The following is a 68,972-nucleotide window of genomic DNA, read 5'->3' as shown; positions in this document are numbered from 1 at the left end:
AGTAAACACTAGTATCTCCACTGGTTTCGGAAATGAGGGATACTGCATAAAAAATTTTTACATTTTTTTTCAATAATTTCGCAAAGTGCTGTTTATTTAAAAAATAAAATAAAATAGCTTAAAATAAATAAATTTAATTAAAAATAGAATTATTATTAATTATAAAACGATTACACTTGGATAATGAATATAATAAAAATTTTTTAATAAAAAATATTGAATTGGAAAAACTTTATAAACTTTTATGTGTAGTACTACAAAATACTAATAAAAAACTTTTCGCTGATGCTACAATTACTCCTGTCAGGATTGAAATAGTAATAGTTTATAATAATAGTAGTACTACACGTGTTAAAAAAAACATTTTCCAAAAGCTGTGCTTTGTCGGTTTCCACGGATTTAGCGTCGGAACATTTTTAAGAAAGCGTTTTTTCCTGTTTCCACTGAGTCGGAATGTTTTCAAAAAGTTGCGTTCACCCCCGATTCTACGAAGATGGAGTCAGAATCCAACTGGTTCTCCTGTTTGCTCCGCGAAAAAGACACCTAAATTGACCATGTCCCCCTGAAGACGTTGTCGTCCAAATAGATCTTTATTCATTCAGATACAGTCTCTCCGGACTGATCGTCATTCAGGGGGACGCCTCCAAAGTTCTGCTCGTCAATCTGAGCAGTAAACATCGGGACGTGACATGAGGACATGAGGACATGAGGACACGAGGACACAACCAGATGGTCTCTGCGAAGGCCTGTCTGGCTGACGCTCATGTTTTGCCGCCCTGCAGCGACGCGTGCGAGTTCGATATCGGAGGCGTCTGGTGAAGACATCTGCATGAGACGAACCGTCTGAGAGACACACACACACACACACACACACACACACACACACACACACACACACACACACACACACACACACACACACACACACACACACACACACCCCCCCCGAGTGGGGGGGGGGGATGATTACCTGACATATTACACATGACATCACCGGCTTGTAATTAAATCCACATGTGTCCTCCTACAGTCTCTCTCATTGACTCGTCCAATCTTTTGTCCTTCTTGTCTGTTGTCTCTCCGGCTGTTAAAAAGAAACGTGATTGCCAGGCTAAAAAAAAAACATTTCCTCTGGTGGACTTTCGCTGGCCTTTTATGGACAAAATGGGGTTTTTATGGCCGGTCTCTGGCACGAGGACCTTTTTGTCCCTTCGTTGTAATGGGACGCCGCAGAGACCGAATAATTGTAGACTACAGTTTGTCTGTGGTTACATTCGTCCCCCCTTTTTCAGCCAGCGTGTGTCCTCTTCTATAATGGACTCCTCGTTTCCCTCGGCAACAGTAAATACTTTGCTTTGAATACGATCCGCTCGCCTTTATCTCCCGTCTGTCCAAGTCTTTGGATTGGACAAAGCGGCCAAAAGGAGCGGTTGGACATTGACGTGTGAGGCGAATCTCTTGGTTTGTCTATTCCAGAGACTCACGTCCCTGTACGTCAAGAGCGGGGGACGAGATCCGGGGACGGGAATCCGACGCGCGGCCTCTGATTGAAGGGCCGGTCCCTTGCGGGGAGGCCGTAATTTACCGTCATAGACAAACAGCCCGTTGCCGCGGCGACCTGCGGCGGAGGCATTAGGAGTGTGTGTGTGTGTGTGTGTGTGTGTGTGTGTGTGTGTGTGTGTTTGGACGGGGCGGGCGCGTGTCTGCCACCTTAACTCGCTACAGCTGATGATCGTTAGCCCGCCGGGCCGCGTCCACTTTGATGTGAACGGCAAACACTTAAGGACGGATGTCGCGAATTGTTGTTTGCACAGACGCGGTGGATTTTAACCCCCCCACCCCCCCACCCCCCCACCGCCCCCACCCCCACCACCCCCACCGCCCCCACCCCCCACCACCCCCACCCCCACCGCCCCCCACCACCCCACCCCCCCGCCCCACCCCCACCACCACCACCGCCACCACCTTCCATTACGTAACAGGTCGGAGACGGTTGTTAGGAGGTGGTGGGGTTGGTTTTACTGCGACGGTTGTATCAACATGCTGGGTTTTTTTTAGCGATGTACCGATACAGATACTGCATATCGTACTCTTGTTCATAAAGATTCCCGACACAACCCGACGAGTATTACGTGTCATCAGCCGTCAGCCATATTGCCCATAGGTTTACAAAAGAGTATGAGTATTCAGTAATTAGGTAAAGGTTAGTACTGGTATCGGTACTCTGTATCGACAAGTAGCTAAAGGTTAGTACTCGTATCGGTACTTGGTATCGACAAGTAGCTAAAGGTTAGTACTCGTATCGGTACTTGGTATCGACAAGTAGCGAAAGGTTAGTACTCGTATCGGTACTTGGTATCGACAAGTAGCGAAAGGTTAGTACTCGTATCGGTACTTTATCGACAAGTAGCTAAAGGTTAGTACTCGTATCGGTACTCGGTATCGACAAGTAGCTAAAGGTTAGTACTCGTATCGGTACTCGGTATCGGCAAGTAGCTAAAGGTTAGTAGTTGTATCGGTACTTGGTATCGACAAGTAGCTAAAGGTTAGTGCTCCTATCGGTACTTGGTATCGACAAGTAGCTAAAGGTTAGTACTCGTATCGGAACTCGGTATCGGCAAGTAGCTAAAGGTTAGTAGTTGTATTGGTACTTGGTATCGACAAGTAGCTAAAGGTTAGTGCTCCTATCGGTACTCTGTATCGACAAGTAGCTAAAGGTTAGTACTCGTATCGGTACTTGGTATCGACAAGTAGCTAAAGGTTAGTACTCGCATCGGTACTCGGTATCGGCAAGTAGCTAACGGTTAGTACTCGTATCGGTACTTGGTATCGACAAGTAGCTAAAGGTTAGTACTCACATCGGTACTCGGTATCGGCAAGTAGCTAAAGGTTAGTACTGATATCGGTACTCGGTATCGGCAAGTAGCTAAAGGTTAGTACTCGCATCGGTACTCGGTACCGACAAGTAGCTAAAGGTTAGTACTTGTATCGGTACTTGGTATCGGCAAGTAGCTAAAGGTTAGTACTCGTATCGGTACTTTGACCCCAAAACTTGCACCGGCCAATGATTTCATTCGACTTTTCACCTAACTTTCACAAAGCGACGCGGCCAAACACAAGCATGCGGCTGAAGCGCAGCTGCTCATGCGTCCAGCTGTTCGGGGTGAGGAAGGTGCCTCTGGCTCCAGACGCTCTTTGATGGCTCCCCGTGGGCTCAGCATTAATACGAAGGCAAACAAGAGCTGCTCTGTACGACATCAAGGAGGTACATGTGCATCAATCGCACCAACCGCCCCCCCCCCCCCCCCCGCCGTCGTGCCGCGCCGGAGATCAGCGCACTTCATCCCGCCGAAGCCCTGTTTGCACACCTTGCCCCGGCTTCCCGCGGAACTGAGGGGTAGGGAGGAGGCGCTCTACCCGACGCGCGGTGCCGGGTAATCTCCTAATGTTTGCCTTCCCAGGGGCAGCGTTCGCGTCCCGGCCTTCACCTCGCGCCTAATCAGCACCAAAACAAAGTTGGTGTTTACACAGCGGCGAGATAACCGCGCCTCCCGGGCTGTGATTAACGGGGAGCGTGCGTATCTAAACGCCGGTTCAGCCTCGAAAAAATTACAGTGGGACCGGCAGAGACTGAAGTTTCTTATCGTGACGGTCTTCTACAGCGTGTCTGTCCTCGCGGGACACTTTTTAACAAAACCAACTACTCTTATGCCGACGGCAAGCAAACGCGTGTCAGATATACAGGAGAGGCCGCGTGACCCGCTCTGCCTTGCAAACACAGGAAATGTGTTTCCTGATACGCAACTTTTTGAAAACTGCCCCGAGTCAGTCTCCGTGGAAATATGGGGAAAACGCAACTTTTTAAAAATGCTCCGGGTCAGTCTCCGTGTAAATATGGGAAGAACGCAACTTTTTGAAAATGCTCCAAGTCAGTCTCCGTGAAAATATGAAAAAATTTAACTTTTCAAAAATGATCCAAGTCAGTCTCTGTGGAAATATGAAAAAACGCAACTTTTTAAAAATGCCCCGAGTCAGCCTCCGTGGAAATATGGAAAAATGCAACTTTTTAAAAATGCTCCAAGTCAGTCTCCGTGTAAATATGGGGAAAACGCAACTTTTTAAAAATGCTCCAAGTCAGTCTCCGTGAAAATATGGGAAAATTTAACTTTTCAAAAATGATCCAAGTCAGTCTCCGTGAAAATATGGGAAAATTTAACTTTTCAAAAATGATCCAAGTCAGTCTCTGTGGAAATATGAAAAACGCAACTTTTTAAAAATGCCCCGAGTCAGCCTCCGTGGAAATATGGGAAAATGCAACTTTTGGAAAATGCCCCGAGTCAGTCTCCGTGGAAATATGGGGAAAAACGCAACTTTTTGAAAATGCTCGGCGTCAGTCTCCGTGGAAATATGAAAAAAATGCAACTTTTTAAAAATGCTCCAAGTCAGTCTCCGTGGAAATAAGGAAAAACACAACTTTTTGAAAATGCTCCGAGTCAGTCTCTGTGGAAATACGGGGAAAAATACAACTTTTTGAAAATGTCTTCACTCCCGTCTCCATGGAAACGGGGCAAAACACGACTTTTCTAAAACCCTGCTACTGCACCTGAGGCTACATGAGATGAGGACAACCAAACTATAAATATTGTATATCGATATATGTATATAAAATAATAAATAAGTACTGTAAGGCTGAAGAATGTGGTTGTACTTGAGAGACGAGCCGAGGAAAACATGTTTCCGTTGCAGTTCATGTAACTGAACACTAAAACCAAGCATCTTTTGTCTTTCTCCACCTCCGTCTTCCTCTCCCCATCCCTCCTTTCTTCCACTCCGTCTCCGCAGCATCTCCGCAGACGCCGCGCCCCGGGGCTAAGCTAAACTCGCCAGATGTCCTCATCCGTCATCTCTCCGAACTCCCCCCCCCCCCCCCCCCCCCATAAGCGTTTTGGCCCGGGACTGCGATGGGAGACCTGGGATGACACACTCCATCTATCTGGGATAATGACTCGCATGTGAGACGATTCCAAATAAACGGCGGCTCACTTGGTCATCGGATTACCGCGAGTAAAGTTTGTGAATGGAAACGAAAGCGTGTGTTTCTCGCGATCGGGGGCCACTGCCGTGAACACGATCCCCGGTGCAGTAGTACTTTTTGTAGTTCTGTATACATTTCTACATAAACACCGACAGCGACATCGAGATGTACGCTATTTATCTCTGCCGCCCTCGACGTGTACGACGTTGCGTTCGGGATGTGGAACGGCGACCGGCGGCGGCGGCGCCGCCCGGTCGACTTGTTCATCGGGGGGGTCCGCGCTCCTCTGTTGGCGCTCCGGCTTCCTGTTTCCACCGCTGCCAGGCAGCTGCCTGCTCCCACTCGCTCTGCTCGTCTCCGTGTTCGGCAGGAATGTAAATGATAGTCACTGGAGACGCCGGGTGTGACGAAGCGTGAGTGTGCGTCTGTGACGTCGCCGCCGCCGCCCCCCCTGCCCCCCCCCGCCGGGATCAGAGGGGAAGGGATTTTGTATTGGCGGGTCTTCTCCTCCTCGGGCTGCATTATTCTATTTCCTGGCAACTTGCCTTGATTTGTCTCGGGCTCCAGTTTCAGTCTTCGTCAGACATCAGATCAGACGTGACGGCGCGCTGAGTTCAGGCGTATTGCCAAGGAAAAGAAGAGGGCGAGAACGTGACTACGTTTAGGGCTAGCTCAGGGCTAGCGTTGGCTCTGCGCTGGGGGTTAGCGTCAACTTCGTGCTGAGGTTAACGGCGGCCCGTGTTGGGATTAGCTTCGCCGTCGCCTCAAAGCTCGCGTCGTCTCAGCATTAGGGCTAGTGACGTCTCTGCCACGGGGCTAGCGTTGTCTCTTCCGTTAGGGCTTGCGACGTCTCTTACGTTAGGGCTAGCGACGTCTCTTACGTTAGGGCTAGCGACGTCTCTTACGTTAGGGCTAGCGACGTCTCTTACGTTAGGGCTAGCGACGTCGCTTACGTTAGGGCTCGCGTCGTCTCTTCCCTTAGGGCTAGCGTCGTCTCTTCCCTTAGGGCTAGCGTTGTCTCTTCCCTTAGGGCTAGCGTCGTCTCTTCCCTTAGGGCTAGCGTCGTCTCTTCCGTTAGGGCTAGTGACGTCTCTTACGTTAGGGCTTGCGTCGTCTCCGCCTCAGGGCTAGCGATGTGTGTGCGTTAGCCCTAGCGTTGTCTCTGCGTTAGCCCAAGCGTTGTCTCTGCGTTAGCCCGAGCGTTGTCTCCCTGTTAGCCAAAGGGATTTTTGCTTTCATGAAAGTGAAGAAACGTTCTGAACTGAAGTCTGTAAAGCGAGAGTGCTAATGATTTATCTGGCGGGAACAGGTCTGACGTCCACTCTGGCGGCACGTTGAAGCCTGTTTCACCGTGGCGGCCTGGACAACCTTCCCCGGGAGGGACGCCTCGCTGCACGTTGAGGGGGAGCGGCCCGAACGCATCGCGGCGGCGGCGGCTTTATTAACGACCGTTGGGTTGTTTCGCCGCCTTTACTCGGGGCGACGTCGCGCGGCAGATGGCTAACGTCTGGAACGAGTCCAGGGAGACGGTTGAGCGCCGAGGTTTACCTCCGTCCGCCGACTCAGCGACTTTCTGTTCAACTCTTTGTTTCGTGCGCAAAACTTGCAAATCCTCCTTCAGATTTAAAAAAATGTATTTCTTCAAACTGCATGTACATATATAATTTATGTATATTTTTTATATATTCAAACAACATGGATTTATTTAGGCTGTTGTGTTTGATGGAACACATTTTGAAAAAGATCCCTACATAATCATGATTAAACTTTATTATATTTAGTCTATATTATATAAAATTAATTATTCCAAAAATGTGATTTACATACATTTTAATCAGATAATTACTTTATATAACAGATCTAACAGGTTTTAATGAAACAAAATTCTGGAGTTAAGTTATACTTCACTATATTGCTTTGCTGTACTTTTGGGTGATGGTTGTGCCCCTTTTATTTTGAAATTAGATTTGTGAAGGTGGTGGAGCAGCATTGCTGAGCCTGACGAAGCAGTAGAATTCGATATATATATATATATATAAATAAAGGGCAATAAAAAGAGCAATACATTTCCTCGGTCTTGGTGGCCTTTTCAAAAAGATAAACCGCCGACCTTGCCGCTTTCCAGCGCCATTCCTCACCGACGCATATTAACTTTTATTAATTTCCCCCTCAAACATGTCTGGACAACAATCCTTTCTATTGAGGGAAGAGGCGCGTCCGAAAAGATAATGTTGACCCGTGTGCGTGAGACCCGAGCGGTGCCGGCGGTGGGTTTTTTTTTTTTTTCTTCCTCCAGGCTCATAACCTTACAGGAACAACTTCTCATCAATCATCTCCGGCGGCCTACGTCAGCTCTGGGAGGAGGAGGAGGTGGAGGGGGGGGGGGGGGGGATAAAAAAAAATAAAAAAAGAATTCCTGGTTTTCTTTGGGAGTTTTTTTTCACGTCAGGCGCGAAACGCGTGGCAGATGTTTCCCCTCCGGACCGACGGGCGAAGAAACGGTACGCCGGGAGTCGGAGCGTCGATCCCGAGGGGTGGGATTTGTTGCGGCCGCCTGAAACGGGATACGAGGTCACGGCACCCCGTTTCCTCGGGAGTTTTGACGTTCGAAGACGCCGTCGACGAGGAAGTCGGGATTAAAGGGTAAAAACGTAGTAACTAACGGGGTAATCCGTCTTTCTTTCGGTAGACGCATTCGCCAAAGAGACGCTTTTCAAAAAAAACTGCGAAATACATTAAAAAATAATTTTAAGAAAATTGCTGTACATACAAAAAGTGAGGTTGGATTCAAAAGATATAAAGATAAATATATAAAATATATATTTTTTTTTCATTAGTGTCGATCACATGTGCCTCAAAAGGGTCACATTATCCAGCTTTTCGAAAACTTTCACATTCGTCTCGCGGGTTAAAAAAAAAAAAAAAAAACGTTATATTAAGAGTCGTTTTCCCCAAATCCAGAGAAGGAAGTACTTCCTCTGGTGGTGCCATGTGCCAGAGCCAGAGTGGCCCGATTGTGGGAGGAGTCAAATTGATACCTTGATTGGGATTGGCCAAACCCCCCCGATGACACTATATAGGGTTTGATTTCTGATTGGCTGGTTGGAGCGACACACTTTTTAAAAATTGAGAGAGAGGACAGACTTTCTGTACTTCTGGGGTCATTCCAGGTTTGAGGAGGATTATTACTTTTCGAAAACCACGAAAAAGTAGATTTTATATATAACAACTCCTCTAAGGTTCGAAAAACTTGGCTCACTGCCAATTCCAGTGACCCGGACGGGCGCGATTCACGACGTAGCCTCGTCCCAAATCGCCACGGCGACGCATCGGATCGAACGAATCAGGCTGCGGTTCGTCCACCACATTTCACTCGCTGCCTCGGATTAGTCGTTCCGGACGCCGCTGCCAGAAAGTGAGACTTTTCTCGCCGCCACTTCCTTCCGGTCGGACGAGGCGGGGGAGGGGGAGGCGGCGGCTTCCCTTCGCCGTAACTCAGGAGGCTGTCGGCTCCAGCGACCGTGGGAGGAGGCGTAAATCAGCGGCCGTCGGGGTGGTGGGGGTGGTGGGGGGTAGGGGGTGGTGTTGTCGTCAGTCTGGCCCGTCATCCCGCTGTCTCCAGCGCTGGCGGAGGTTCGCGCAACGGTTCACGGCGAGCACAGAAATGTCGCGGCGAGTCGACACCACCTTCATTCCTCCTCTCTCCCTCCTTGACCTCTTGTCCCCCCCCCCGCCCCCCCGCCCCTCGCCGCCGCCGCTTCCTTTCGCAAACAGAAGATCATCAATCCCGCAGCTTCGCTCACCGGTTTGACGGGAACTCTCGACAAATCGCCGCGTCGCCTCCTTGTCGTCAAATCGACCTTTCAAGGCCCTTTTGGCGTCGTCTCGCGTAAACCTCCAGGTATGTAACGAGGGGGGTGGGGTGGGGGGGGGACACGTCCAAACGTTACCACATCTTACAGAAATCCGGCTTGTTAATCCAGTAAATGAGTCTTCGTACGAGGGGGAACTTCCACACGGCACGAAGAAACAGAAACGATTGAAAACAGAACCGTCGTTTCAAAATCCGTCGCCTGAAGAGCAACCAGCGATTCGCAGAAAAGTCTTAAAAAATAGTAAAATGTAGAAGTGTAAACGCGAAGGAGCAACTTCATCTATTGACTCAGTCGCGGAGAAAAAAAAGGAAACATAGGAGAGGCTGAAAATGCAACTTTTGGAAAATGGCTCCCAAGGTGCAACTTTTTGAAAAAGTCCTTCTCGGTGGAGACGATAGCAAGTGCATCTTTTGAAAATGTCCCAGCTCTCTTTCCATGGAAATGCTAGGGTTAAAGCGCACAACTTTTTGAAAAATGTTCAAATTCGTCTCTGTGGAAACAAGGGAAAATAGAAGTTTTTGAAAATGTGAAAAAGTGTTTCCATGGAAACAAGGGACAACTCAATACTTGAAAATGTCCCGACTCTGTCTCTGTAGACGATAGCAAGTGCATCTTTTGAAAATGTCCCAGCTCTGTTTCCATGGAAATGTTAGGGTTTAAACGCACAACTTTTTGAAAATGTTCAAAAACAAGGGAAACAAGGGAAAATATAAGTTTTTGAAAATAAGCTTTTGAAAAAAAGCGTTTCCATGGAAACAAGGGACAAATCAATACTTGAAAATGTCCCGACTCTATCTCTGTGGACAAAAGCAAACGCACGGGGTGGAAAATGCAACTTTTCAACAATGCTTTGAATCCGTCTCCAGGTAGACGATTGACAACACAACTTTTGAAAAAACTCAGACTTGAGTTTCCATCGAAACAGGGAAAACACAACTTTTTGAAAATGCTTCAACTCTGCCTCTGTGGAAACGGTGCAACTTTTTTTTTAAAAACGCTCAGGCTCATTCTCCATGTTAGAGGAGGAAAACGCAACTTTTTGAAAACGCTGCTCTTTCTGTCCTTACAATGTCCATGTACTCCCGTTACTACTGTTTATACAGTACTGTCCTCTGTGCATGTGTGGGATGGTAACTACATAGTTTTCAACGGTTTCTGCCGTTGCCATGGAAACAGACCTCGTTTTCAAAACGAAGTTTTCCCTTGAAACGTCGTCATGGAAACGGGCTCTCAGAAGGTAAAAATCCTAAAATGATAAATCACACGTGGGCTATTAGCTTCATCGAAACCGATTTCATAAAAAATACGTGAACATGAACTTTTTACAAATCCGGAGGAATTCCTGCCAAAACAAGGCCCGAAGTGTTTTGGTCGTCAAGCCCCCCCCCCCCCCCCCCCCCCACGAGACCCACGTTGGACTCGTCTACACGCCATGTGTGTTGAGAGGCCGTCGCTGAATTTCCCGTATGCGTGCGATTCCCGACCTTGGACGTGGGTCTCACGGGGGAAGACCTCAAGAGTCCCGTCGGCCTCGGCTCCTCGGAACGCCGTCCTTCCCAGAAACTCCCCAAAACAAGCCCCTGTCACATATCTCATCCCGTCATGTCTGAAGCTTGGACGCCGCTTTTTGGAGGTGCGAGAGAACTGTGCTTGTCCCCGGCGAGTTCACAACCCGCCCCCCGGGGGCGAAACGTGCAGGGGCAGGAACCCGCCGTCATTAATAACCCAGAAATCCCAGGTCATAAAAGAAAATCAAAGAGCAGGGCAGGTCTGGATAATAAGCATCTCGGCGGCGATGACAACATGGCTGAGGAATGTTCCCGATCACGTCCACATGATGTCACCGCCGCCGCAGCTCGCTGGGCCAGATGGCGTACATGGTGCGACCCGCAGATGGTCATAGGGGCTGGGGGGGGGGTAAGGTCGCGGCGCGCTCGCAGCTACCGTGCCGGCGAGTTTTTTCAGATAATCACATGCTGTGCCAATAAACTGCGTCAGCGTGTTGGAGACGGAGTCCAAGGGTTTTCGAAAAGTTGCATTTTCTGCTTTCCATGAAGATTGAGTCAGAGTGTTTTCGAAAAGTTGCATTTTCTATGTTTGTTTTTTTTAATTGACGTTTTCCTATGTCTTCGCAGAGACAAATTTGAAACATTTCGTAAAAGTTGCAACTTTTCGATAACGTTCAAACTCAAGTCTTCATAGAGACGGGGGGGGGGGGACGTGCAACTTTTTGAAATGTGTGTTTCCAAAAAGTTACGCTCTCCCCTGTCTCCATGGAGACGAAGTCAAAGCATCTAATAAAAGTTGAATTCTCTGAGACGGAGTCGAAGTGTTTTCGAAAAGTTGCATTTTGTGTTTTTTGTTTTTTTTTAAATTGACGTTTTCCTCTCCTCTGCATTTCCTGAAAGTTGCAACTTTTCGAAAACGTTCCGACTCAAGTCTCCATAGAAACGGGAGGGGGGGAAATGCAACTTTTTGAAAATTTGGAGTGTTTCTAAAAATTTACGCTCTCCCCTGTCTCCATGGAGACGAAGTCAAAAGCATTGAACAAAAGTTGAATTCTCTCAGAGACGGAGTCGAAGTGTTTTCAGAAAGTTGCATTTTCACTTTCCATTCATCGATGGAAAAAAAACGCTCAGAAAGAACACGCAGAGCCATTGGCTAACAAGTGACTTTTCACAAAGTTTCACAGTCCATACGTCATCTTTTCATTCAGTCCCTGTATTTGATCTGGTGAAAAGACAGTGAGTCACAACTGTTGTGTTTCCCCACTAAGATTTACGTTTGTTTTACTGTTCTCTGCTTGGAAGGAAAAACGGAACGAACAAAGGAACCAGAATGAGCCAACTTGTTCTTTGTTCTCATTTCCTGGGTCGTTTTCCGTTCGTCCAACTCTGGCGGGTTCACAAGCAAAAACATTTCAAAATAAACTCCTTTTAAGGGATTTGGACACAATTCACTTTTAAACGTTCTATTGGAAGCTGCCCCCTCGACGGACTTTGGTTTCAGTCGAAAAAGAATGGTTTTCAAAAAGTTGTTTCCACAGAGACATAGTTGGAGTGTTTTTTAAAAGTTGTTTCCCTTTGTTTCAACGGAGACGGAATCAGAGCGTTTTCAAAAAGTCGAGTGTTCCCCCGTTTCCAGACAGACAGTCGGAGCGTTTTTGAAAAGTCGTGTTTTCTCCCTTTCCATGGAGACTTAGTCAGGGCGTTTTTGAAAAGTTGCGCTCTCTCTGTTTTCATGGAGACGGACTGTTTCCAAAAGGTTGGGATTTCCCCATTTCCATGGAGATCGATCGCATTTTCAAAAAGTTGCAGCCTCTGGAGCCTATGGAGACCAAGTGGGAGCATTTCCGAAAAGTTCAGTTTTCATTTAGACAGTGTTGATGTTTTCAAAAAGTTGCATTTTTTCCCATTTCCATGGAGGAGCATTTTTGAAAAGTTCTGTTTGCCCCGTTTTCATTGAGAGAATCTGAGCATTTCCGAAAAGTTGCATTCTCGAAACATCCTATTTTCCCCATTTCCAGTTTCAAAAACTCCCATCTTGGGATCCATTTCCAAAAAGTTGCACTTTCAATAGCCCCAAACACCGTAAACGGACCACTTAAACACCGAAAGTTTTCCGTCTTCACTTGTCTAGTAAACGGACTGGACTCAAGTCGGGTCTGTTTTGATAAACGCCGTCTTTTGAGACTCATAAGTGGGATCGGATTCGGCGCGCTTTCAAAAAGTTGCATTTCAGCGGCATGAACCCGGCTCCCTTCTGATTAATCGACCGCGGAGCAGCCGTCGGCGAGCGGTGACCTCATCTCGCAGAAGCAGCGGGAGTGTGAGAGCGAGAGCGGCGTCCTAACCATCAACAGATGTGACTTTTGAAACAGGAGTTCGCCGTTCGGCGAGAACACGCGGCCGTCGGCGTTCCTCGGATGGCGACCACGGCGGGTCCTGGGGTTTCACGCGACTCAAAATCCCGGATCGTTTGTTCCGGAAACGACTTCACGCCTCTCGTAGCGTTTTGTTCGTTTTTCCACTGGAGAGGCAACTTTTTGAAAATGCTACCGCTACCGGTCATGTGCACCATGGCGCTGCACTAAACAGTTGTCCTGCACATGCTCAGTAGATGACAATAACAACTGAGGCAAAAACGCAACTTTTGAAAACGCTTCGACTCAGTCTCTGTGGAAACAGGGAAAATGCAACTTTTGAAAAACGCCCTGATTGAGTCTCCATGGAAACTGGGGGTAACAAACTTCTCCGACTCTGTCTCCTTGGAAACGGGGGGGGTGCAACTTTTTGAAAATTTGGAGTCGTTCCGAAAAGTTGCGTTTCCCCTGCTTCCACGGAGACAGGCTCAAACAGAGTTTTCAAAAAGTCGTGTTTTCCATGGAGACGGAATCAAAGCACTTTTAGAAAGTTGCAGTTTTCCCCCTCAATTCCACGGCGACGGAGCGCTTTCAAAAAGCTGCGCGTTTCCCGTTTCTATGGACTTCGCGAGCCGGAGCGTGCACGCCGAAGTTTCGGCGGAGCGACACACTTCGGCCTTTTCTCCCGCTGCGATTAGCGGGGGGGGGAGACTATTTTTTCATGGCGGCCCGTCCTCCCCACCGACACGCTCGTTCTCGATGTCCAATTAAAACACCGTGACGTCATCGTCCCAAACCGGCACAGCACTTCCAAATACTTTTATAAACTGTTACGGAGACATGACAACATTGAGACACGGTAGAAAAGACAACGGCGGATTAACGGCTCACTAATAACGTGAAATAAAGACGCTATTATGGTAAAACCAAGAAACCCGGAGTTACGCGATGCACCTGAACGCACCACCCAAGTAACCAAAGTCCAGCTGAAGTTTTGTTCCGATCCCGCCAAAGTAAAAGTTAGCGGACCACCGAAAGCGACGACGACTCATCCCGAGGGGGAATCGCGGCAGTCCGTCGAGCCGTTTCACTCTAAAACCCACAAGGTGGCGCTGTGACAAAAAAAAGATCCCCGTTACGCCATGGGGCAGGGGAGAATTCCCAGAAACGGCGTTCCGTGCGCTCCAGCTTGGTGTAAACGTCTTCAATAAAAGCCCATCGTAAAAGTCGAGGACGTACTTGAGGTCATGGGAACAATAATGATGGAGTACTCCGGGTGGATTTTCCCCCTGTAATCCCGGAGACTTTTGATTTAACGCCGACATTACGTTGGATTACGAGGCCATTTGTACTCTGGCAGCGCCGCGCGGCTGGAGCTGGCGCCGGGATTTGGACCAGGGGGACGGTGCTCGGCGGGTAATTACAGGCGGTGTAGATCTAAAAGGAACGTCCCGTCCCGTCCCGCCTGGACGGACACTGACCTCTCGCGCTCCTGCTCCAGCAGGTTGGTGAACTCGTCGCTCTTCTTCATGAAGTCGCCGTGGTTCCGCTTCTCGTCCTCCAGCTTGTACAGGGCCTGTTTGTGCGACTGCTCCACCATCAGCAGCTGCTCCAGCATCCGCCGGTGGGTCTCCCGCTGCTTCTCCACCAACTTGTCCAGCTGTGGGCGGGGGGGTGGGGGGTGGGGGGGCAGAACACATCTGTCACATCTGGGCGGAACGCCGCCGACGCAGGTGTGCGAGGCCCCGTTTCCACGGCGACATTGGGAAAACAGTGGCGTTAGCATGCCAGGCCAACATTACGCTATAAACATTAGCTACGGGAGTGGAATCAGTCGGAGCATTTTCAAAAAAGTCGTATTCCCCCCCCCCTAAATTTCCACATAAATGGAGTCGTGGCGTTTTCGAAAAGTTGTATTGCCCCCCGTTTCCATGGAGACCGAATCAGAGCGTTTCCCTCCGTTTCCATGGAGACAGTCGGAGAACTTTTGAAAAGCCAAATGTCGCACGATTATCAAAAAGTTACATTTTCCCCCGTTTCCATGGACATAGTCGGAGAATTTTTGAAAAGTTGCATTTTCCCTCATTGCCATGGAGACGGAGTGTGACGTTTTCGTAAAGTTGCATTTTTCTCCATTTCTAACGAGACAGAGTGGGAGCATTTTCGAAACTTGACATCTTACCTATTCAGAGCATTTTCAAAAAGTTGCATTTCCACGCAGTTCCTAATGGAGATGGAGTCTGACTGTTATCGGAAGTTGCGTTTCCCCTCGTTTCCATGGAAACCGAGTGTTTTTGAAACGTTACATTTCCCCCCGTTTACACGAAGACTCAGTTGGAGTGCTTTTGAAAATCGGCATTTTCAATAGTTTCGAAGTAAACCAAGTTGGAATGTTTTTAAAAAGTTTAATTTTCCTCCAGTTCTATGGCGACAGAGTGTTTTCGAAAAGTTGCCTTTTCCCCCAAAGAACTATTTACCACAGAGGTGTTGCGCATGCTCGGTATCAGCGTTTCCGCCACCGTTTTCTACTTGGGACGGAGCCCGAGCATTTTCAAAATGTTCCACCTTGAGCACCGTTGTCGTGTAAACTGACCCCCCAAAACCCCAACAAATTTTTTTGCGTTTTCCACACGTAATGTTTGCGGTGTGACGACGTCAGAGTGGGCGTTACCTCCACCATGGGCGTCTCGTAGATGTCCTCCTGGAAGGCGTCGGCTTTGCCCTGGACGTCGTCTCGCTGCAGCGCCTGCAAGACCTTGGGAGGGGTGACGAAGCCGTATTTGGCCTCCAGGAGGGCCAGGTCGATCTTCTCCGCCTTCAGGACGGTGATCACTTCGTCTCTGGCCTGCGATGGGGAAAAAGACGGGATTAGGAAGATATCTGCTTTTTTTTTTTTTCAAAATGTGAGCTTGTCTGGGTTTCAACAAGCGGCACGCCGGTGGATTTACCTGCAGCTCTCCCTCCAGCAGGCTGAGGAGAAAGACCAGGTCGTCTCGGGAGAGGTCCCTGCCCTTCTCCCGGCGGACGCTCTTCGCCGCCGCCGTCGCGTCGCCGGCGTTCCCGCCGTTGCTGCTGCTGCTGCTGCTCCCGCCTCCGTTCTTGGGCGTCTTGTGGTTCCGCTGGACGGTGCCGGTGTCATCCAGCGCCTCCCGGTGTCGACTCCGACGCTCGGCCCGTCCCGAGGGGTCCTCTCGCGGGGGCTGCTGCGCCAGCGTGGCCTTGGTCACGTCCTCCAGGCTGCTGCTGCGAGAACGCATCTTCCTTCACCTGGCGAAGGAACAGGGCTGGTTAGTAGGTCCTGTGGAAACGGAACTTTTCGAAAACGCTCCGTCTCCATGGCAACTGGGTAAAACAATGTTGAAAATGCTCCGACTTTGCCTCTGTAAAAAAATGCAACTTGGGCGAACTCTCCATCGACATCTCTACGTAAACGAGGAGAGTGCAACATTTTGAAAACGTTCCTCGGAAACTTGGCGAAAAATCGCGACTTTTCCAAAACACTGCAACTGCTCATGGCAACTCGTGAGCCAACATTCTAACTACATCCTTTTTGGCGTTCTTGCCGTCTCCGTGTAAACGGACGCGATTTTCAAAAAGTTGTGCGTGTGAACACTGAACTTATCCGATTTGCGGTAAAACGATGACGTCGCCCGACGCTCTCAGCGACACTTAACGACGACAATGGCGGACTCCACGCTGCAGAAGCTACTGATGCTAATCGGTTCGCGTTTTGGCGTATCTGGTGAAGTCACGGCGCCCCCCCTACAGGCCTGGCATAGGTACTACACCACAGTGACGCGTGGACGGGATTCTTTTCAAGAAACGACCGGGGAAAGATGGTTTTGGCTCGTTTGGACGGGGTCCGGGACACTTTTGACGATGACTACCATTGGACCGATCTGCCAAGAGACCGATGTCCAACCTCCGGGTCCACGTTCCGTCGTCCCGCCATGTTTTTTATTAGACACTCGGCGGAACAGAGTCATCATCGCCACAGCTTCTCCGGCGGTGCCAAGGACTATTTCTGTCCTTCGTCCTTGTCCCGACAAATTTCCCCCCCAAACTGCCCGCCATCTTCCACAGCCGGTGAGCAAGGTGGTCTGGACGAAGGGGTTAACGCCGGGTTGGACGACCTCACGGGCTTACGAACAGGAAGCGTGGCCGCCTCCCCAAACGTCTGCTTGTACTTAAGACCCGTGTTCCTGCGAAGTCTGGTTATGAATGGAGCATTGAGACGTCCGCATGACGAACCCAACCACGACAAACAGACGCTCGGAAAAAAAAAAAACTCCCCGCGCCGAGTCGTTTATTAGCCTCCGGCTAAAGTAAACAACGTCCAAAAACCTGAGAGGGGTTTCTCTCTGCAAGACCGCAAGACGCGTCCGTCCACATGGTGGACACTGTAGCCGCCTTGGCCAACCGAAGACGCATCGTCACTACTGGTTGGTTGGAAGAAGCAGGGAACAATCTCCTGATGGAATCCGGTGCTTCAGCCACAAAACCGAATTCGCACGCTCCTAATTCATGTCTCCATTAATACCCCTGGGTATTTTAACCTGGACGGCGGCGGCGGCGGCGGCGGCGGCGGCGGCGGCGGCGGCGGCGGCGGCTTGAGAGACGGTGCGAATGCAAAAGTGCGGATTTAATTCGCCTCCGTCGGTTTGGGGAAACTCCAGATCACTTCTCAGCTCCTTCCAGAGTTATGGATATAAAACATTTTGATTTTTTAAAATTTTATTTGCAACGGATTTTCAGAATAAGGTCTAATTAGAAAAAAGATAAAATTAAGGGGAGAAAATGATATTAGTCAGTTTGAATCTTTTCAAAAATGAGGGGGGAGGAGGGGGGAGAAGAAATTATTGGGAAAAATGAAAAAATTTAGAAAAAAAACTTAAAATAGAAAATGGAAAAAATTGTGAAAAAAATTTGAACTGAAGAAAGACAAAAAAGAAAACGGGAAATTAGAAAAAAGGAAAAATAAACAAAAGAAAAGGTCACGAAGAAAGGAAAATTAAAAAAAGAAGAAAAAAGGAAAAAACAATAAAAAAAAAAAGGAAAAGAATTAAGAAAATGGGGAATGGTGTGGTGGGGGGTGGGGGTGGGGGTGGGGGTGGGGGGGTCGGGGGCTAAAACAGCTAAAACTGCTCTAATAATCAGGAAACACAGCGGCTCTAGTTGCTAAAACTGCTCCCAAAAAAAATCCATGAAAAATAGAAGAAACTCTAAAAAAGCGTCTCTAAATTCTATTTTCACAGTAATTTTCTTTTCTTCATGTTTTTTGGCGCCGGACACATTTCATTTGTTGTCAGATCCTGAAAACTCCCATGGTGGTGACGGGTTCAAACGCCGGTTCTGGAAAATTCCGCCAAACGTTGCGACTCTGATTGGCCGACACCGCCAGGCGTCGTGTTGGAACCTGCGGACTCTAAACAACACGCCGTCTTTTCCGCCGGCTGGAGTTCTTATGAACGGTGACGGCATGAGCGAGCGGCGTGTACGAAGCTGCCCGCAGACGGCTTCGTCCCTGCTCGTCCCGGATCCGTCGGTGTCGGGCGTCGTTTCGTCCAAAAAAAAAAACGACTCGTTTTTCGCTCGGTGCGAACGGGGATCGGTGCCAGGGGGCGACGTCGGGACCGGCAGGTGCTCGGAGATTACGTAACACTTCAGGAAGAACTGCAAATATGTGAGGGAGGGAGGGTGTGCTTGTTTATTGAGGGGAAACCAAGGTGGAACTTTTCGAAAACGGTCTGACTCCATGGAAACGGGGCAAATCGCAACTTTCACAAAACGTTCCGACGCCGTCCCCACGGAAATGGGGAAAACAACTGTTCAGAAACGCTCCGAACCCGTCTCCAGGAAAACTTTTAGAACTTTTCGAAAATGCTCCGACTCAATTCCGGTCTCCGTGGAAATGAGGGAAAACTCTACTTTTTGAAAGCGATCTGATTCCGCCTCCATTGAAACGGGGAAAACGCAACTTTTTGAAAATGCTCAAAATCCACTTCCATGGAAACAGGGTGAAAATGCGACTTTTTGAAAATGCACCAACTCAGTCTCTGTCTCCGTGGAAACGCAACTTCTTTGAAACGCTGCTCCTGTGCACCACAGCTGCAATAAATAGTACAACCGAATATCCATATACTCCCATTGCTAATGTTTATAGCGCGTTTTTGTCCGCGCGCGTTAAACTAAATAACCGCACCGATCGGTTCTTTCTTCTGGAGAAGACGACACAATTATTGACCTGATATCAAATTGTCTCACTTCCGTGAGTAAACTGAATAAAGCAACCAGGTCGATGTTCCACTCAATGGACCAATCCCATAATGCTTTGCACTGTGGACAACAGTTCTATGCTAACTCGACCAGGGTTGTGTGTGTGTGTGTGGGTTTTTGATATCTGCCTTTTCAAAAAGCTTCAGGCAGACCCACAGGTTGAACACCCACTTTTCCCACACCAAAACCGTTTCATAACGCCAACAGCTCACTGCGCGGAATTAGCATTATCGACAGCCCGGTTATTCATTCATTCCGTTAGCGCTCGTTGGGCTGCGCGGACGAGCCTAAAGCAAAGCCGTTACTGGAAGCGGTTGGCGGTTTTGGGACCGCCGATGTTTCGCCAACTTGGTCATTCATTCATTCATTCATTGAGAGGCCTCGCCAGGCAGACACCCGCCAGCCCATAAACCCCGCCGCAGCGTCCATCTCGTAATCGTTTCGCACCCCCCCCCCTACGTAGCTCTGAAAACGTTTCCCCAGATGTGATCCCGGAGTGCGCCCGTGCACTTCTGAATCAACAGGATGAAACGGACGCAAAAGCGGCGCGTTTCGCAACGCCAGTTGCTCGGCGGTGACTTCACCCTTCATGCGAGCGGAAAGTAGAGCCGTTAAAAAAGGCGGCGGGGTGAAAGGTGAGGAAGCAGGTGTGCTACAGGGAGACCTACCTCCACACACACACACACACACACACACACACACACACACACACACACACACACACACACACACACACACACACACACACACACACACACACACACACACACACACACACACACACACACACACACACACACACACACACACACACACACACACACACACACACACACACACACACACACACACACACACACACACACACACACACACAAATTACAGAGTAAATTCCTGCGGCCTGACATCACGCTGCTGTCAGGATGATTGAGGGGGGCGGCGGGGAGGGGGGGGGGGGGGGTGTTACAGATCAAAAGGGAAAGGGAAGAGGAGGGAGCTTATCCTCCCGAGGATCTTCTGCAGATTACTTACTGCACCCAGAGTGGAGCCAATCGCGGCTCGGGAGTCGTTCCTGGTGAAGTGAGGTGGAGCAGCGCTTCGCCGCTTTCAAAAAACCCCGCGGGATCGACGCAGCGGCGCCAAGAGGACTCTCCGTTGAGGGAAAACGCAGCAATGACGCAGCAGAACTCCGAGAATCACAATGAAATCTTTTTTTTTTTTTTCTCAGGGTTAGCCTCGAGGTCTATCCTGGGTTATCCTATGATTATCCTCGAGGTCTATACTGTGTTATCATATATAATCTGAGGTTATCCCAGGGTTCTATCCTCCATCATTCTAGGTTATCTGGATCCTCGAGGTTGACTTATATCATAGGTCATCCTCCAGGTTTTCTAGGTTTTTCAAGAGTTCTATCCTAAGTTCTTTTAGATTTCTATCCTAGACTTCTATCCTAGATTATCCTAGACTTCTATCCTAAATTTCTATCCTAGACTTCTATCCTAGATTATCCTAGACTTCTATCCTAAATTTCTATCCTAGACTTCTATCCTAGATTATCCTGGAGTTCCATCCTAGGTTATTCAAGAGTTTTATCATAGGTGACCGTCAGGTTCTATAGTAGGTGACCGTTGCGTCCCATCCTAGGTTATCCTCAGGTTCTATCCTAAGTTATCCTCAGGTTCTATCCTAAGTTATCCTCAGGTTCTATCCTAACTTATCCTCAGGTTCTATCCTAAGTTATCCTCGGGTTCTATCCTAGGTTTAATATCAGGTTATATCCAGGGCTATACTAGGGTTCGATCATGGTCAACGTCGGGTTCTACCCTACGTTATACTTGGGTTCTAGCCAAGGATATGCTACGGTTCTATGCTAGGATATGCTACGGTTCTACCATAGGTTATCGTGGGGTTTCTTTACTAGGTTATCCTCGGGTTCTATTGTAGGTATATTGTGTTATCTTAACCCACAGTTGTAGGATAACCGTAGTTCTTTGCTGCGTCGGTGTAGTTTCCATGTTCTTCGATTTTCTCCAACAGTTCCAAACACAAGCATGTCAGACTCTTTTAGTGGATGGATTATTGGATGGATTATTGGATGGATTATTGGATGGATTATTGGATGGATGGATTATTGGATGGATTATTGGATGGATTATTGGATGGATTATTGGATGGATTATTGGATGGATTATTGGATGGATTATTGGATGGATGGATTATTGGATGGATTATTGGATAGATGGATTATTGGATGGATTATTGGATGGATTATTGGATGGATTATTGGATGGATTATTGGATAGATGGATTATTGGTTCAAATTGCTAAACAGCCACACAGCACGCTCACTTTTCCCCATATGAACTAAAAAAAAAAAAAACGGAGTCGACATCCCACCAGAAAATCGATTGAACAAGCGGGCAGCCGTTTCCAGGGCGGAGGAGACGGTGTTCTCTCAGTCCGACCACACAGCCCTACGTCAGCCGGAGGTCAGCGCCACAGAAAACCCGATCGCATGCCGCTGCGGTCGGCGGTGACGAACGAGAGGCGGCGTGTTTCCAGCCGATCTCTCACTCCGTCCCACGTTCAGCTTTTCTTTTCCTTTTTGCATTTTCAAAATCCTCCGCACGTTCCTGGCAAAATTCCGTCTATTAGTTTTTGTCCGTGCACATCGTTATTCATCGCCGCGATTAAGCGCTCGCGTGTATGCGAGGCCACGGAACCGAGAGAGAGCGCGAGCGTGTTTCTGGCGCCACTTGACGATTAAAGTACAAACTCCCAAGGAGCCGGGGGGGGGGGTGGGGGGGGGGGGGGGGGGGGTGGGGGGGGGGTGCGGAGTTGGGATGAACTCATCCCGGTTTTTCTCCGGTTCAGTGGAAAAGTTTCTGGCAGAAACGGGAAGAAAACATCCTGAAATATGAACGACGGACTGATGTGATGTGTTCTTTAGAGTGCCGTTTGGCCTCCGGCTGTTTACGCATACCAAGTGTGTTTGCTCAGAGTGAAGACATCGGGTGGGGGGGGGGGGGGGGGGGGGACTAAAGGACTGTTTTAGTGAGCGAAGTTAATCCACTGTAAAATGTAAATATAGTTCAGCGTCGGATGCAGGAGAAGTGTTCACGGAACCCCCCCAAAAAAATTGCTGAAATGTTTACAAACAGTGAGGCTGTTTCCATGGTAACGGGTAGTGATCAGCCTCCGCCATCCCCCGCCCCCCCCCCCCACCCCTCCCTTTCCTCCCGGAGGTCGGCTGAGCCTCCACAAGAGGTTCCCCCGAGTGGATTTCAACTGTAACACGTTGAGGCCCGCTGGTGTTTAAAGCGTGGGGACGTGGGGACGTGGGACGTGGGGTCGTGGGGACGTGGGGACGTGGGGTCGTGGGGACGTGGGGACGTGGGGACGTGGGGTCGTGGGGACGTGGGGACGTGGGGTCGTGGGGACATGGGGACGTGTGCCGCTGCACTTTTGTTTCCGCGTTAAGGTCTCCGCTCGGAAACATGATGCAATCCTGAGAAATCCTCCGCGGCCGGCCCGCAGTGTGTTGTACCGTCAGCTCCCGGAGACGGACATCATGTACCTGGTATTTCTCATGACTGACGGATGAGAGGAGCACATGATCCCAACGGGAGACAAGAAAACCAGGAATGATAACTTAAAGTTAAACCCCTTCCTCCCTCCCTCCCTCCCTCCCTCCCTCCCTCCCTCCCTCCCTCCCTCCCTCCCTCCCTCCCTCCCTCCCTCCCTCCCTCCCTCCCTCCCTCCCTCCCTCCCTCCCTCCCTCCCTCCCTCCCTCCCTCCCTTCCTTCCTTCCTTCCTTCCTTCCTTCCTTCCTTCCTTCCTTCCTTCCTTCCTTCCTTCCTTCCTTCCTTCCTTCCTTCCTTCCTTCCTTCCTTCCTTCCTTCCTTCCTTCCTTCCTTCCTTCCTTCCTTCCTTCCTTCCTTCCTTCCCCTACATTACCTGCCTACCTTACTTAACTGCCTACTCATTTTACCTTACTAACCTACCTACCTAACCCTACCAACCTACCTTACCCTATCTACCTGCCTACCTTACTAACCTACCTAAATTGCTTAACTACCTTCCTACCTTACTTAATTGCCTACTCATTTTACCTTACTAACCTACCTACCTACCTTACCCTACCAACCTACTTTAACCGAACTTACTCTATCTACCTGCCTACCTTACTCGTCTGCCTAGCCACCTTGCCTACCTATTTTAACCAAACTTATCCTATCTACCTACCTAAATTACCTAACTACCTTCCTACCATACTTAACCAACTACCCACTTTACCTTACTTATCCTATCTACCTACCTAAATTACCTAACTACCCTATCTACCTTGCCTATCCACCTTACTTTACTCACCTACCTACCCCAACTAAACAACCAACCTACCCACCTTACTGACAAACCTACCTACCTACCTTACCCAACTGACCTACCTACAATATGTTATTCTAAAAAAGTACAAAACACATGACTTTATACGTGTATTTCTAAAATGGTGTAACTTGCAGCAGTTTTCTTCATGGATCTTCTAGAAAAATACTAATAGATTATCTTTACTGAAGCCTCAAATATTCTAACAATATTCTCAAACGTTGCAGTGTAAACAAAACTTTTTCTGAAACGAAAACAAACAAACGTTGTCATGTAAACGGGACCTTAGATGATCCTTAGCTGATGATGCTATCAGACTACGTGGAGTTTGAGTTACTAGAATGGTACGTCTGTGCCTACTGAGCCAACTGATGAATTCCTTCTCACGCAGAAAGCTGAATAAAGCCGATAGAGGAGTCGAGATGTACCGCGTGAGGAAAACACCCGCCATTAATTCCAACCCTTCGCCCAGGCCGCTTCTTTACACTCACGATAAAGTGACGCTATGTTTAGCCGCGCGGCCTCATGTCAGCATCAATACATGTCCCGAACACGCCCAGTATATTTAACACCCGGGGATCGTCTGTCGGTGGTTTGGCAGGCGCTGCCCGCCCCCCGGTGTCATCAGACCGTAACCTCGCCTGGTGGGCAGCAGGTGATTATGAGGAGGAGGGTCCGGGGGGGATTGGAGCTGGCGGAGCGCCGCCGGGCGGCTAACTGGGTGGTGGAGGAGAGAGGGGGGTCGCTGGGTTCACTGGGCGCTGGAGCTTCGAACTGGGAACCTCGACTGCAGTTCCACAGACTATTAGAACCCCGAGTCCCTCCAGTGTGAACCGTAAGCATCATTGAATAGGGTTCTAGCCCCGGTTCTACCCTTGGTTCCGTTCGCTCGGACTCCAGATCGGGATATTGTCAATCGACACAATTATGGAACCATTAAATTCTCCCCCCTCGGTTTTTTTTTTTTTGTCCTTGAACATACCGCGACGTCTTCCTCGCCAGATAACGTGGGTTACAGGAAGAGCGGTTCGATTACCAGGACCGATAACGAGGAGAACAAACCAAACGCATCGGCACGTGTGTCACATCCCCGAAGCCGCGGTATCAATCGCTGCGTTTGAATCGGTTGGGCAACGTTTGAAGAAAACGTTGGGGATATACCCCCCCCCCCCCTGCCCCCCCCACTCCGGCCTCCCAAAGCGACAGAGCAGCTCCAGACAGATCCAGTGTTTGGAAGGTGCGAATGGCTTTAATGGCCTGTCAGCACACAGGCCACCGAGGGGGGGGGGGGGGGCGAAGACGGATCGTCGGCGGGCCGTAAAGAAACCAGGACCCTCTCGGCTTCGCCTGCAAAAGCTGCCAAATCAACATAAAGCACCCGAAGAAACTCCATGTAGGTTTTTATTAATGCAAACATAAACAAGCTTTTTTTTTTTCAGCTCATCAAACTTGTATTGCCTCAACAATGTCTTTAGTTTCAGCAGTGACAGAAGCCGCCAACAACTGGACCAGCCAGCAGAGGGCAGCACTTCTTCATTTTTTAGGCAAGGCCTTGAGCATTTGTGCTTCAAATGACGGTGCAGTAACCTGCAGTAGTGTACACACAGGGGCATGCCTTCAACATTTTGGTATTTTAGTTAGAGAATGTCAAAATGTGGTGCGTTGAATCGTCATATACTTTCAAAAAACAAACGATTTCCTCAACAAAATGAGAGAAAATCGTGACTGAAATACCTCAAAAAAAAAAAAAAAAGGAATATAGGTATTTGTACGGAGCGTGCATGCATTAACTGTGGCTTACAACCGTCCGAGACGGAGGATTGACCCGGGGAGGATTACGGGGGGGGGGGGGGGGGGGGGGGTCACAGCGTCCATCACCTGGTCCGCATGCTGTCACTTTGCCCTCGGCCCACGTGGAAAACGTTTGGATTTCCAAAAGTCGGTCAGACTGTCGCCAATTAACGCGGCGGCTCGGAGCACCTCGATAGGAGAACGGCGAGATCAGAGCTCAGAACTATCTAAAGGACATTATGAAAGCCACCGAAGCAGGGATGTTAAAACCGACAGAAATAATAGAATTACAGACATTATGTTTAAAGCCAAAAACACTCATTAAACAAAACGTGTATTTTAGTTGCTTGTGTAAAAATATGGAATTTCTCAACTACAGGATTTAAACGGTTGTATGGATATTTGTTGATTTTAAATAATGTATGGATGCAGAAAACATTGAAAACTTGAAATCTAAACTGCATCAATTGTTTTCGAGCTTGTACATTTTGTTTATTTATATATGTATATATATATATATATATATATATATATATATATATATATATATATATATATATATATATATATTTATTTTTTTTTTTTTTTATAAATTCTGGTTCCACTTTGATGAAAGGAACCAATAAATTAATTACATAAGGAAATTAAATAAAAGCCGCTTCGTCCTCAACTTGAAGAGAACCGCAATCTTGTACGCCGGTTCACATTTGCGCAGCAGCAGCAGAACCGACGGCGTTCCCGTCAGCCTCAGCTGTTCTGCCCGTCCAACGCCCACCGGCGTTTGAGTTAGCATGCTAACATGCTAAACTGAGACGGCGACGGACAGACTAGCGTGTTGGCGTCGCACACCGCGAGTATGTAGGAACGCCGCTGTTAGCATTCAGCGAGGAGCACTTTACGGTGTAGCTGGAGATTTCAGAATTGTTTTAAAAAAAAAAAAATTAAAAAAAAACATTGGTTCTTTTTGCTTGTAATCCAAACTGTCCAGCGGCGGACAAACCCGCGGCTAAAAGTAGGAGGTCATCCAATCTGGAGCGCAGTGAAGGAAAGACCGGAGTCAAGAGGCGGACACGTTCAGGCATCGAGACTTAAATTTACACTCGGAGAATTCGCGACGTGAAGGAGCTCTAACGGCAAAACGAGCGAGTCCGGTCGCCGTCGCCGCGGCTTTGTCAAAACAAGAGAACAACTGAAAAAGACAAACTGTGGCGGGTTTGACAACCGCCGGCGGGCGCGTGGCGGTCGGTCCGCGCTGCTGCTGGGGGCTCCAGATGTCGGCGATTCACGGGAAGATTAGCAGTTTGTTGACACGCTCGAGCTCCGCGTTAAAGTCTTAAACCCACACGACCTGCGGCGGGATCCGCGGCCGAATCCGCGGCTGCCACAGCGCAAAGTCGCCGGGACAGAAAATATGCTAGGAAATGTCTTTTTCTACAGTTTTTGATTGTAACAAAACTTCTCGAGAATATTACAATATTAATGATTTTCCCTTCCCGTCTTGAATTGACCTTTTGGCTAAGCCCCGCCCCCAAACAACCGAATAGCATTCCGCTACCAACTGAGGCAGTCGCCAGTTCATTAGAGCCGCTTCATGGCGATACGGGTTCGTATCTGGTTGTACCAGAAAATGTAAACTGGCCTGTTTGGCATTGGGGGAGAAGATTTAGAAAATTGGATGTTTCTCAGTACACAAGTATGTACTTGTATGTACTTGTCGACTACGTACATGCAAGTATTTACTCAGAAGTATGGACTTTCTGAATTTCTAACCAAACTCATCCAACAAATGCATATTCCTTAAAAATGCGGGCCAATTTGACAGGAAAGTACTTTCCAGTGGTATAGCACTCCCAATACGACAGCGAGTTTATATTTGCTGGATTCAAACTGTTTTTCTTGTTTTTCGCTGTAGTGTGGAACATTATTCCCATAAGCGAATCCCGCGATGTACTTTTGAAGTTTCCAGCGATTCCGAGGGACGGGGAGTTCGTCCCACTTGAAGACGCATCCCGGAGTATTCCCAGAGTACTTATTGTCGATTCGGGACAGCTGTCGTTCCTTTAAACCGTCGTCATCCGGGGAACGAGCCTGCGTGGATCCAACTCCTGCGTCTAAAATTATAATTACATGTGGGGGGGGCCTTTCTCTGCCTCCTTCCCTCTATTTGACCCCCCCGCCCCCCTCTCTGGAGGACGTCTGCTGGCACGGTTGCCCGGCAACCTCAAATGTGTCGCACCTTTGGATATTTACAAGTCAAATGTCTCGGCTCTAATTATACCGTAGACCTTGTGACAGCCGGCGATTGACCGACCTTCTCCAGGATCAGGCGCTTCGGCGAGGTCCCTTCCTCAAAACAGGACGCTACGGTAACGATGAGAAACTACGGAACTCCGTGCGTCCCGAAGCTCGGGATCCTGTGATCCTGGCGGTGGATGAGGATATAGCAGTACTTCTTAGAGGGGAGTATTTGCGACAGGTCGGTGGGTTTAAACCCCACGTCTGCGTCCGTCTGTCCGTCCGGCCCCCCCCTTTGCAGTATGAGAATAGCATTGTGGATTACATGAGATTGCCGGGCGAGGTTACGTAAGAGTCGCCGTGCTTTTCTAACCTGGCGAATCTTAACGTTGATCCGTTTACACGAAACTCTATTCGGGGCTGTATGATTTATACCGAGCCATTTCTTCCTAATCCCTGTGTGGCAGTCGTTTCTGGCCATATTGAGAGGTACCCCTTCCACTGCTCCATCAGCTGACTCATTGTTTCCTCTGAGAAAAGATCTTTGTAGTTTACTGGTTACGAGCTGGATGCTGGTGCACCGCCGGGTTTAAACGGTGAGTCATCACTGCAGACGAGAGGATGAAGAAGAAAAAAGAAAAGAAAAAAAAAACGCGTTTCCATTCGGGTTCGATGCAACCGATTCACAAAGAAAGACGATCGCGGCGATCAGAGGGATGCAAAGCGGTGCGCCGCAGTTCATCCGTCATTATTTGGACGGAGACCTCTGAAGCACCATTGTGGCTTTGGCCCTCCCGGCGCCGGTCGTGACTCATCCTGTCAGACGGGTGTAACGAACCCCTCTTCCTCCCTCACCGCCGCTATTTGCTCTCTCGAGCTCTGGGCCTCGTCTAAAGTCGACCAAACAACGGAATTCAGCTCCTTTTACACGAAAGCGTGAAAAACACGTCGTTTTTATGCATTTTCCCTTCAGAAAAGTTTCACAATTACACGGCACTGTTCTGAAAAGTTCCGGGGTTTTTTCTCCTCGTTTACACTGAGACAGTTCGAGCATTTTCGAAAAGTTCGGTTTCCCCCCCAAAAATGGCATTTTCCTGTGTTTCTATCTAGACAGAGTTGAATTGTTTTAAAAAAAATTATGTTTTCCTCCATTTCCATGGAGACAGAGTCAGAGCATTTTCAAAAATTGCCTTTTCTTCTCACCCGTTTCCATGGAGATGGACCGTTTTCAAAAAGTCACGTTTCCACCCCGTTTCTATGGAGACGGAAACAGCGTTTTCCCAAAAAAGTCTATTGTCCCCAAAGAAAATGTTTCTCAGGAAGGAGGAGTCGGCACTTTTTTTATTTTTTTAATCAGCGCTTTTTCAAAAAGTTGCACATTTCTCCATTTCTGTGGGGAGCGAGTATGACTGAAAATGGCATTTTCCTCAGTTTCCAGAGAGCATTTTCAAAAAGTTGCATTTTACCTCCCCAATCCATGGAGACAGAGTTGGACCCTTTTCAAAAAAGTTGCCTTTTCCCTCAGATTCCAATCCAGACAGAGCCAAAGCATTTTCAAAAAGTTTTACCATGGGAGCCATTTTCAAAAAGTTGCACCCCCCCCCCCTTGATTGAGCCTGAGCATTTCCAAAAAGTGTCATTTTCACCTGTTTACACGGCAACGGTAAGGATTTTCAGCGACTCCACGCACCATTTTGTAAAAAGACGCTCGAAACGTAACGAAAGTTTAGCGTTTTCACTTTAACTCTTGCGTTCTTCCCGTCTCTTCCTCTTCAGCTCTTCGCGTCTCTACAAACAAGAGGTAGCGCGGAACATGTTAGTGGGTCATCAGAAAATAGCCCGATAATTGACCCCCGTCATTTAGCGAACGCGCGGGCCGCGCGAGACTCGCCGAGCCCACTCGCATCCCGTTTCTATAGCGACGGCAAAAACACGGCGAGGTACAACAATGGCGGGGCTTAAGCTCCCAGAGCCGCGCTGCATATTTAGCATCCCGCCGCCACCTGTGTCACTTCATCCAATCATGTTACTTATGCCGAGAATTTCACAACCAGAGCCGAGCGGCCCGGCGGGAACACGACGCAGGAATAGCAGCGAGGAGCGCCGGGCATGATGGGAGTGCCGCGTATAGACGTCGCTTATATAATGCACCGCCGCGTCGATCGTTATATAATCCAGTGTGGAAGAAATCCGACGGTAACGGAGGGAAAAGGAGCAGTGCAGTTTGAGTTGTTTTTGCAAGTAAAATCACGTCTATTTTTTTAAACATTCAAAAATATTTTTATTTTTAAATTTTTTTAGGACTTCTTTTAAACTTTTTAAAACATTGAAAATTTTCTATAAAGTTTAAGTCAGACTCGAATGGTGGAAATTTTGGAGCATGGCCATGTTAGGAAAAGAAAAAAGGAGGTAAAAGAAATGGGAAAGTAAGAAAAAGGGGAAAAAGAAAAAAAGGAAAAAAAAGACAAAAAGGTGGGGAAAATTTTTGAAAAAAAGGATAGGAAAAAAAAAGACCCTCAAAAAAAAGAAAAAAGGGAAGAAATAGAAAATGGACAAATGAAAAAACGTGATCAAAAAAAGAAAGGATGAAACAAAAAAGGAGAAACACAAAAGGCTGAAAAAAGAGAAGAACATTTTTTTTTGAAAAGAATGGAAGAAAAAAAAATAAATAGAAAACAAAAAGGCGGGAAAAGGAAAAAGGGGGAAGAAAAGGTGAAGGAAAAAATGGGGAAAGAAAAGGATAAAAGAAATATGAAAGGAAAAATAGAAACAAGGAAAAAACAGAAAAAGAAAAAGGGGGAACAAAGATAGAAATGTAAAAAAGAAAAAAAAGGTGGTAGGAAAAAAAGAAGAAACAAAAGGAAGAAAGAAGAAAAGCAGGAAAGGGGAAAATAAAGGTAAAAAGGGAGAGAATTAAGAAAAGATAGAAAAAAAGAATTATAAAATACAGTCAGATGACAACAACAAAAAACAATCTGGATTTCTGCACCTTCTCACAAGTTCAAGAAGCCGGAATCTCTATATAAAAATCCCGGAAAAGCAAATCGACGTTGCAACGTTCCGAAGCAGCCGAGCGTCTTTCTGCTGCATCATGGAAAGAAACGACCTGGTGGAGCGGCGGGCGGAGGAATCCGGCTGTATATTTAACATAGAACATAAAGAAGTGACGGCGCTGACGCACGGACAAATCTCTGCAGTGCGGATGACGAGTAGGAATAGAAACAGGAAGTGAGAAGGGTTGAGCGTTGGTGGAGGAGACAAATGTCTCACTCAGGTCGTCAGCACAACAGGCCACCGGTTGGCGCTGTTGCTTGTTTTTGTAATGAAATCACACATTTCCATCGAGACGGAATAGGAGTGTTTTCAAAAAGTCCCCCCCCCCCCCCCGTTACAATCTAGACAATAGTATTTCTGTATATAATATATTTTCATAAAGTTGCATCTTTCGACGGAGTGGTAGTGTTTTCAAAAAGTAGCATTTTGCCTGTTACTACTGTGACAAGAGTAGGGGCGCTTTTAAAAAGGTTGCGTTTTCCTTGCTTCTGCAGTGACATGCAGGAAATTTGCAAAAAGTTGCACTTTTTTCCCCACAGAGTCAGAACATTTTCAAAATGTTGCATTTTCCTCCATTTCCATGGAGACTGAGTATTTTCAGAAAGTTGTTTCTCCTTAGGGGCATTTTCAAAAAGTTGCATTTCCTCCCCGTTTCCATAGAGTAAGACCATTTTTGAAGAATTCTACTTTGTGAGCCATTTTTTAAAAGTTGCATGCCCCCCTCCCCAACAGAGTCTCTGCATTTTCCAAAAAGTGGCATGTTTAGAGTGAAAATCCGTTGTTTTTGCGATTCCGGGTTAGAAACGTTTACGCGGCGATGTTTCGAGTTTGAACGCAGTGTTATTTCATTTTCAAGAATTTGCACGTTCAGGGACTCATGGGAACAGCTTCTGCGAAAGCACTCGGCTGGAGAAAGAGAGAGAGAAGGAGAGAGAGAGAGAGAGAGAGAGAGGAAGAGAGCGAGGCTAATGTTGGACAACACTGGCGTTTGGCTCCCGGTATATATAGCGCTCTTTTCCCAGAGCTCGGAGCCGCTGCCATTCCGTGGCGGAAACCGGATCCCCACTTCGCGAAAAACGAGCATGTGTCCCTCGATCCACACACTTCCTGGACCGTCCGACCCCAATCCCGCCCCTCGTTCTTGTAAGACACGGAACGCCGACGAGCAAGCATCGCCAACCGTCCAAATACTTGGAATTGATTGGCCCGTCCGTCCACCCCACCACCTCTCCCGGAGCACTGCTCCTCCACCTCCTGGTGTTTTCTCCGCTACGTTAATAAAAACATGACACCGCTCCGGGACCCTCATTCCAAAAACCCCCTTTCAAAATGTAACGCGACTCTTTTATTGATTCCCGTCGGACGAACGACTTTTTTCTTTTGGCGCCGGTTCAAGCCGGCGATTGGGCGTCCCGTCTCAAGGACGCTCCGCCCGAGGTCCGACCGGGAGTCACGGGGAGCCGCCGACACATGCGAACGAGACAGAACGAGAGCGGCGACCCACGAACTTCTCACCCGGCGTCTCCCCGCGCCATCGCGGGGATTCAATCCAACTTTATTTTAGAGAGCGCCAAATACGACGCGGTCGTTTTAAAGCGCTTTCACAGGAGGGGAAAACCAACGATTGTACGTGAAACCGGAAGAAGCCTGCGGAACCAGGTTCAAATCCTGGTTTGGGTAAGGAGGTAGGGATTCAGAAACGCCGGGAAACGCAACTTTTTTGTACTGACTAAAACTATCAAAGGAGCGTCTTTGATCTGCTTTTTAAAGCCTCATCAAGAGGATCTCCGCTTTGATTGGCTCTTGCACACACACGCACGCACGCACACACACACACGCACACGCACACACACACGCAAACACACACGGACACACACACACACACACTCGACACCAATCTCTCACTGATGAATCAAACACCTTCAATAAAGCCTTTGATCTAAGCCGTCTAATCCAGCCTTACAGCTGGTGAGGCTCAAGGTGCCAGGAGGTTTCGCCGTAAAGCACGTTCGGTTAATGGTCTTTGCCCCAGTATCCTCAAACTGTCAATCACCCTGAAAGAGGAGGTAGTTTTGCCGCCGATAAATATTGCAGATAAATATCCAAGGTAATCAAGGGTCTGCGTACCGGTTTGAACCTCTCCTGTCCCGATCTCGCGAACTCTCCGCACGAGTTAATCCGAGCACGTATACAATACAGCCGTCCAAACGGTCGACCCCACCCTAATTCCGCGCGGGTTACCGGCTCTTGTGTTGCCTCACAGTAGATTACCAGCACCAGAAGGCCGCGGCCCTACTGCCCCACTATCGTCCGCGCCTAAACCGATTAACTTGTCACTCCAAGTCATGTGCTAAAGCGTAAGCCCTTTAAAGCTGCATCTGGAGAGAGCGTGCCGGGGGTGCCCGTCTGTCAGCCCGGATACTCACCCACGGGTACATGGTGAGTACTGTAAAAGGTCCTCGATACAACCCGGCAAGTACTACGTGACGTCATGCATCACCATCCCTGTGCTACATGCTACATGCTAAAGCGTTTTAGGGCTCACACCGCAGCGATGCTACATGCTCCACATGATTAAAGTATGACGAGTACTCGTATCGGTACTCAGTATAGGTATTAGTTCTCATAATGGTCCTCGGTATGAGCAAGTTGCTAAATGTTAATAGTCGTGTATCGGTACTCAGTATCGGCTTTAGCTAAAGGTTTAGCATTCATATCAGTACTCGGTATCGGCATTAGCTAAAGGTTTAGGGTTTAGTACTCGTATCAGTACTCTGTATTAGTATTAGCTAAAAGTTAGTGCTCATATCGTTATGCCGTATCGGCACGAGCAAAAGGTTGACAGTGGTATTGGTACTCGGTATTGGAAAGTAGCTAAAGGCTTGTACCCATATCAGTAGCCGTTATTGGTATTAGCTCAAGGTTAGTACTCGTATCGGTACTCGGTATTAGCTCAAGGTTAGTACTCATGCCGGTACAAGCAAGTAACTAAAGGCTAGTACTCATATCGGCAATCTGTTATCGGCAGGCAGCTGGTACCCGTTCTTTAGTACAACGGTATCAGTGCCTCCCCAGCGATGATCTTTGTTAATCCACCGCGAAATCCCAACACATCGTCAAGGTGGGGATGAATTCATGTGTCGAGAAAATACTTCAGTGGACTGACATTTGACTGTTGTCTCTCTCCTGTGGTCCTCCGTGGGTTTCAAAACTGAGCCCCGTGTGCAGGCCTGGTAATTTGACCCCCCCCCCCCCCCACACCTACCCACCCCCACCCCTGGAACGTAGATACTGTATGACACTGCTCCAAGTTCACATGGACACGCTGCCCTTTGGAAATTCCCCGGCTGCAACCCATATGGCCGCGCCGCGCGGCGTCCACCCCGAGTATCACTGCACAGACGTGGATGAATTATCACCGCCGGCTTTGATGTGGCGGGCAAATTGACCAATGGGGCGTGCGCCCCCCCGCCAAGTGGCGGGGTCATATTCAACTATCGTCAGCATATCGAAAAGGATGGGCGATTCACTCGGAATAAGACTGAGACAGTTTTCGACCTCCTGGCCAAATCATTTCAACGCCAATTTAATCCGGTTAGATTGAATTAAGATCTGCGAGAATTTGCAACCCCGTTAGAGTCTACGGCCTCTAATCTCAATCTGTCCAATTAGCAAGCGGAGCGCTTTACCTCACAGGGTGTTTTGGGACAAATCCCCAAGTTTTAGAGCATCTTCACTTTGGGGAAAATAGTAAACATGCATGAAATATTCCCGAACTCGATGTGGCAAAAGAATTGTGGGAAAAGACCTGAGCTGGACGGTCACTGCATCGCACGGCGTCTCCGGTCTCACCTCTCACTGCCGACGCTTTAGTCCACAGTGCTGCTCCGCTGCCGTCGCCTCCGCAGTGACGAGCCCGCGACCTATCCTCGACGCGAGCGTCTCCCACCCCCTCTGGGTCCCTGCTCTCTCCTCCTCTGGCGTCCTCAGCTGGCCTCCAGAGCCATTCGGGGGGTCCGAGGCGAGTCGAGGAACGAGGGAGGGGGGTGGGGTGGGGGTGGATGGGTGGGTGGAGGGGGGGTAAAGGAGAGCGTCTCCTGACAGACCGGCGGAGCTGCTTCTCGCTGCTCGCTCGCTGGCTGCTGTGACGATATGTGAGAGATGGAGGGAGGGAGAGAGAGAGAGAGAGAGAGAGGGAGAGAGAGAGGAGAGTGCAGGGGGGAACCTGCCATGCAGATATCAGCAGTTAAATTTAAACCACCCTCCCCTGAGCCCCCCCCTTCCCGACCGGCACCATATGCCCCCCCCGACAGGAGGCTTGAGCCTTTTTGGAGTGCGTCCCATTCTTAATCGCTTTTGACCGCACCGTTGCACCCCGGGGAGTGTGTGTGTGGGAGGTGGGAGGTGAGGTGGGGGGGTGGGGGGGGGGGGGGGGGGTTCGGACAATTGTTGCTTAATCCTGACGTCACGACAAGCGGCAGGAGAGCACACCGGCGGAGTTTCCTCTCTCACCGTCTTCCTGCGAATTTCTCCCGGAGTGGGTGGGGCTGCAGCTAACACACATGGGCTCCCAACGCTTTGCGCGCCGCTTCAAACGGAAGCGGGTTACCTTGCGACGCAGTCTAGCGGGGGGGGGGGGGTCACAGACGGTTGGGTCACAGACAAGCGGTCTTCCTCCCTCGGCGGACGTCAAGCGCCGTAATAGAATTATGGGCATTGTTTAGCTTTAGCCGGCGCGCGGAGCCAAAATAAACCCCGTTAGTTTTCTATTTTAGAGTCGGCCCTTTTTAACGGACGGGGGGAAAATATCGGCCCGATTGACCTGTAGATGTGGAGGGGTGTGTGTGTGTGTGTGTGTGTGTGTGTGTGTGTGTGTGTGTGTGTGTGTGTAGGAGACCTGAATTGCGTCAGAGCCTGAGCGTCCTCCGGCTGTCAGTTGCCCCCCTCCCTGACACGCCGCCGTTAATCCCAATGCCAACTCTCTGTTCTTCCACCTAGTTAGGCTAGTTAGCTCGTGGCTAATGGGTAGCCACAAAACCACCGCGATTTCGACACACTAATGCATCTGTTGACTCCACATGCTATTGGTATCGGCATATTGGTATCGGCATATTGGTATCGGCATATTGGCATCGGCAAATTGGTATCGGCATATTGGTATCAGCATATTGGTATTGGCATCGGCATATTGGTATCGGCATATTGGCATCGGCATATCGGTATCGGCATATCGGTATCGGCATAGGCATATTGGTATCAGCATATTGGTATCGGCATATTGGTATTGGCATCGGCATATTGGTATTGGCATATTGGTATATTGGTATCGGCATATTGGTATTGGCATATTGGTATTGGTATTGGCATCGGCATATTGGTATCGGCATATTGGTATCGGCATCGGCATATTGGTATCAGCATATTGGTATCGGCATATTGGTATCAGCATATTGGTATCAGCATATTGTATCGGCATATTGGTATATTGGTATCGGCATATTGGTATTGGCATCGGCATATTGGTATCGGCATATTGGTATTGGCATCGGCATATTGGTATCAGCATATTGGCATCGGCATATTGGTATCAGCATATTGTATCGGCATATTGGTATTGGCATCGGCATATTGGTATATTGGTATCGGCATATTGGTATTGGCATCGGCATATTGGTATCAGCATATTGGTATCGGCATATTGGTATTGGCATCGGCATATTGGTATTGGCATATTGGTATTGGTATATTGGTATTGGTATTGGTATTGGCATCGGCATATTGGTATCGGCATAGCGGATATCGAGTCGTATCAAATATCACAAGCTTTCTGCCGTTTCCATGGAAACAGACATCATGATTGAAAAACAATGGGCGACAGAACCACCGCGTGCAACAAAAACAAAACAAAATACAAGCAAATAAATGAAAGTTGGTGTAAAAAAAACAAAAAAAACAACCACCTCTGGACGGGGTTTCCACGGTTACGCCCCCGGCAGCATGAGGTAACTTTACACCGCCCCGCCGATCGCAAACATCTCAAAATTCGCCGCACTGACAGCTCGGAGAGCGGCACGACGGAAAGTTTCCAACGAGCCATCGCTCCCCTATGGCCGCGCGTGCGTGCGTGCGTGTGTGTGTGTGTGTGTGTGTGTGTGTGTGTGTGTGTGTGTGTGTGTGTGTGTGTGTGTGTGTGTGTGTGTGTGTGTGTGTGTGTGTGTGTGTGTGTGTGTGTGTGTGTGTGTGTGTGTGTGTGTGTGTGTGTGTGTGTGTGTGTGTGTGTGTTGTAGAAGCATATATATGCACGTGTGTATGCACATGGTCAGCAGGATCACGTTACCGCTACCCAGGGTGTTTACTCTCACCGGTTATTTTAGATTGAGGAAAAAATTGCGAGAGGAATTAAAGTCGGGCTGCACGGTGGAGGAGTGGTTGGCCGTCTTACCTCACGGGGGGGGGTCCCCGGTTTGAATCCCGCTGAATCGTTCCGGCAGTTGTCTTGGACGTCGTCTGGGACGTCGTCTGGGACGTCGTCTCGACAGCGCAGGGGCTTCGTTTAATTTGTGTTGAACCCGTTTCAAGTGAAAACGCCTCGTTTCAGAAAAGTTTCGCATTTACACGCCAACGTTTCTGGAAATGACAGAACCACTGAAAGTGCACTCCCCCCCCCCCCCCTTTCCATGGAGACGGAGTATTTTCAAAAAGTTGTCGGGATTGTTATTAAAATCTGACACGTTGTTCGTATTATCCACCTACTGAGCGTGTGCAGAAGAAGTATTTACAGCTGCAGCTGCAATCCTCCAAATGCAAGGAACGTTTTAGCTTTTCCAGTTGAAAACAGAGCGTCTCCCTGCTGCTCCCTCCTTCCCCTGCCACACCTGGTGCTCGTGATCAATCGTCTGTTGCGTTCAGGGGCAATGGGAGATAACATTATAATGATAAAAAAAAAAAAAGAAAACAGAAATGCAATAAAAATCCTAAAATCTTTGCCAAAAAAGAAAAAAACAACCTTCTACTCTATTTCAATAGTCCCAACACAATATCTGTAATATGGATCATTTATAGGTTGAAATAGGCTTTCCCGTGTGTTTTTACACACATTCTGAATCTACGGAAAGGAAATCAAGTAAATACTTGGAAATTAAACGTTTTTGCTTATTGCGGATATTTTAAGATCTACAATCACATTTTAAAACTGAAAAAAAACACTTAAATTGACATTTCAACCTCATTAACTGACTCATCATTAAGTTGAATACCCTAAATGATGTGTGAGCTATAAAGACATTATCATCCATGACATTTTGACCCCCAGATCTTACATTTTAACCTCCTAAATTAACATTTTAACCTCCTAAAATAACTTGTTGACCCCAAATATAACATTTTGACCTCCTAAATTAACATTTTAACCTCCTAAATTAACATTTTAACGTCCTAAAATAACATGTTGACCCCAAATATATAACATTTTGACCTCCTAAAATTACATTATAGCTCTAAAATAACATGCAGCTCTCCTAAAAGGACATTTTGACCTCCAAATATTACATAACACACCAAAAATGTGATTTTTGACTGCCATTGGCATCACCATTGGCATTTTGACCCTCCCAAAATTGCATTACGGCCCCCAAAATGACACTTCTGTCTTTGCAGTCGCCTTCATTGCTCTTCAACAGTAAATCATCTTGAGGTTTCTGCGTCTCATAACTCACTGTAACAAGACAGGAATACAACATGGACCTCCCGCCGGAGGTGACGTGGCGTACACCGGCGAGGAATCATCGGCACGAGGGGGAGGCGAGAGAAAAGTCTTCTTTAATTTGAAGTTTATTGAGCGGTGATTTGTTGTTTCGCTGCCATGTGAAACCGTGCAAACGTTTTCCACTGCGGTGTGCCAGCACGGTGTCATGAAGACACACACACACACACACACACACACACACACACACACACACACACACTCCCTGACCCTCCTCTTCCTCCTCCTCCTCCTCTGCGGGTTTAAAAGCAGAAGTATTTACGACTCAGCAGTCTGCAGTTCCTGGAGCTCTGCTCAACATGTGGGATGACCCGCCGGGGGTTAAAGATAGACCGTGGGGGGGGTGGGGTGGTGGGGTAGGGGGGGGGGGGGGGGGTCTGTCTGCGCACCTGCCTGTCTGTCTTCAACATGTACCTGCATTTCTTACTCAACACACACACACACACACACAGAAAAAAAATTAAAAAAATAAAATATCTATTATTAAATAAATATATCAATAAGATGAATTTAGTTTTTTTTAACAATTTGTAAAAAAAAAAAAAAAGATATTCTAAATAATTGAACGAAGAAACAAACCACTGCACAAATACACAATAAAAAAAAAAACACTCAAATATTCTCTTGTAAATTATACTTTACTAATGATATTCAAATAGCAGGAATTTGCAGTTGCTATTTAATGGATTAATAAAGAAAGTATTACTATTTTTAGAGGTAAACTTTTATCTACATCAACTTACCAGGAACTATTTGAGTAATAATTTTAAATACTTTTTTATGCAGTAAAATGTGACTGTAGGTTTTTAATTATCCAGAGTAGTTGAAGAATTTAAATTTTCCATTATTTCAGTGAGTTCCTAATGATAGGTTCCAAATAAGGTGATTAGAAAAAACAAAACAAATCAACAATAAAAGATTTAAAATGTCATTATCGTCTCGTCATGGACAATTTTGTATCAAACAAGTAAAACATTTAAAAAGTGCAGCCCTGCAACTGAATACTGTGTATTTCACAGTTATACTAATGTAGAATATAAACACCCTCCAGTTCCAGAATACAGACACAACCTCTTTGCACTATTTTGGACTTTTGTCTCCATCTAGTGGTTAAAAAGGAGAAACTCACCACACTAATTCTCCTGAGTCACGACCTGCTGGGATCCAAGTCCTTGTCATCATTGAAACCAGATGTATCATTCAGACTCCGCTCACGAGTTGAGTGATGAGGGTTCAAGCGGGACGTTTTAATGTTCCCCAGGAAAACGGCGCGGAAGCATTACCCTTAAAGCCGCGGTACTTCCCGATCTCCCGGAATCCCGAACGCACTTGTGCAGGCCGTCATCCAGCGGCGGCGGCGGCGGCCCCCATCTTGTTTCCATATAAACCCCAAACGGACGATATTTCAGCACGTCGGACTCGTACAGGCAGTTTTACAGGATTTTTATACTACCCCTAATAATACCATCGTTTCCCCGCGCTCGAAAAAAAAAGGTCTTGACTTTTGAGATAAATGTGAAAAAAGCGCTTTAAGATCGTTCCGTCGGCGTTGACAGACGGCGATAAAGAGTCGAAAACTTCCCTAAATATGTCTCAGGGCGCGTTCAAAACGATTCGAATTGAAAATGCTGAACTTTTTTTAGGAGTCTGTTCATACAACAGTGGTGCGTGGAGCCGCTGAAAATGCAACTTTTTGAAAACGTTCGGGCTTCATCGCAAGGAGACGCCGCTAGCGATGCTGCTGCGCGCCGCGGCCAGAGTATTTGATGACAATCCGACAATCCGTGACTTTATACAGACACTTTAATTTCAGTTTCTGTGGAAACCGAGAAAAAAAATGCGACTTTTCAAAAATGCTCGACTCCGTCTCCGGGGAAATGGAGGGAAAACGGCACTTTTCCTAAAAGCTTCAACTCAGTTTCCACGGAAACCGGGAAAAAAACGACTTTTTTAAAAATGCTCTGAGTTGTCTCTGTGGGAACAGGCGGGAAAACGCAACTTTTTGCCAACGCCTCGACTCAGTTTCCATTGGAACAGGAAGAAGAATGCAACTTTTCGAAAATGCTGCATCTCAGTTTCCATGGAAACGACGGGAAATCGCAACGCTTTGACTCAATTTTCAAGTGCAACTTTTTGCAAAACGCCCCATCAACCTGCAATGGGGAGACGCGCAACTTTTTCGCAAAGGCCTCAACTCAGTTCCCATGGAAACGAGGAGAAAAACTGTTTTCGTCTACGGAAAATGCGAGCTGCATTGTTTTCAATGTTTGTGCCGCCGCCGTGTGAACAGACATCGTTTTCAGAACATTGCCGTGTAAACGCAAAAATGACGCGTTTTTAATTGTCGTGATTCGCAAGTTGGACGGTTATTACGGCGACCGTCAAAATAAAAGTACCAAGTCCCGGGAGAACATGGACACTTTGGCGGAAACGTTGTTTCTGATTGTTCGTCTACTGAGCATGTGCAGAACTACGAGTTACTACGGAGTTACCATGGCGTTCCGTCTAACTCATGTTGACGCTGCCCAGTGCGAGGAGAGCAAACAACGACAGGGACATTTTGAAAAATGTTTATTGACGACATGATGGATGAAAAGACGTACAAAGCAATTACAATCACGTATTTCTCAGCTTCTCCCCAGTTCGGTCTTTCTTCCCGGTAAAGATCAAAAACTATTCAGACCCGCGTCCAGTACTGGCATAAATACATGTTGTATAACGGAACATTTGATCCAGCTCCCGTAATAGTAATATCGATTGTACATTCTGACACTTTCATAATGATCTATAGCACAAGAATTGCCGCGTTGACGTTAACGTTTCGGGCGATCTGAAGCCCGACGGAAGAACCGTGTACACTCGTCCATATCGTGCGTTGAAAGCACGTCTACTACGTCCCGGCGAGTACGTACTTGCAAGTATTTCCCCCGCGATCTCTTGCCAAATGCGTTATGGGTGATCCGGCTTCCCACGCGCTCGAACGCGTGTACTCGCCGCGTACAACTTCCAGGCACGGACGTCCGCGCTCTCCAACGACTGGCGGGTTCTCTTAAACGAAAAGGGGGGCGGCGTACCGACGACGTTTTACAAGCGATGCATTTCGTCCCGGGTCGCAATAAACCCGACGCCGAAGTCGTTGTCGCGATACAAGAAAACATCATAAATTAAATACCAAGTGTTTTATCGGGCGAATTCTTTGACCTTGAACCGACGCACCTGAAAACGCTCTCTTGCTTTTCATCACTATATACATTCAAAGCGGTTGTTGTTGTTGTTGTTGCCGATATATGTAAATACATGTAATGGAAAGAGTATTTCAACGACGTACGAGTGTCCGCGGGACACTGGCTTGGAAGCTATTCCGTTTGGCCCGCATGGCACCGTGGAGTGCGGCCGTCCCCGCGCCACTTGGTTCAGTTTATTTTGGTTACATGGGGTACAACAAGTACCCGGAAAACGTGGAGTGAACGTACTGACCGGCGTAGAGTCCAGCCGCCTGGTCGGACGGTAGCTGCATGTGCACCGTGTCTCCTTTCCGCAACGGGAGCACCGCGCTTCCCGACGCCTGGTCCAGCGATCCCTTCTTGTACTCGTCGTAGGTGTACATGACCGCCTCGTTGTTTTTCATCAGCGCCACCCAAACGTTGGCGCCTTTGCAGTGGACGTGGTACGCGAAGTAGTAGACCCCGGGGACGCTGCACGTGAAAATCCCATTTTGAGGATTGTAGTCCTGTTTGCTGTTGTGCAACAGTTTGTCGAAGACCACCGGGGTGCCCACCAGGGGGAACGGATTGGTGAGCTTGGCCGTGAACGCCGGCATTTCCGTCCCGCTTCCACTGATCTCGGCGCCGTTCTTGGGTTTCGGATAAACCTGTTTTTGGCTGGTGTACGGGCCGCTCACGGGGAGGATCCCTCCGAGGTCGGGATAGGCGGCCGGCGGTCCTGGAGGACCGGGTGGTCCCGGTTGCCCTGGAAGTCCAGGAGGGCCGCTCGATCCGGGGCTGCCCTGGGGACCGATCTGACCAGAGGGTCCTGTGTTCCCCTCGCCAGGATAACCCGGTTTGCCCGGTTGGCCTGCGTCACCTTTTGGTCCCGGTAGCCCAGGAGGTCCAATTGGTCCCCCCGGCCCTGTGAGTCCAGGAATACCCTGTGGTCCCTGGTGGCCTTTGTCTCCTGACTGCCCCCCCTCTCCTCTTGGTCCCAACATTCCGGGAACACCAGAAGAACCAGGTAATCCCTTCATACCAGCTTCTCCTTTGGGCCCAATGGGACCCTGGAAACCCCTTGGTCCTGGTTGTCCACCCTCTCCTGGCCTACCATTTTGTCCTGGAAGACCAGGAGTCCCGATTTCACCCTTTGCTCCAGGAATTCCTCTTGGCCCCCCAGCACCATCTTCTCCCTTTTGTCCTGGGAAGCCGAGAGCGCCAGGAGGCCCTATTGGACCTGGAGGGCCTGGAATTCCATTAAGGCCGGCAGGACCAATGACCCCATGCATACCTCCAATTCCCTTATCTCCTTTTGGGCCTGGTGGTCCGTGAAGTCCTGCATGTCCCTTATGACCTTGAGGTCCTGGAAACCCTGGCTTACCATATCCTTGCAACCCTGGGGTGCCTGGTAAACCGGGAGGTCCTGTTTCTCCTTTACCACCAGAGTTCCCAGGTTGACCCTGGAAGCCATCTTTTCCTGGTTTGCCAATTCCTGGCATGCCTGGGGGTCCTGGTTGTCCTCTTTCTCCAGGTGACCCTGCCAATCCTGGTTCTCCTGGAAAACCAGGTTTTCCAGGAAGACCTGTTTGCCCGGGGAGACCATTGAGACCAGGTTTACCAATGCCAGGAATGCCTGCATTTCCAGGTGGACCCGATGGTCCACTGGGTCCTTTTAAACCTGGAAGACCAGGGAGGCCCAATCCTTTGTCTCCCTTAGAACCAGGAAGACCAGGAAGTCCAGGCAGGCCTTTTTGGCCAGGCTCCCCAAGAGGTCCTGACTGTCCTGGCAGACCCTGTCCTCCTGACTTTGAAATCCCAGGAAGTCCTATTGGACCCGGAAGCCCAGGAAGCCCAGGTGGCCCAGTTTGTCCTTCGCCACCACTCGGACCGAATTCACCCTTTGGTCCTGCCAAACCAGGTCCTCCAGGTTTTCCTGGCAAGCCCGGCACACCAGGCTTTCCGATCCCTGGATAGCCCCGGGGACCTGGAGGCCCCGGCTTTCCCGGCACACCCGGGATTCCCTGTCCCTGAGGCCCCGTGGGGCCTTGTGGTCCCGGTGGTCCTGGGTGGCCCTGAATTCCTTGGGGGCCCTCTCTCAAACCGTCAGGCGGGATGGGGCGAGGCGGACCTTTGGCTCCTCTGTGGAAAGTCTGTCCTGTAAAAACAAGCCGCAGGTTAGAACCCATTAAATCAAGTCAAGTCGAGAGGGCGTGTGAAACCCCACCTTTCCCGTCCGTCGGTAACATCAGCGGTCTGTCTTTGCCTTTCTGGACGGGCAGCTGGGGGAAGTCTTTACCGTACTGCGGCAGCAACGGCCCCTCTTTGCTGTACGGCAGGTGCGGCATCTCGTTCCCCAGGAACTGCTGCTGGGGGTAGCCGTCATTGTACTGGGGCAACGGCTGCACCACCGGCGGTGGCTGCTTCGGACCGTAATATGCCCCGCCGTCAACGTGGTGGAGCAAGCACAGGTGGAGCACGGTGCCGAGCACATGGAGGGAGCGAAGAGGTACCGCCGACATTTTCTGCAGCGGTGGGGGGGGGGGGGGGGGGAGGAGTAGGATGCATTAAGTACCGCAAAAACCCAACGTTAGTACATCTTTTAACTTAGAGCCAGAGTGGTGACTGGAGCACAGTCGGTGTTTCGGATTGACTAGTTTCCCTGTTAACTGGTGACCCACTTCCTTTCAGGCGAACGCCATTTAACCGCATTCACAATAAAGTTTCGACACGTTGGACCTTTTAGTCTTATTTTGAAAGCTGTTGCGAGAGGTAGCGTGGGCCCTAAAGGAAGTCGGTCACCAGTTAACAGGGTAACCAGTTAATCTGAAACAAACAACTTACACCGCCACATGAAAACTGATTAATAGTGTCAGATTTCAAAAAAGAACGGACAGAGACCGGTGACTCTTGTGACCTACTGAGCATGTGCATAAGCAGTAATAGCATTTACGAAAAGTTGCATCTTCCTTGTTTCTACAGAGATGGATTCAGAGTGTTTTCCAAAACCTGCATTTCCTCGGAGATGGAATGTTGTCGAAAAATTGTGTTCACCTCCATTGTCATGGAAACATAGTTGGAGCATTTTCAAGAAATTGCGTTCCCCCTCGTTACATGGAGATGGAGTGTTCTCAAAAAGTTGATTTGCTCCCGTTTCCACGGAGGCCAAGCATTTTTCTAAAAGTTGCACTTTCAGGGTTTCTATGGAGACAGAGCGATTTCCGGCGTTACACAGATACGGAGCATTTTTAAAAATCTAAATTTCCCCATTTCCAGAGCTAGAGCATTTTCAAAAAGTTGCGTTTTCCCCTGTTTACAGAGATTGTGTTCTCTCCAAAACCTGTTTTTTCTCCCAGTTTCCATGGCGAGGTAGCATTTTCAAAAAGTTGCATTTCCCCCCCGTTTACACCGAGACAGTGAGCTTTTCAAAAGCTGCACCCCCCCCCCCCCCCCCCCACCCTCATCATTTCCAAGGAAACATTTTTTTTTAAATTTCTCTCGGTTACACAGTTTTGAAAAAGTTATGCAGGATGGTATTGTTTTCAAAAATGTGCGTTTTCTGACGTTTACGCCGAGACGGCGGGCTTTCAAAAAGTTCCACTCTGGGTGCCGTTTTCAGAACGCTGCGTTTTCAGGCGGCTCGTGTGAACAGACGCCCGAAACGCCACAAAAGTTGTCCACAAAGTAAAAAAAACCCCGACCGGAGGCTTCTCAGGAAACCGAGCGTAAACAACGATCCTGTACGTAAACAACCGTCCTGCATGTTTATTATGACGGCGGCTCGCGGCGCCGCGCAGGATGCGGCCGGTGTGTTGAGCGTAATCCGCGAAACATGTGCCGCCATGAGTCCGCCGTTTGTGTTTCCTAAAACCGAACATGATGTTTGGTTGTTCCAGTGAGATCTGGGTTTTCTACCAGAGTGTCGTCCCGGTGCGACGTCACTCGTCTGGGACCCGTCTGGGACCCGTCTGGGACCCGTCTGGGACCCGTCTGGGACCCGTTCAAAACTGCGATGGCGGCCGGGATCCGGCTGAGAGGAAGAACAGCCTCTGAATGTCAGTGTCAGGTGACGACCTTTCACACAGGACCGCGGTTTTTAACGGCGAGCCGCCACCCCCGCGCGGCAGACATGTTCTGGCTACAGCATGAGGCAACTTTTACAAAGTTTCGTGTGAAAACGCAGCGGGTTTTTTTGCATGTGCACTCGCAAAGGTGATGTTTTTACGTCGGGACACTAGTGGGCGCTGTTGATTTATTTTTGGAATGAACAGAGCAGAACAGTTACAGTGCGTCCCCCCCCCCCCCCCCCCCTCCCAATCACCTCATTTTCAAAAAGTTGTGTTTCCCCCCCCGGCTACCATTAGATGGAGTTGAACCGATTTCTTCTGTTTCCATGGAGACAGAGCCCGAGCATTTTCGAAGAATTGTGTTCTCCCCCCGGTTTCCATGGAGATGGGAGTCGGAAAATGTTCAAAAAGTCTCCCCCCCCCCTCATTTCCTTGGAGATGGAGTTGGAATATTTTCAAAAAGTTGCAACCCCCCCCCATTTCCATTAAGATGGAGTCAGAGCATTTTCCTCCGTTTCCATGGAGACGTATTCGGAGCATGTTTTTTTTTTTAAGACGTTGCGTTTTCTCCTGTTTACAACAACACAGCTTCTTCTCGAAAAGTTGCAATTTCCTCCGTTTCCATGGAGACGGCATGTTTTCTAAAACTTTCATCTCCACTGAGAGGGATTTGGGGTGTTTTTTTTCTTTTCCTTTTTTTTTTAAGAAGTTGCGTTTTCCTCGGTTTACAAATAGACAGCATGTTTTCGAAAAGCTGCAATTCCCCCCGTTTCCACGGAGGTGGAGCGTTTTCAAAAAGTTGCGTTTTCCTCCGTTTCCATGGAGGGGGAATCAGAGCATTTTCAAAAAATTTCCAACCCTTTATTTTTTTTTTTTTAAATTTGGTTTGGCTCATTTCCAGAACGTGTAGAGAAAAATACACTCAATTATTCTGAATTACTCACTTTACTCGGCTCAAATTCGACATTTACCAACTTTTTTATTTTTTTGGGGCATTTTGTTTTTGTTGTGCTCGTTTATGTTTGGAAGGATTTCAACAACAGAACCGCGAGAGTCAAACGTGTCCAACATCTTGTCTCCTAAAAACTAAGACATGTGTGGGTTTCATATTTACGATAAATATTATTAGAAGTAAAACCCAGAACATGTCAAGTCTTTTACTCACGCCAGGCTCAAATATTTGCTTTTCATTTTTCCTAAACCTCGGAGAGAATGTTTTATTAAAACTTTTCTTTTTTTGTTCTGTTCTAAAAGCAGCCAGAACCTCAAGAATTGTTGGTGAGCTGCTGGAGCCGATCGAGCACAAACTCTGTTTTAATGTAATCAGAAGCGCAACTTTTTGTAAATGCTCTGACTTCATGCAAACACGGGGAAAAAAGGGAACTTTTTGAAAACTTCCTGACTACCTCCTGGTGGAAACAAGGGGGTAATGCAACTTTTTGGAAACGCTCCAACACCGTTGTAATGTGAAGTAATGCAACTTTTTGAAAAATGCTCTGACAAAGTCTCCAAGGAAACTGGGGGGGGGGGGGGGGGACGCAACTTTTTGCAAACATACAGTGTTCATGAAAACAGGGGAAAATTTTACTTTTTGCAAATGCTCCGAGTCCGCTGTCGTGGAATTGAGGGAAAAAAACAACTTTGTGAAAACACTCCCGAGTCCATCTTTGTGAAAACGTAACTTTTTGCAAATGCTCCAACTCCGTGGGAACATAAAGTAATGCAACTTTTTGAAAATGTCAGGACTCCGGCTCCATGGAAACAGTGGTAAACGCAACTTTTTGTAAACACTCCAACTCCTTGGAAACATGGAAAAAAAGTTACTTTTTGGAAAATGGCCCAACTCCGTCTCCATGGAAACAGTGAGAAACGCAACTTTGTGAAAGCACTCCAACTCAGTTTTTGTGAAAACGCAACTTGTTGTAAATGGTCCAACGCTGTGGAAACGCGCAGTCATGCAAATTTTTTCGAAAACTCCCCCACTCCGTCTTTGTTGAAATGGGCGAAAATGCAACTTTTTGCAAATGTTCCGACTGTGTAGAAATTGGGGAAAATGCAATATTTTGAAAATGCTCCAACTTGGTCTTAGTGTAAACAGAGAATATAAGACTTTTTGAAAACGCTCCATCTATGTAAATGTGGTGAATACAAAATGTGGTGAATACAACTTTTTGAAAATGTTCTGACTCTGTCTCTATGTAACTGTGGGGGAAAAAAAGCTACTTTTTGAAAACACGCCGGCTCGGTCTCATTAGAAAAAGGAAAAGTGCTACATTTTGAAAATGCTCCAACTCCATCTCCATGGAAACGGGGGAGTTCCATAAGCTCTAAATCACACACATATGCCGAGAGAACAATACGCTATTAACATCAAACAATGAAAACACTCAAACATTCTAATGAACGGATTATTACGGAGACTGTCAAAATAAAAGTACCAAGTCCCAGGAGGATATGGACTGGGAGTCATGAAACCACAACGGAAAACATTGTTCTTATTGTCCGTCTACTGAGCATGTGCAGAAGAAGGACTCATGACAGACGTGGTGTCATGCGCGGTAGCAGCGTTTTTCCCCGGGCCATTTTCAAAAAGTTGCCATTAAAGTTGCAAAAGAACTATTTATGATGACCGTGGTGTGCAAACGCAGTAATAGCATTTACGAAAAGTTGCATCTTCCTGGTTTCTACAGAGATGGATTCAGTGTTTTCCAAAACCTGCGTTTCCTCCTCTTTCCTCGGAGATGGAATGTTGTCGAAAAATTGCGTTCACCTCCATTGTCATGGAAACATAGTTGGAGCATTTTCAAGAAATTGCGTTCCCCCTCGTTACATGGAGATGGAGTGTTCTCAAAAAGTTGATTTGCTCCCGTTTCCACGGAGGCCAAGCATTTTTCAAAAAGTTGCACTTTCAGGGTTTCTATGGAGACAGAGCCCGGACGTTACACAGATACGGAGCATTTTTAAATATCTAAATTTCCCCATTTCTAGAGCTAGAGCATTTTCAAAAAGTTGCGTTTTCCCCTGTTTACAGAGATTGCGTGCTCTCCAAAACCTGTTTTTTCTCCCAGTTTCCATGGCGACGTAGCATTTTCAAAAAGTTGAATTTGCACGGAGACAGTGTGCTTCCAAAAAGCTGCACCCCCCCCCCCCCCCCCCCTCCTCATTCCCAAGGAAACATTTTCCCCAAAATTTCTCTCGGCTACACAGTTTTGAAAAAGTTGCGCAGGATCGTATCGTTTTCAAAAATGTGCGTTTTCTGACGTTTACACCGAGACGGCGTGCTTTCAAAAAGTTCCACCCAAAGGCTGCTGCTGGTAGCGCTCCGTTGAGCTGCGGTGCCACTTTCTGAACGGCAAACCTTTCTGGATCTGCCGTTCTCCTCTTCCTCCTCTTCCTCCTCTTCCTCCGCATTCCTTCACACCTCCTCGATCTCTTTGCCGAGACTGGGACGGCTCATTTCTGACCCCCGGGGGCAAACCATCGGAAACCGGGGAGGAAGTGGCGCCCTCGCGCCTCCGTTGACCTTTACCGCCAACGAGCGGACGGACGTGGACTCCCGTCTCGCCCGCCGACAGATTCGTCTCCTCCCCTTCCCTTCTGGGAACCACGATCCACCGGACGCCGGGGAGAGTTTATTTTCCCGGACGGTGTTCCACAAACCGGCGCCGCGGGAAGGAAACACTTGAGGGAGCGTCTCTCGGTTTCCGACGTCCCCGCGGTCCCGCCACATTCTCTCTCCCACCGCCGCCTCTCGTATTTTCTCTGGCTCGCCCGAGGGATGTTTTCACAAGCGGCAAACGATGTTTGGCCAATAATCAGATACGATCACTTACGCCGCGCCGGAGCCACGGACGGCACGGAGGGAACTCGGCACGCTGGCAGCTGCGTAAATACGTTCCGGGTGGTTGGGCGAGACGGGGGGAAAAGAACCGGTTCAGACTCTCGCTTGTCTCTTTGGGTCTCCGTTCAGCTGCTCTTCAACGGGAATTCAACTACAGATCTAACGCCGCGATAAACCAATTCCAATGCCATCTGGACTATCTTGGTTAAATTTACCGTAATTGCCAGACTATAAGCCGCTTACTCTTTTCACACGCTCTGAACACAAGGGTGTTTACATGGGTGATGCGTTCAGGTGCATCACGTAACTCCGAACTTTCTTTTTTCCTTTTTTCAAATTGGATGGGTGGGGCTTATAGTCAGGCGCGGCTCAATAGTCTGGAAATTACGGTAGTTAAATCGCGACTTTGACAACTCACTTACGCAATGTTTTCAGGTTTTTTTACGTTATCATTTTCGAAAACTTTCACATTGAGATGCGACTTTTTGAAAATACTCCCTGGAAACTAAAGAATTTTTTTTTTTTTTTAAATAGTTATGGAAATGAGTGAAGTTTTTGAAAACAATCTCCCTGTGGAAATGGGAGAAAGCGCAATTTTTTGAAAACGGCGACTCCTTCACCATGATCACGGGGAAAAACGCAACTTTTTGAAAAAGCTCCGTCTCCGAAGAAATGAGAGAAAATGCTACTTTTTGGCAACGCTGACTCCTTCTCCACGTTAGTGGGGATAATGCAACTTTTTGAAAATGCTCCGTCTCTGTGGAAATAAGAAGAAAACTGAACTTTATGAAAACGCTCTCCATGGAAACGGTGGCGAAGGTGACTTCTCTGGAACTCTGACATGGCAAACTACATCGTTTTTAAAAAAACGTTGCCAGGTAAACACAAAATCGACGCGTTTTCATTGGAAACGTTGTCGTGGCAACGGGGTCTAAACTTTAAGTGACGGAGAAAGTTTTCACGCGAGTGTTTTCAGACCGGACCCGCTGAGTGAGACTTGACGAAAAACCCTTCCGGCGCGTCACACGGCTGAAGATGATAAACGTCTCAACCGACCTCGGAAACCGCGGGACATTTCCAGCGTCTCCGGAGACGGATTTTCGAAATCTGATCTCACTGGACACGTGAAACCTTCCAGGCGAACAAAAACTCAAAAAAAGTACCTCGGAGGACGCGAGCAGGGCGACATTGTTTCTGTCTGCATTCGCAAGAAAGCTTCTTCTTCACGTTTATTGAGATCGTAAAGTCGTCCTGCGGATCGTTTACGGCTCCGCCGCCGCACGCGTCCGCTGGCCCAACCGGTAACGCGATCCGAACGGCGGTTTGGGGTTAGCTTAATGCGTTACACAGTCGCCCTATTAAATGTGTCACTCGGAGAAAAACGATCTTCCCTTTTCCGAATTTCCTGCCGTCCAGATGGTTTTTTTCTTCTTCTTTTTGCCGAGGATTATTTATGTGGGGTCGTAAGAACTACGACTCGGAGGCGTTCAGGTAAGCGCGTAAAATTCAGCGCTGTAGTTTCGGCGCGGTCGTGGGCATCTTGGGTTTTGTTGCTCGCAGAAAATTGTCGAAAAGTCGGATTTCCGACATGTTTTGAAGTCGAATGCTGAATCCCCGAGGGGGAAGGAGGAAGTCACGGATACAGAATCACAGGAGCATGTGCAGTAGCGGCATTTTTTAGAAAAGTTTAGTTTTATTCCATTTCTCCTGAAAAAGACATTTTTAATCTCAACTAAGTTTTTTCTGGTTAAATACAGGTAACATTTTTTTTAAATTACAATTTTGACCGAGACAGTCGGAGCATTTTTGAAAAGTTGCATTTTCCAATGTTTCTACGGCGATTTAGCGTTTTCAAAAAGTTGCGTTTTCCCCCCAGCTTCCGTGAAGGCGGAGTCTGAGCATTTTCAAAGAATAGCTTGCCCCCATTTCCACGGAGTCAAAGCATTTTCAAAAAGTTGAATCTTTCCCTGTTTTCAAGTAAACTGAGCATTTTCAAAAAGTTCAAAAAGTTGTGTTTTCCTCCATTTTGGAGACAGAGTCGTTGTGTTTTTGAAAAGTTGTATTTTATCCCCATTTCCATAGAGACCAATTGGGAGTGTTTTCAAAATTTGTATTTTAAAAAGTTGTGTTTCCCCCCCCATTTCCACAGAGTGGCAACTTTTTGAAAGAGTTGCAATTTCTTAAACGGACCATTTAAGAAATTGCATTAGCCACCATTGATATGTAGTCAGACCAGGGTTGTGATTTCCCCCGTTTCCATGGAAACAGCGTTGGAAGCATTTTCAAAAAGTTGTGTTTTCCCCGTTTCTATGGAAACAGAGTCGTGTTTTACCTCCTCCAGTCTGGGCTTGTTTTGGCTTTTAAATTAAAGGAACAGGCACAACGTTACGATACAACATAAAGCCAGAACAGAGTTAATCAGACCTGTACTTAAAAACTGGCACTGATATTTTTCAAATTTGGAGCAGTGAAGTTTGTGAGGATCCGTCTGTGTTCTGGAGCAGTTTGTGCAACTTATGGTCCCGGACAGGTGAGCAGACCATCAGCGAGCAAACACCCAGTAACTGTAACTGTAACTTTGTTCACTTTAAACTGACGCGGCAACGGTTTCACGTGAAAGAGCAAGAACTGGTGTTGCTTTTTGAAAACTGCTCCCAAGGTGAAACTTGATGAAAACACAAATGACTTGAACTCAATGGAAACCGGGGAAAATGCAACTTTTTGAAAAGGCTTCATCTCCGTGTCCACGGTAACGGGGTAAATGCAACTTTTTGAAAAAAGGTACGACTCCATGGAAATGGGGAAGTTTTCGGAAATGGTCCTTGGAAACGGAGGAAAACGGAACTTTTTGGAATTGGTCCAACTGTGTCTCCCTGGAAAACGTGGAAAACGCAACTCTTCTGAAATGGTCTGTATCCATGGAAACGTGTGTGTGTGTGTGTGTGTGGGGGGGGGGGGCGCAACTTTGTGAAAATCCTCCGACTTTGTGGAAACTAGGCAAATGCAACTTTTTGAAAATGGTCCGACTACGTGGAAAGCTCCACAGAACCAACATGTCCAACTACTTTACAGATGAATTTCATTTCTGCGCCAAACGGAAACCAGACGTTTGATCGCGGAGACGTCTAGCGTCGTCTTTAATCCGCGTCGGGACGGAAGACGGGACGGAAGACGGGACGGAAGACGGGACGGAAGACGGGAATCCCGGCGAGTTTTCCTGGCAGGTGCACACTCGGGGTCCAGAATCAACACCTCCTCGTATTTATGATGGCTGACCTCGACACCTCGTCCCTCCTCCTCCTGAAAGATCGAAAAAGTGTCGAGACGTTCCGCGAGCCCGTGCTAAATCCCGCCGAGACGCCGCGGCTCGCCGTTTGTCTCAGCGAGCTTAAAGCCCCGAGTTATTCCTCCCAGGTGTCTCTTCTTTGGATTTGCTTTTCTTTCTCCCGTCAGGCGCCCGCCTTCCCACCCCCCCCCCGCCCCCCACCCCACCCCACCCCGCCAAAACAAAATTTGTGAGACAAAGCCAGACGGAATGGAAACGATCCCAGTCGCAGCCGCGACCCGACCCTCGTCCTCACAGATTGTCGGGCGGCGCTTTTAGCAAACCGGAACATGGAAATGTGACGAGTCATCACTTACCTCCGCCACTGCTGCTGCTGCCGCCGCTGCCGAGTACCCTCAGAGCTCTGAGGGCTGCGGGACCGACGCCGAGCAGCAGCCCCCGCTGAGGGTTTGGCTATCGGCTGCTGGTGGGTGGAGCAGAGAGAGAGAGAGAGAGAGAGAGAGAGAGAGAGAGAGAGAGAGAGAGAGAGAGAGAAAGAGAGAGAGAGAGAGAGAGAGAGATCATGGGAGGAAAACCACGGCTGGAGCCGCGAACGAGTCGGAGGATTCAGCAACGGAGCAGAAGAAGAGAGGAGAAGAGTTCTGACTGCACTTGGAACCGCTCGCCGCATTCTTTGCACGAGTATTCGAGGGGTCGGGGCTTAACGCCGGTTCAGCCGGCGTGGCCTCAGGTCGAGCTCCCGCCGAGGAGGAGGGTCGTTTGTTGTTGTTGTTGTGGCTGCCGGTAGTTTGGGAAAGTGGGAGAAGCTGTTTACGATATTCAAATTTGCATTTTTCTCAGCAGAGATTCCTCGACTGGATTCAAAAGGCTATTTAAAAAGGTACAGGGTTTGAATCCCTACCCCCTACCCGAACCAGGGTTTGAATCCCTACCCCCTACCCGAACCAGGGTTTGAATCCCAACCCCCTACCCGAACCAGGGTTTGAATCCTTACCCCCTACCCGAACCAGGGTTTGAATCCCTACCCCCTACCCGAACCAGGGTTTGAATCCCTACCCCCTACCCGAACCAGGGTTTGAATCCCAACCCCCTACCCGAACCAGGGTTTGAATCCTTACCCCCTACCCGAACCAGGGTTTGAATCCCTACCCCCTACCCGAACCAGGGTTTGAATCCCTACCCCCTACCCGAACCAGGGTTTGAATCCCTACCCCCTACCCGAACCAGGGTTTGAATCCCAACCCCCTACCCGAACCAGGGTTTGAATCCCTACCCCCTACCCGAACCAGGGTTTGAATCCCTACCCCCTACCCGAACCAGGGTTTGAATCCCTACCCACAATCCATCCGTCTGCTACTCCACAGTACAAACAATTATCAATTCTCAGCACCGTTTTTAATCCAAATTATGCAGGTTTGGTGGAGCCCTCAGCAAAGCCATTATCAAGTATCAATACAAGTACTCACCTTTAGCTACTTGCCGATACCAAGTACCGATGCAAGTACTAACTTTTAGCTACTTGCCAATACCAAGTACTGACACGAGTACTAACCTTTAGCTACTGGCCGATACAGAGTACCAATAAAAGTACTAACCTTTAGCTACTTGCCGATACCAAGTATTGATACAAGTACTAACCTTTAGCTACTTGTTGACAACAAGTACATATACCAGTACTAACCTTTAGCTACTTGCCGATTCCAAGTACCGATAAAAGTACTAACCTTGAGCTACTTGTTGATAACAAGTACCAATATCAGTACTAACCTTTAGCTACTTGCCGATACCGAGTATCGATATGAATACAAACCTTTAGCTACTTGTTGAGACCGAGTACCAATACCAGTACTAACCTTTAGCTACTTGCCAATACCAAGTACCGATTGAAGTACTAACATTTAGCTACTTGTTGCAAGATTGTTATCCTACGACACACACACACACAAAAATCCCACACAGCTGCTTCAAATTTGAGAAATTATACTTTGTTCTGTTATTTTGGTTCTTCTACCTTGAGAAAGAGTCGCTTATATATATATATATATATATTTTTTTTTTAATTCTGTTTTCTCAGCATCACAGCAAAACGAGAACACGATGCAGTCGGCTGCATGGAAACACTGAGCTCATACCTGTCTGCTCGCTGGATTCCCGTCCGCGTAGCCATTAGCCTGCCGCTTAGATCCCAACGCCAAGTTTCTCCGGCAACATGAACGGCGGTAATGACCGCCATCAGTCGCCGTCCAACGTTCTGCAATCCACTTCCTTTTATCTTTGGTTTGACAAATCGCAGCCACAAGTAAGATCAAGTGATGATGATTGCTTTGGAGGGGAGGCAACTTTTTGTAAACGCTCAGATGCCGTCTCTGTAGAAAAGGCGGGGAAACGCAACTTTTTGAAAACGCTCCGTCTCCGTTGAAGCAAAAAGTGGTTAAAATGCAACTTTATAAAAATCAGACACAGTGGACAGGTGGAAAAGCAACTTTTTGGAGCAGGGAATAATGCAACTTTTTGCAAGCGATTCACCTCTTACCGTAGAACCGGTGAAAAATGCTAATTTTTTGCAAATGTTCCAATTACATCTCCTTGGAAACGGGTAAAAATGCAACTTTTTGCAAATGCTCAGATTCCGTCCCTATGGAAAATGCTAATTTTTTGCAAATGTTCCAAATCCGTCTCCACGGAAACGGGGAACAGCGCAACTTTTTGAAAATGCTCTACCTTTTCACCACATCTTGGCATCGGCTTTGAGAGGTCAAAGATCAAAGCATCACTACTCTGTGCAATAATGCTTTGAGAGGTCAAAGATCAAAGCATTACTACTCTGTGCAAATTATCTGACTTTTTATTTGATTTTTTTCAAAAACTCCCACCGATCAGCAGACCCACAGCCGTCCAGTTTGGCCGTCATCTGTCAGAACGTCTCATTAAGTCCAACCGAGGAAAACGCAGACCTTTCCTTTTCCTCCTGCGCCTCTTGGCTGAAGCACCGAGGAGACAGAACGTTGGACCGAAACAGAAAAACGTCGTCAGCGTTTGATTAAAGTTCTTCGTCGACGGCTCAGATTTAGACACTTTGCACTTTACTCGGGGCGTCAGAACCGACATCTCGCTCGCAATCCAGCGAATAATTCCAGTGGTGTAAAAGGTAACCACCGACTTGGCACACCTCGGCGATTTCACACTCGACCTCGACCCGAGTCCACCTCTGAGACGCATCGAGGCATGAAAGGTTTGTGAGGTACTCAACGGTCGTACTAATTAAAATACTGGACCCTGGACGACAGTATACTTGTCGGAGCTCAAGCTTAAGGGAGGTAGTTTGACGGAGAGGCTTTGTGGCTCCATCGAGACGAGAACGTAAGCGAGACGCCAGAATCCTCGAGCAGAGGAAGACACAGTAAGAAAGTAATCAGATACTAGTAGTGGGTATCGGCCCAAAACTGTACAGAGTTCTTGTACTCAGAAAAATATGTCCGAAACAACTCGACGAGTACTATGGGATGCTATGCAGCGGTTTGGAGATTCTTTAATATTAATGTCAAAAGTAAGACAGACTGTGAATTATGCTGACAAAAGATAGTTGGTGCAACTCCGGCAACTAAATCACCAGAGACATTTGGACCAGAGTTAGAACGCCGTTTGCTCATGGGTTTAACTGCTCAGTGGATCAGGAGGGTTTCACTCCAATCTGTGCTACATGCTACATGCTAAGGAGTCTCAGGGCTCACACACCAAAGATGCTACATGCTAAATGCTACTTGCTAAAGACTTTCAGGGCTCACACACCATTGATGGTACAATGCTAAAGTGTTTTGGGGCTCGCACACCAGAGATGCTAAATGCTACATGCTAAGGAGTTTCAGGGCTCACACACCAGCGATGTTACATGCTAAAAAGTTTCAGGGCTCACATACCAGCAATGCTAAATGCTACATGCTAAACTCTTTTAGGTCTCACACACCAGCTATGCTACATGCGACAAGCTAAATAGTCTCAGGGCTCAGACACTAGCGATGCTACAAGCTAAAATGTTTCAGAGCTCACACACCAGCAATGCTACATGCTAAATGCTACATGCTAAAGAGTTTCAGTGCTCACACACCAAATGATGCTACATGCTAAATGCTACATGCTAAAGAGTTTCAGTGCTCACACACCAAATGATGCGACATGCTAAATAGTCTCAGGGCTCACACACTAGCGATGCTACATGCTAAAATGTTTCAGGTCTCACACACCAGCAATGATACATGCTAAATGCTACATGCTAAAGAGCTTCAGTTCTCACACACCAAATGATGCGACATGCTAAAGAGTTTCAGGGCTCACACAGCCTTTTTTATCAGTACTCGGTACCATTAAATACCTAAAGGCTAGTACTCGTATCGGTACTCATTCACCCAAAAAGTGGTATCGGTGCGTCCTCGGTGCGGTTTCTTCTCAAAAACATGAACTTTTAGAACCAGTTGTTTTTTTTTTTGGTTTATGATCCAAAACAGACAACAAACTCCACAAAGCACACGCCTAAAACTGCACGAAACGGTCCACGGGGCCGCGTCTCACGAAGCGGATCGTCTTTCCTGCTCTCGGCGAACTGCACTTCTCCCATGTTGGCTGGCGGTCCCGGTTTTAGTCGTCAACAGATGCGTCTCCCGACTGCAGCTACATGATGTCACTACATGAAACGCAGCAAAGTAAATATCGGCCACAGCTGCGAGGCCCAAAAAGACACAAATGCGTTGAGGCAGAACCTGCGAACCCCCCCCACCCCCACCCCCCCTCCTGGAGCAACGTACACAAGCCGACATATGGTTTGAAGTAAGAGGCGAACACATCCGTCAGTGCCGTCTGCAGCACTTCCTCCAAGCGAAACAAGCGAACCCTCAGATTCCTCGCCTCGTGTGGCGACGGGCGCTTCGCTCTCTCACGACCACCTCCAAATTTTTCTGTCTGGCTGTTTAATCCAGTTTGGCTCAGAGTTGGACTCTAACCCCCAACCCCCCCCCCCCCCCCCCCCCCCCACCCCCTCCATGTTTGGAGGACGACTCGAGAGTTTGGGAAAACTGCGAGCAATCGGATACCGACGGCCCCGAAAAGCACCGGATTTGTTTTCATCCAGAAAAAAAAAAAGAGGCCGAGTCAGAGATCTGGCACTTTTCAAAAACTGGCACAGGTGGGTGGCACATAGTTGGCCCCCGCCACCGTCTGAGTTTACCGTCAAACATCGAATTAGCTGGAGAGCTGGCAGGGAGAGTCGTGTGAAAACACTGAGGAAGTCAAAGCCACGATGAAGTTTTCATGCGAGGAACCGAAGTCGTTTCCTGTCGACAACTTTCGCTGGGAAGACCTGAAGCATTTAGGTTTCGTAAAGTTGCAAGTTCAACCGGGCCAAAAAAATATATATAACCAAAAGTGTTCCAAAAGTGTCCTTGTAATGGTTTAAAAAAAATTAGATTTGGTGGAAAGTGACACAAACCCAACCGCTATAGATATACTAGATCTAGATATATAGATATAGATCACTGTAGAGATATTAATCTAGTTCTCACACTTCAAAGGGAAACGCCAGGCGTTTCGCTCACGACCTTGACCGTTCCGGTAAAAGGAGCAGTTGTGAAAACACAGTAATGGCCTGAGCCACTTCAGCAGCGGAATGCGGCTCGTTCAATCGGTCGCCATGTTTTCCTCGAGGTGAAGTCCGGACCAATTACCGCGGCGAAGCGAGGCGCGGGCGCGGGATATGAAAACACCGCGAGAACCCGTCGTTTCCTGTGGCCGTTAGGAGCCGAGGACCCGAAAAACTGTCGGAAAGTAAAACTGGACGCCCCCCCCCCCCCGCCCGCCCCTTTTCCTTGCAATCTTGTTTTATTTATTTATTTAGTGTCAAGTCAGCAGATCCTGAGTAGTTAAGTTTTTTTTTTTTTTTTTAAATGGTTAATTACGGTTGAGGGGAGGTTTTTGGGTAATTTCACATAGCGGCACGCGGTTGGTATTAAGATTCCTGATGTGTGATTAAGTTTAATTTGTTCACCTCAACCTCCTCGTGAAAATCCAAAAAGTCTTCTGTTAATGAACCGCGGCCCCAAAACTCGTTAAGCGAAGTCGTCACGGTCGCATCCTGGTGAAAAACGACCGATGGCGCCGACGGCACCAGAACACGATCCATGATCAGGAGCAGCACTTTATAAAAGTTGTGTTGTACCGATTTCCATGGAGACGATGTTTTGAAATAGTTGCGTTTTCCCACGTTAACGTATTTTCCAAAAGTTAACCCCGCACAATTTCATTAGACATGCAGTCTGTTTTCAAAAAAGTTGCTTTTTCCCCCGACTTTCCGTGGTGACTATTTTTGAAAAGATGCTTTAGGCCAGTTTCGGAGGAGGTGGAGTTGGAGAAAAATTTAAAAAGTTGCATTTTCCCACATTTCCTCGGAGACGGAGTCGTAGCAATTTCGAAAAATTGCATTTTCCCACCGTTTTCACAGAAATGGGGAAAGAGCATTTTTGAAAACTTACATTATCCCCTATTACACAGAGTTTCAGAAAGTTGCTTTTGGCCCATTTCTTGAGAGATGGTGTTGGAGCGTCTTTAGAATGTTGCATTTCCCCCCCGTTTCCATGGTGACGAAGCCATAGCATTTTCAAAAACTTTTGTTATCCACCATTTCCATGGAGACGGAGTCTCAGTGTTTTTGAAAAGTTGCATTTCCCCCCCATGTTTCCATGGAGACAGAGTTTTAACATTTTCTAAAAGTTGCATTTCTCCTCATTTCCATGGAGACGGAGTCGTATTGTTTTCAAAAAGTTGCCTTTTCGCCCTTTTTTATTGAGACGGAGTCGTAGTGTTTTCGAAAAGTTGCCCTTTGGCCCATTTTCATGGAGACGGAGCGCTTTCAAAAAGCTGCGCTTTTGAAAAGCTCCACCAGTCTTCAAGCAAGTAGGTGCTTTCGGTAGCTCTGAGCACCGTTGCCGTGGAAACGGGCCTGAACACCATAACCTGTTCCGGACTTTCAACAGGAGCAACGTGTTTTCAAAAGCTGAGCGTCTCCATCAATCGGACTATTGTGGGTTTTTTCTTCAGGATTGTCGACAGTCGGAAAATCTGGACCACGAGCCGCGACTCTTTTCTTCTTCTGCAACTCGTCTGTCATCGACTTGAAGCGACTGGCTGACGGAGCGGAGACGCGCCTGACGGTGCCAGACGGCAGTACGGAGGGACTTCCAGACCTCGTCTCCGCTTCTCTAAAGGCGGAACTTTTTGAATTCACACGATTAAAGACTTTGTTTCACCTGTGGAGTGTAAATCGTTGACCTAAAAAGCCGCTTTTCGCTATTTTCCACAAAATAAAATGTGTCAGGCGCCATAAAACTTGATTATCCAGATTGAAGGAAAGTTAGTACTCCTGTACTCTGTATAAACAAGGAGCGAAAGGTTAGTACTTGTATCGGTACTCGGTATTGGCAAGGAGTTTAAGGTTAGTACTCGTATATGTACCCATATCAGCAAGTAGCGAAAGGTTAATACTCCTGTACTCTGCATCGGCAAGTAATTTAAGGTTAGTAGTCGTATTGGTACTTGTTATCAGCAAGTAGCTAAAGCCTATTCTGGTATCGATACTCGGTATCTGCAAGTCATTAAAGGTTTGTACTTGGGTTGGTACTTGCATTGATACTCAATATCGGCAAGTAGCGAAAGGTTAGTACTCCTGTACTCGGTTTAAGAAAAGTAGTGTAAGGTTAGTACTTGTATCAGTACTCAGTATCAGCAAATTGCGAACGATTAATACTCCTGTACTCGGTTTAAGCAAGTAGAGAAAGGTTAGTACTTGAATCAGTACCCAGTATCAGCAAGTAGCGAACGGTTAGTACTCCTGTACTTGATATAAGCAAGTAGCGAAAGGTTAGTACTTGTATCAGTACTCAGTATCAGCAAGTAGCGAAAGGTTAGTACTCGTATCTGTACTCGTATCAGCAAGTAGTGAAAGGTTAGTACTCCTGTACTCTGAATCAGCAAGTAATTTAAGGTTATTACTCGTATTGGTACTTGTTATCAAAAAGTAGTTAAAGCCTAATCTGGTAGCGATACTCGGTATCTGCAAGTCATTAAAGGTTAGTACTTGTATCGGTACGCTGTATCGCCAAGTCGCTAAAGGTTAGTACTTGCATTGATACTCAATATCGGCAAGTAGCGAAAGGTTAGTACTCCTGTACTCGGTATAAGCAAGTAGTGAAAGGTTAGTACTCGTATCAGTACTCGGTATCAGCAAGTAGCGAAAGGTTAATACTCTTGTACTCGGTTTAAGCAAGTAGCGAAAGGTTAGTACTCGTATCTGTACTCGTATCAGCAAGTAGCGAAGGGTTAGTACTTCTGTACTCTGCATCGGCACGTAATTTAAGGTTAGTACTCGTATTGGTACTTGTTATCAAAAAGTAGCTAAAGCCTAATCTGGTATCGATACTCGGTATCTGCAAGTCATTAAAGGTTAGTACTTCTATAGGTACTCCAGAAAAAGTACAGGAACCACATGTGGCTCTGGAGCCGCAGGGTTTGACTTCAGGTCTAAATATTCATGTTTAGAAAAGACAGAATGTCGTGAATTAAAACATTTTAACACGCAGTTTTCAAAAGAGCCCTGAAACCAGTTGGTACCGAATCGTGTCCTCAACTTTTCCTCGGGTTTTCATCGACGGTTAAAACTCTCCACGGTCTTTTCGGCGCGATCCTCCATGTTTTCTCGCGGTCGTCCGACTCTCCGTCTCGCGGTCCGTCGGCCTTGAACATGAAGCGAGGGTCTCGCTGCCCATCGACACGAGGGAACGCCGCGGCTTTAAGAGCGGCTCCCCATCCAAGGTTTTATTTATTTGGCTCCGAGCTGAAGCCAATCGCTTCGCTCTGCGTTTCATTCCTCCGCCGGCCTTGGGACGGCGGCCAGATTAGTGCGGCGAGAAAAAAAAAAAAAAAAACACTCGGCGTATGAAGGTGAGAAGTTCCTTATTATGTTTTGGACGGACTTCGGTGTATTTCTGTCAGAGTTAGAACGCCGCCTATACTTGGTACCGGCAAGTAGCTAAAGATTAGTACTCATATCAGTACTCGGTAATGACAAGTCGCTAAAGGTTAGTACTGGTATCCGTACTTGGTATCTGCAAGTAGTTAAAGATTAGCATTCGTATCGGTACTTGGTATCGGCAAGTCGCTAAAGATTAGTACTCGTATCGGTACTGAGTAATGACAAGCAGCTAAAGATTAGTACTCATATCAGTACTTGGTAATGACAAGTTGCTAAAGGTTAGTACTCGTATCGGTACTTGGTCTTGGTAAGTAGCCAAAGGTTAGTACTCGTATCGGCAAGTTGTTAAAGATTAGTATTGGTATTGGTACTTGGTGTTTCCAAGTAGCCTAAGGTTACTAATGTATCGGTACTTAGTATCTGCAAGTAGCCCAAGGTTAGTACTGGTATCGGTACTTGGTATCTGCAAGTAGTTAAAGATTAATACTGGTATCGGTACCTGGCGTCTCCAAGTAGCCTAAGGCTACTACTGGTATCGGTACTTGGTTTTGGCAAGTAGCCAAAGGTTAGCACTAGTAACGGTACTTGGTATCGGCAAGTAGCCAAAGGTTAGTACTGGTATCGGTACTTGGTATCTGCAAGTAGTTAAAGATTAATACTGGTATCGGTACCTGGCGTCTCCAAGTAGCCTAAGGCTACTACTGGTATCGGTACTTGGTATCGGCAAGTAGCCAAAGGTTAGTACTCTGATCAGTTAGTAGCTGAAGTTTAGGACCTGTATCGGTGCTCAGTATTGATAAGAAGCCAAAGGTCAGTACTTTAAAAAAAAAAAAGTGGTATCGGTGCACCCATAGCATGAAACCCTGGTGTGTGCACGTACTTCGTAGTGAGAATAAACTCCCGTTGTCTGAAATTCGGGACGGGCAGCTGGAGATGAACGTCAGAAATATTATCGCTCAGCGAACATTGAGCCAAACTCCCGTCTCTTTTTTACTTTTATTTTACGAGACATGAACGTCGGAGCTGTCCGGACTGATTCCGGGATCGTTTTCACATAAACGATGGCGTCTCGTTCCCCCTCCGGCAGATCCTACAGGAGACGGAGGGTGAGAGCGTACACGCTGTCGACTCTCCGGGTGTATTACATACTTTGAACTACAGTACCCAGACCACAGGTATTTCAGGCCCCACGTGGTGAAACACGGAATCCTTAAAAGACAACAAGGAGATCAGAGGGCTGCCTTAAGGCTCCGACTCCGTGGAAATGGTGGAAGCGTAACTTTTTGAAAACAGTCCGACTCTCTCGCCATGGAAATTGGGGGGGGGAAATGCAACTTGTTCGAAATGCTCAAACTCCGTCTCTATGGAAAAGGGGGGAAATGCAACTTTTTGAAAAGGATCCTTCTGCATGGAAATGGGGAAAAAAAAAATGCAACTTTTTAAAAATGCTCCAGGTCTGTCTCCATGGAAACCGGGGAAAATTTTACTTTTTGGCAACGCGCCGACTCAGTCTCTGTGGGAAACACAACTTTTTGAAAAAACTCCCACAGCATCTCCATGGAAACAAGGGCAAAACAACTTTTCGAAAATGCTACGACTGTGGAAATGGTGGAAACGTAGCTTTTTGAAAACAGCCTAACTCTCATGGAACTGGGGGGGGGGGGGGGGGACACAATTTGTTAAAAAAAAAAGCTCCAAATCTGTTTCCATGGAAACAACTTTTTGAAAATGTTCCGTCTCGATGGAAATGGGGAAAAAACTACTTTATAAAAATGCTCCGACTGTGGAAACGACGGGAAAAGCAACTTTTGAAAAAGCTACATCTGTGGAAACGTAGCTTTTTGAAAACAGCCTAACTCTAATGGAACTGGGGGGGGGAACCCAACTTGTTAAAAAAAAAAAGCTCCAAATCTGTTTCCATGGAAACAGGGGGAAACAACTTTTTGAAAATGTTCCGTCTCGATGGAAATGGGGAAAAAACTACTTTATAAAAATGCTCCGACTGTGGAAACGACGGGAAAAGCAACTTTTGAAAAAGCTACATCTGTGGAAACGTAGCTTTTTGAAAACAGCCTAACTCTCATGGAACTGGGGGGGGGAACCCAACTTGTTAAAAAAAAAAAGCTCCAAATCTGTTTCCATGGATACGGGGGGGAAACAACTTTTTGAAAATGTTCCGTCTCGATGGAAATGGGGAAAAAACTACTTTATAAAAATGCTCCGACTGTGGAAACGACGGGAAAAGCAACTTTTGAAAATGCTCGGCTATAACCATATACATCGGGGGAAATTGAGCTTTTTTTTCAGAACAACTCCATCTCCGTGTCAAAAAGTGGATCGTGGCTGCTGCTGCGACCCAAGTCATTTAATTAACCAACAGAAATGCAAAAGTTTATTCGATTTGTGGCTCGCTGGAGAAGATTCTTAAAATCACACAATTAAAATTAAAGTCTGGACGAACACAGAAAACCAGAAGTGTTCTCCTCCAGGCAACTTCCAACACCTGTAATTTGACACCAGCCTCATGGCCTTGAGCAGATGTCCATGTAAGGAAATCTCTGAAGACTTTTTCCACTAAGAGGTGTGCTAAACCGGATTATTTGGCACTGATAATGAACGATTAAATATATATATATATATATATTGTTGGACACCATGTTGGACACCAAAAAGTTCCGCGTCTCCTCTCAAAAGGCAAATCAAAATTCCACAAGACGAAAGCCCCGAGTCGGCAGATTTCCCGAGTCGTCGCGAGCAGACGGAGGAGGAGTGAAGTGACTGTGAGAACGTCAGAACAGAGACAAGAAGGATAATAAGAACACGGCCGGGCCTGAAAGGGGGAAAAAAAAAGAAAATAAAAACACACACACTTAGAGAGAAAAAAAAAAAAAAACGACCTCCGATGGTTCTGGTAAGCTCGACTGTCTGGAACCTGTTTGTCCAGCTTTTCACTCTCGCTTCATTCGCCAAGGAGGACAAGTTTTTATTGGCGCCGGCCGACGCAGAGAGGTTACACACCAGGCTGAGCGCGGAAAGAAACCTGCGAGGCAGATTTTGAAACGGAAGCTGTTAGCATCTCCTAGCATTTTAGCATTTAGTGTTCTAGGCAGTGATACTCTGAAATGACCCATTTTTACTCTTTCCAAAACCGTCGTCAGATCAGACGTTTTAATTTCCCTCTGAGGATCAATAAAGTAAATCTATCCATCACACACACACACTCTCTATCTGCAAGCCCACCTGACCCGCCCCTTCTCCACTCTCAGCCAATCACAGGCCAACCCGCCCTAACGACGCGTTCAGGCGACACAAAAGATTCAAAGCCAACAACACATCATGACTGAACCTCATCATCGCAACGAGAACACAACTGCAGAGACGTTACACGACTTTGAGTTCTGAGTAAAAAAGTATATTGGCAGGAAGCTCCGCCCCCTTTTTTTGTTTTTTTAGCAAGACCGGTTGTCGTTTTTATATTGAGACATGGGGGTGTTGTCGGCAGCTATTGAAAGTCACTAAGGAAGTAACTTGTTACTTTTCGAAGCAAGTAATCCGTAAAGTAACCAAGTTACTTTGTAAAGGAGGAGCTAGTAATTCGTAATCAGATTACTTTTTCAAGGTAACTGTGGCAACAGTGGTCACGGTCACCACAAATGTCTGACGCCGTCAGAATTTGATCGCGGGTTGTCTTTTGGTCACAAGACCATGACGACGTCCGTCCTGGAATCGGTGTCACAGTGCGACGTAGAACCACCGATTTAGAACCAAGACCAAAGATATCGACACGATACTCTTGATTGTTATCCTTCGTCTGGGACCAAAGACCAAAGATATCGACACGATAGTCTTGATCGTTATCTTTCATCTGGGACCCAAGACCAAAGATATCGCCACGATACTCTCAAATGTTATCTTTCGTTGGGGACCCAAGACCAAAGATATCGACACGATAGTCTTGATTGTTATCTTTCATCTAGGACCAAAGACATCGCCACGATACTCTTGATTGTTATCTTTCATCTGGGACCCAAGACCAAAGATATCGACACGATACTCTCGATTGTTATCGTTTGTCTTGGACGGCCAAAAACCACAGCGTGTAGCGGACTTAAGAAACGACGACGGATTTGTTAAACTCTTTCCCGACGCTGTAAGTCGAGGTCCGACAGTTTTGTTTTTAAAGTAGAACAGACAAAATGAAGTAACGTCTCAGAACCAAATGCTGGAGTTCTCTCCAGTATTCATCTGACCGCTACCCGACCCCCCCAACCCCCCCCCCTCAAGCTCGGGACTGCAGCCCAGACGCCCATTACGAGTTCTCAAAACACACGTGTGCGCAAAACAAGTCCAAAGTCCTTTATAGGTTTTCATTTCAAATTAAGTCAAATACCACAGTCTAATGACGCCCGTCTGAGACTACTGCAGTAACGATCAGGGTTCTACCGATAAACACTAGAAAAAAAAAACAACCCTGAACTGTACCTAATGACAGTCAACACGTTGAGTCCTGGGCCGAGGCGGGACCCGGCGTAACGACACGGAGTCGGTGGAGTCGGTTACATGAGATCCAGCCGGCAGGGGGACTAATTGACTACATGTGTGCGTGGAGGCAGTTTGCCTTCCTTTTTTGGGCGACTGGTATTTATAGCATTTTTCTCATGAGTCGTTCAGAAAAGAAAAGAAAAGAAAAGGAAAAGAAATCTGGCTGGACCGTGGCCGTCTTAATATCAGTCAGGGTACAGCATGTGCTTCGTCCAGACCACCAAAGACGAGCACGTTGAGAGACGGGTGCAAAACGCAACCGAGACGTTTGGTCTGGTTTAAGAGAAAAATCATCAAACAACAGGTCAAACGCAGTATAAATACGTGGAAGGGTGTATAATAGTCCCAACAAAGTACCTGAAATCAGACAGAGATTACTAGAAATGGCACACAGGTGAGGAGACAGAGGGAGGACGGTTCTGGAATGTTACTGGATGATCTTGTTTTGAAAAGAGGCTTTGGATCTGGGCCTCGGATTGGACCGTTTACATGGAACGTTGTACTGAACTAGTACTTACTGTACCACTAACCCAGCATTAACCCAATCCTAATCCTAACTCAATTCCAACCCCAATCCAACATTTGACCGAACACTAATCCAATGCTAATCCAACCCCAACCTTAACCCAACCTTAATCCGAACCCAACCCCAATCTTCGCCCAGCCCTAATCCAATCTTAACCCAACTCTAATCCGGATCCAACTCCAATCTTCGCCCAGTCCTAATCCAATCTTAACCCAACTCCAACCTTAACCCAGCTCTAACCTAAGCTTCACCTAAGTTGAATTGTATTCAATTAACCCAATCCTAATCAAACCCCAACTTTAACCCATCACTAATCCAACTGTACCCCTAAACTCAGCCTTAACCCAATCGTAACCCAGCCCGAAACTTAACCCAACCCGAACCTTAACTCAACCCCAACCTTAACCCAGACCTAACCCAACCCAGCCCAAATCCAACTCCAACCATGACCCAGCTCCAACCTTAACCCAGTCTTAACCCAACCCAACTCTAACCGTAACCCAACCCCAACCTTAACCCAGCCCTAATCAAACCCCAACCTTAACCCAGCCCCAACCCAACCCCAACCTTAACCATCATTAATCCGACCATCCCCTAAACTCAGCTTTAACCCAACTCAAACCCAACCCTAAACTAACCTTAACCCAATCCCAAACTTAGCCCACCCACAACCTTGGCCCCACCGTCCCGGTGTTAGCCCGAGCCCGCTGAGGGGGTTGGCGGTCTTCCCTGTGTCCTCAGGCTCTGGTGTCAGGTCGGACCAAGAGGTTCGACCTGCTAGCCAAGCACGTCCGCTGGTTTGGTTAATTAGTCAACACCGCCGTCATTAATCCTCAGATCCTGTCACACCGAAGATGAAGAAACGCTCACCTTGTTGACGTTGGATGCTCCTCGTTTGACTCCGGCTCATCAGCAGGTTCCAGGTCAAACAGGAAGTGGGCGGTCCTTAAGCCTTTCAGGGTGAAGTGAGTGGAACAAACCAAGTGTGACGGAGATTATATTATTCTAGGACTCTGGCGGGATTGTAAAATAGTGGCGAGAAGACGGGACATAAAGCCGAAGGAGGTCGTCTTCGCTTGTTCGGTCCACAAAAGAAGCAAGTTCTTCTGCCAAGAGTGTCCAAATATTTAGTCTAATTCCTTATTATTGTGTACTTTTGGAGTCCAAACACCTCCTGGACGAGCCTTTCCTTCCCGTCTTCTGATTTCCTGTGTGGATCCCCTCACAACCCAACTTCACACCAACTCTACATCCTCCCGTGAAGTGTTCCCTCTTGGGTTTTCTATTAAGGATTACAGTAGTACCGTATACACAGGATGCACACTTTCGTCTTCATGCCTCGCCGTTGATATTTGGCACCGGTACCACCCCCCCCCCCCCCCCCCCCCGCCCCCCCGCCCCCGCCTCGGCAAGCGCTCATTTATTTTTTCACAGGGTGTTTTCTGGCAGCCGCCGCTGGGACCGGCTGGCTTCGCCGTCCAAGCTAAACAGGAGGGGAGTTGAATCGAGGCCTCGACATGAACTAATTTTGCCTTTGACACTAAAATTTTAAGAGGTATGAAACCTCTACTGCATTTAAAATAATACTTTCTTTGGATTATTTCCAACTTCTGACGCATCCGCTAAAAATAACGAACTGGTCGATAGCTTCTCATTTTTAACTTCAGAATTGAGCTTCTCGCCGATACCGAGTACCGATACCGAGTACCGATACCAAGTACTAACCTTTAGCTGCTTGCCGACAGACAACCGAAATGAGTACAAACCTTTAGCTACTTGCAATTACAGAGTACCAATACCAGCACAAACCTTTAGCTACTTGTCGATACCGAGTACCGATACAAGTCCTAACCTTTAGCTTCTTACTGATACCGAGTATCAATACCAGTACTAACCTTTAGCTACTTGCTGATACCGAGTACCGATACCAGTACTAAACTTTAGCTACTTGCTGATACTGAGTACCGATACCAGTAATAACCTTTAGATACTTAATACAGAGTACCAATACAAGTACTAACCATTAGCTACTTGCAGACAGACTACCGAAAGGAGTACAAATCTTTAGCTACTTGCCGATACAGAATACCGATACCAGTACGAACCTTAAGGTACTTGCCGATACCGAGTACCGATACAAGTACTAACCTTTAGCTTCTTACTGATACCGAGTAGCAATACCAGTACTAACCTTTAGCTACTTGCTGATACTGAGTAC

At 47.5% G+C, this 68,972-nt stretch overlaps 2 protein-coding genes across 3 annotated transcripts; both read right to left on the bottom strand.

Annotated features, from left to right (window-relative positions):
- Positions 1 to 8,421: 8,421 nt before the first annotated feature.
- On the bottom strand, positions 8,422 to 34,493 carry LOC308127604 (filamin A-interacting protein 1-like; the record flags this gene model as incomplete). Its single annotated transcript, XM_080492737.1, has 5 exons — positions 34,367 to 34,493; positions 15,721 to 16,039; positions 15,444 to 15,617; positions 14,254 to 14,432; positions 8,422 to 8,659 (listed from the first exon to the last, which is right to left on the bottom strand). The coding sequence occupies exons 2-5, from the start codon at positions 16,027 to 16,029 to the stop codon at positions 8,422 to 8,424; spliced, it is 900 nt and encodes a 299-aa protein (XP_080348863.1). The 5' UTR covers positions 16,030 to 16,039; positions 34,367 to 34,493.
- A 6,339-nt stretch (positions 34,494 to 40,832) lies between these two features.
- LOC308127747 (uncharacterized protein) lies at positions 40,833 to 53,142 on the bottom strand. 2 transcript variants are annotated; one of them, XM_080493020.1, is made up of 3 exons: positions 53,030 to 53,142; positions 43,707 to 44,004; positions 40,833 to 43,637 (listed from the first exon to the last, which is right to left on the bottom strand). In XM_080493020.1, the coding sequence occupies exons 2-3, from the start codon at positions 43,999 to 44,001 to the stop codon at positions 41,704 to 41,706; spliced, it is 2,229 nt and encodes a 742-aa protein (XP_080349146.1). In that variant the 5' UTR covers positions 44,002 to 44,004; positions 53,030 to 53,142; the 3' UTR covers positions 40,833 to 41,703. The 2 variants fall into 2 exon arrangements, with proteins under 2 accessions (XP_080349146.1, XP_080349147.1); XM_080493021.1 differs by lacking the exon at positions 53,030 to 53,142 and adding an exon at positions 52,664 to 52,806.
- Positions 53,143 to 68,972: the final 15,830 nt, after the last annotated feature.

The sequence above is a fragment of the Lipophrys pholis genome, assembly GCF_963383615.2.
Source record: "Lipophrys pholis genome assembly, chromosome: 23".
Classification (NCBI taxonomy): domain Eukaryota; kingdom Metazoa; phylum Chordata; class Actinopteri; order Blenniiformes; family Blenniidae; genus Lipophrys; species Lipophrys pholis.
Note: the sequence above shows the minus strand (reverse complement) of the source record. Positions and strands in the feature narration are given on the sequence as shown.

Coding starts and splice junctions, on each gene's coding strand:
- LOC308127747 (XM_080493020.1), bottom strand. CDS start 44,001: ATGTCGGCGGTACCTCTTCGCTCCCTCCATGTGCTCGGCACCGTGCTC. Junction 43,638..43,706: donor GTTACCGACGGACGGGAAAG/GTGGGGTTTCAC, acceptor TTGTTTTTACAG/GACAGACTTTCCACAGAGGA.